Source organism: Azolla caroliniana, unplaced genomic scaffold, assembly GCF_043228905.1.
Source record: "Azolla caroliniana isolate FFs.n. ecotype wild unplaced genomic scaffold, voAzoCaro1.0.p SCAF_17, whole genome shotgun sequence".
Taxonomy (NCBI): domain Eukaryota; kingdom Viridiplantae; phylum Streptophyta; class Polypodiopsida; order Salviniales; family Salviniaceae; genus Azolla; species Azolla caroliniana.
Window position 1 is genome coordinate 14,088,528 of NW_028230452.1, and position 72,089 is coordinate 14,160,616.

At 41.4% G+C, this 72,089-nt stretch overlaps 3 protein-coding genes across 5 annotated transcripts; 1 reads left to right on the forward strand and 2 right to left on the reverse strand.

Annotated features, from left to right (window-relative positions):
- Positions 1 to 23,888: 23,888 nt before the first annotated feature.
- On the reverse strand, positions 23,889 to 25,982 carry LOC147853223 (uncharacterized). Its single transcript, XM_087332847.1, has 4 exons — positions 25,796 to 25,982; positions 24,557 to 25,313; positions 24,330 to 24,411; positions 23,889 to 24,250 (listed from the first exon to the last, which is right to left on the reverse strand). The coding sequence occupies exons 1-4, from the start codon at positions 25,980 to 25,982 to the stop codon at positions 24,038 to 24,040; spliced, it is 1,239 nt and encodes a 412-aa protein (XP_087188973.1). The 3' UTR covers positions 23,889 to 24,037.
- Positions 25,983 to 26,320: 338 nt separating this feature from the next.
- Positions 26,321 to 27,087, reverse strand: LOC147853224 (uncharacterized). Its single transcript, XM_087333413.1, has 3 exons — positions 26,915 to 27,087; positions 26,544 to 26,754; positions 26,321 to 26,394 (listed from the first exon to the last, which is right to left on the reverse strand). Exons 1-3 carry the CDS (start codon positions 27,059 to 27,061, stop codon positions 26,336 to 26,338), a joined length of 417 nt encoding a protein of 138 aa, XP_087189539.1. The 5' UTR covers positions 27,062 to 27,087; the 3' UTR covers positions 26,321 to 26,335.
- Positions 27,088 to 40,552: 13,465 nt separating this feature from the next.
- On the forward strand, positions 40,553 to 52,526 carry LOC147853225 (D-Tyr-tRNA(Tyr) deacylase family protein). Of its 3 annotated transcripts, XM_087333134.1 has the most exons (7): positions 40,553 to 40,659; positions 40,773 to 40,864; positions 41,114 to 41,180; positions 44,734 to 44,764; positions 44,841 to 44,981; positions 52,140 to 52,165; positions 52,233 to 52,526. In XM_087333134.1, exons 1-7 carry the CDS (start codon positions 40,618 to 40,620, stop codon positions 52,299 to 52,301), a joined length of 468 nt encoding a protein of 155 aa, XP_087189260.1. In that variant the 5' UTR covers positions 40,553 to 40,617; the 3' UTR covers positions 52,302 to 52,526. The 3 variants fall into 3 exon arrangements, with proteins under 3 accessions (XP_087189260.1, XP_087189261.1, XP_087189263.1); XM_087333135.1 differs by lacking the exon at positions 52,140 to 52,165 and having other exon boundaries at positions 44,841 to 45,002; positions 52,228 to 52,526; XM_087333137.1 differs by lacking the exon at positions 52,233 to 52,526 and having other exon boundaries at positions 52,075 to 52,151.
- The last annotated feature ends 19,563 nt before the right edge of the window (positions 52,527 to 72,089 follow it).

Sequence of the window (72,089 nt, forward strand, 5' to 3'; positions counted from 1 at the left end):
CCGGCGATATCGGCATCCGACGGAGCTGGCGAGGCGGCGGCGGAGCCGGTGACCCGGCGGAATCGGCAACTAACGGAACCGGTGACCCGGCGGTATCGGCATCCGGCAACCGACGGTAACCGGCGGCAACCGGCATCCGGCAAACCGGCGACCAAATTAATAAATAAATATATATATCACATATATATACACAAGGAGGGTAAGTGAAGATTCGAACCTTGCACCTCCTAGTTAAGAGTCAATAGGCTTACCACTAAGCCATGACATTTAGTTAAATTTATATTTCTATCATTGTACTTTTACATGGCAATTCTCATACATGAGAGCTAAAATGAGTGATATGGTTATCATGGTTATCCTGCACCAAATGGCAAACATGCATTTCATGCATGTCTTGTACCCTCACATGCATCATATGCATGAGAGTGTCTATAAAAGAAGGGATGAAAAAGAAGAAGGGTTAGGCTTTTTTTGTTATGAAATTAAGAAGAAGAGAATTCGTTATCGAATTGATCGTGTAACTTGTTTCTTAAAATCTAAAATCAAGAGTTCAATCTTAATCTTTCTCAATCTAAGTCAAGCGTTTAATCTTAATCTCTTTCTCTCTCTCAATCTATCCTAAATACTTTCTCGCTAAGCTTGGTGCGAACTTCGATCCTTCCGGTTCAGAACCCCGGCGGTTCCGCCTCACGATCCGCGCCTAGTGACGGATCTTCAGGACAGCAGCGCGTCGTTTCGCTTTTTCGGGACCCTCCAGATTTTCCCGTTCCATAGGAAATATCAATATGCACTCTTCTGGAGCTGTCCGGCCTCCCCCTTAGTCATCATGGCGTCCGTCGTCATTGACTTCAGAAATCTCCCGATTAGGAGCCACTCCCCGTCGTAGCCGTCTTCGTCGAACTCATTCACGGGTGGGGCGCTTTGCTCTTTTATCCTCATCCTTGCCAATTTGAAGAAGTCTACGCCGACTTCTTCGTTCTCCGATACCATGTCGTCCTCGACCTCGAATCTTGCTCTGGAAAATATGTTGGCCATGGCGTTGTCTTTACCCGAGATGTATCGTATCTCCGGATTCAGGGACTTGATGTACGCAATCCACCTGAGCATGGCCAGGTCGGGAGTCGCGCATCCGGAGACCATACCGAGAATCGGTAGGCAGTCCGTTTCTATAATTACTTCCACCCCGATTAGGTAATCTTTGTCGACCTTAACCGCCAAAACGATACCCCACAGGTCACACTTGACTTGGGGTACCCTCGCTGTCGCTCATTTAGTACCTTCGCACCGAACCGGATAGGGAAGTGCGTGTCGTCTTCGTCCTCTTGATTTACGACCCATCCGATCCCGATCGGGCTGGTGTCCACCGTGATGTAGACCAGAGTGCTCGGTGCATATTCCGCTTTGCGCAAAGCCGGTGCCACGGTAAGCGCTCGCTTTAGGTTCCGGACTGCCTCCGTATGATCCTTCGCCCATGCGAATCTTCTACTCTTCTTCATCAGGCCGTAGACTGGTTTGGCGATGTGCGCGTAATGAGGGATCCATATGTGGTAGAAGGCACATGCTCCTAAGAATCGTCGGACCTCTGTGATGGATCCGCACTCCTCCTTCATTGTTGAGATGGCCTCTACCTTGGTCGGCGATGGCTTCCGGCCGTACAACCCACATAGGTGGCCAACCACTAATATCTCTTGTTGCCCGGAGGCCGACTTCTCTCCCGAGAAGGTAAGCCGCGCGCCTTCGAGCCTGTGTAGTATCTTTTCGCAGTCGGGAATGTGGTCCGTGACAAACCTTCGTCACCCGTCTGCGCCGATCGACTCATCCTTGGTGCCCTCCGGATACCCCTTGATAGGGATGTCATCCAGGAAAGGCATGGTGATGTCCGGAATGCAGTCCCGCAGAACTCGGTTCATAGCATTCACCATGTGTGCAACCGAGTTGGTTCCTCCTTGTGGTAAGGTGCACATCCGAACTAGACCGAGAGGGGTTCGCATCGTCGTGATGTCCCTGCTTTCCACGGCCAATTGGAATTGGTCGTATCTTGAGTAAAGGTCTCCGACCGAGTATATGGACCTTCCAGCGAAGGCTTCCACGAACTCATCGATCGACGGTCCGACTCCCGTATTGCGAATGGTCACTTTGTTGACTGGTTGTTAGTCCTGGATGAACTACAGCGTACCGTTCTTCTTCGGTACCGTAAACCACCGGTTAGAATAGGGGGCACTCGACGGTTCGAGGATGCCCAACTCTACCTTTTGTTTAAGGAGCTCCATCAGCATCGGCATGTGAGCCCTCGGTACTTGGATTGGCTTGAGGCTACATGGTATGTGCGGCACCGTAAAGATTACCATTGGCTCGACGATGGTCGGGTCGACGCACCCGATCTCTCCTGGTGAGAATGTGAAGGCCTTCCCGTGCCTTTCGAGCATCCTTCTGAACCAATCCTCTTCCGCCGGCAGTAGGAAGCCACCCCCACCGATCTTCAGCTCTCGTAACGTTTTGTCGGTGAAATGGTGCCCTATGCCGGCCGGATCCCGCAAGTTGGGGTCGGTAGCAACCCCTTTTATTCATTCCCAACTGCCCTCCGGCAAGGGGGCCGCGACAGGCTTCACCTTTCGGTCCACAGTCTTGTATTTCGTGTCTACACGGGTGATCCGACGCGCCCGGGTTCCTCTTCCAAAGTCCGCAATGACTTCGTACATGTCGATCGAGTAGACCGGTCTGACTCGGTCTTCGCTTAGACCTCCTTCTACTACCTTCCCGATTTCCCACAGGGTGACATCGAACGAGACTGCCTCCACGGCTTCCCCAATTCCTCCGTCGTTGCTCAAGGCTCCACACGCCTTCAAGCGTATCTCGGCCCGTTTTCTTTCTCGGCCACTGATGTTGACTATGGTACATCCTCCGTTGTCGGAGAACAAAACTTTCCTACCTATTTTACAGGAGTGGGGAGCTTTCCGATTATCCGGACTATCGCGGCCCCACACCTTGATAGCCCTTTTTTAAAATCCGGCTTGTTATCATTTCCGAGGGTGTCCCAATTTCGCTCGTGGTTCTTCCGAACGGTCAAAAATCCAACGGAGTGACGGACGTCCTGACTTTTTACCCTCGCGTAGGCTGAGCCATTGTCTAGCACTTTCGTTTCCATTCTAGCCGCCGTGATGTATGGTTCCCCAAGGTTTATCGGGTGAGAGGACATCTCTTGCACGAAAAAGTGTTGGTTTATGTCGACGTCCCCGACGCTTACCCTGACGTTCGGCCAAGCCCCGTGTAGCTCTTCCGTGGCTCTTGTAGCCGCGTGTATCTTCCACCCATGTTTGGTATTGATCGGCCAATTCCCCTTTTTGTAGAAGTCCATGGACATCAGGTTAATTTCCGACCCATGCTCGATTAACGCCACCACCGGTTCTTTGACATTCCCGATACGAACTAGGGTTTCTGTGGTAGCTCTTGCCCAATGCGGTTTGGCATAGTGTCTCTCCGTGAGCTCGTCTTCCACGGCTATCTCATCGAGGAGTGCCGCCCTTACCTCAACCGGCTTCTCGGGCTCTGGTTCCATTGCGAGACGCTTTCTCTTTACGAGGTCCACAATGTTGTCGTGGAACTCCCTTCTTGCTATGCCGAGCACTTCCCTAAGCGTGAGTTCTATGCGACTGTCGAGAACTCGCTCCTCTAAAACCTTTTGTAGGTTCGTTGTTTTCTCTATCTCTGAGCTTAAGCAGAAGCTCGGAATCCTGCCCTTCTCCTTCTCTTGGGATTCGGTCGGAGCGGCATCGTGCTTTTTGGTCGCGCTTCGTGTGTCATGCCTCCCTGATGGGCCCGCTCCCCCGGTTTTTCCCGCTCGCCTTTCGTCGATCAGGGCTTCGTAGTTTCTGCACGTTGCCTCCACAAAGCCGGTGCTTTCTTCAACGGGGTCACTCCACCCGGTAACTTCACGAACACGTTCTTCTGCGTGCTCCGCTTCCTCCTTCTGCAGCCTTCCTCCGGACAAGGTCTCGAGAACGATCGGCCAGAACCCAAATTTGGAATCGGGTTTGGTCGTCTTCTCCCCTACGCGTATGCCGGCCGAAGCCGAATAGTGGATAGCTTCGATGTGCCGGGCCGCGGCTTCTTCCATTAGCCTCTTCATGCCACCTCGTCTAAAATTCGTGTCGAGCAATCTTCCCGTGTCGCTCGCGTGTACCCTACCATTTGAAAGGTAGACTACATTACTCCTGAGCGCTTCTCCGAAGTCAACGCATTCCCTCCGGGCATGTCCAGTGGCGTCACACCATATGCACCTCTGATTGGCCGGTGGTTGCCGGTCGCGCGGCTGATCTTCGTCGCTTCGTCGGGCCTGGGCGATCTGGAGGTCGCGCACCATCCTTGTCAGTTCTTCTAGTCCGGCGCCACCTGCAGGCCCCATGACTATGTTCGTCGGGGGTGGGCCTGGCTCGAGCCACCTCCTCGTATCTTCCATTTGGGTCGGCGTTGGTTCGGCCCTGATTTCGACAGCCGGTCCGAACGACGAGGATCCCTTTTCTTTCCAGTCCGGCGTTTGTCAATCCTACTGCATACTTCCTTGATGATCGCCTAGTCGGTCGTGAGACCTCGGTTGGTTTCCAGAAGAAGACCCACGCTTTCCTGGACACGCGAATCGAAAGATGTCACGAAAAATAGGACTTTGCTTGTTTCGAGCACGGTTCGGTCAAATCTAGAGAGTCGCGCGAACCGTGTCTCGAAATCCTAGAGGAGCACCGAAGCGTTATAACCCTTGCCGGGGCTATTGACCCAGTCCATAAAATCCTTTCTTGATAGCCAGAGCGAATCATCATAGTTGTACCTCTCGAGAATTTCCTCTGCGAACTCCGCCCAATCGTGACAGCCCGCTTGTATCTCGACCATCTCTGTATGGATGTGTGGTGTTACGACCAGGGGAAACCCCGCTAGCCGTCTATCTTCGGGTATGTCCCTCATCTGCATTTCCTATTTGTAGGCCTCTAAGTAACTCGTGGCGTCCTTTCCGCCGAACCGGCCTATCTTGCCGACCATCGCCTCTATGGCCCGGTCAAGGACACCCGCACCCTCGCGAGCACTAACCAGGCGGTCTACCGCCAACGCCATTGCTTCTGCCAGTTCACTTCCTCTCATCTCCATATTCCTTTGCCACCCTTATTCACGTCGGGTTCACCAAATATGTCGAGGATATCCTCACGGATGCGTAGAAGTCGGGCAGGACCACGGGGGTCTCGAACCAAGGAATCAGGAAAGCGAGGAGGGAGGAGTTTGGGGACCGCGTAGGTCTTGAGGCCACGGGAGAGCAGGTAAGTCTAGCAAATGATAGAGAGTAAGAGAGTCACGCGTAGACACAGACACGGACAAAGAAGCTAAGAACAAAGTATGTTAGGTAGAAAGAGTTCTATTAAAACACAGGTGCACGGTGCGGTGGATGATTACAACCGGATCAGAGCCGGTGATGGAGCATTGAGCTCGGTAAAATAGCACAGGAACAAAGAGACGTTCGTGCATAGAAGGTCGATCCCTGGGTCGGGAGCACTCGACCGTCTGACGCGAGCAAGGGAAGCGCCTTCTTCTTGCGATCAGTCCTTGGTCCTTCTCTGTATCCTTTCCTCTCGATGGCATCCCAAAGACAATCAAAGGTCGCCCCTTTTATAGCACAAGGAGCGACTGCTACAAGCATTCATGACCCTTCACCTTTTGTCCTAGATTCTCTCCTCGTAACTCGCCCTACTTATGCGATGTCTATATCTTCTTTAATGCTCTAACTACCTAGTACCCCTCCTTATACTCATGCCTAGTACTTATCCTATGTAATTCCCTCGAGGCGTGCACTCGCGTATACCGGTGTTCCTGTGCATTTCACCTTGTTTCCGCTTATGGCCCGGAATCTTCACGACACCGTTGCCCGCTAATAGCAAACAAAAGATGAAAGAAGTCTCGGGAGATCCGACACTTCGGAAGTCCGTGGATATCGGACATGCCGTCACGGATTAAACTCGGAAGAAACTTTGGATCGGTGGAGGTGGTTTCCTCTCACAAAATGAAGAAGAACGGTTTTGTGAGATGTTGGCGCAGCATGGAAGAGCATTTGCATTCACATCGAAAGAGATAGGGTGTGCTGACCCAAAGATAGTGAAGCCAATGGTGATCTTCACGATTGATCATGTGTCGTGGAACCTGAAGCCAATTCCGATCCCACGAGCGCATATTCCAAAAATCATTAACTTGCTCAAGGAGAAGGTGGCGATGGGGATTCTAGAGCCATCCAACGCTCCGTACTCAAATTGATGGTTTACGGTTCTGAAGAAGAATGGGTCACTCCGATTTATTCAAGATTTGCAACCGGTGAACAAGGTCATGATCCGGAACTCCGGAGTCAGTCCGATAGGGGATGAATTTGCGGAAGTGTTTGCCGGTCGCACGATATACTCCATCGGAGACCTATACTCCGGGTATGACCAATTCCAACTAGTCGTGGAGAGCCGAGACATCACTACCATGCGAACACCGATAGGATTAGTCCGGATGTGCATGCTACCACAAGGCGCGACAAACTCGGTCACACATATGATGAATGCGATGAACAAGGTGCTTCGGGACTACATTCTGGAGATAACGATGTCGTTCCTAGATGGCATTCCAATAAAAGGATGTGCGGTGGAAGAAAAAGATAAGACTATGGATGATCAGGGATGCCGAAAGTTCGTAGTCGACCATATTCGCGATTGCGAGAAAAGTGTACACCTAACGCTCCCCGGAGAGAAGTCGGCATTCGAACAAGAAGAAATATTGGTAGTCGGACATCAATGTGGGCCCTACAGCTGAAGACCGTCGCCAGTCAAGATCGATGTGATTCCGGAAAATGAAAGAAATATGCGAGTCACAATCGAAGTCCGTAGATTTCTTGGGGCATGTGCATTCTACCACATATGGATTCCACACTATGCACACATTGCAGACCCACTCGATCACTTATTGCGGAAGGGAAAGAAGTCTGAATGGAAACCGAAACATACCAAAGCTGTGAAGAAGCTCAAAAAATCACTACAGAGGGCAGAAGCACTTAAGAAGCCGAACTATGACCAACCGATTATAGTAACGGTTGATACAAGTCCAACCGGGATCGAATGGGTCATCAATCAAAACGATTCGGATGGGTCATCAATCAAGACGATTCGGATGGTTCACGATATCTGTTCCGATTCGAAGCAAAGGTTCTCAACGAAAGGCAACGCGGGTATGCACAAGTTAAAAGAGATTTATGGGGAGTCGTGTCAGTGATAAAATCAGATCGAGATTACTTGATTGGAGCCAAAGTGGTGATCGAAACGGATTGTCTTCCGATACTTAGGATGATGCAGTGTTGCATGATACCAGATGTGGCTATGCTAAGATGGATTGCATATGTAAAGTCGCTTAATCCGAAGATACGACACATCTCCGGAAAAGACAACACGATAACGGATATGCTATCAAGGGCATGGTTCGGAGACGACATAGCCGAATCCGATAATGAAGAAGTTTCCGAAAACTACTTTACTTCGGAGCATATATGCCGGGTGAACGTAATCTGAGAATTCCGAGAAGAAGAATACGAGGGAGAAAGTTTGCTAATCGGGAAAGTGCTATGTACAAGAAATCGAGGAATCATCGGGCAATAAAGAAAAGAGAGCCAAGATCCGAAGTAAGAAGCGGCAAAACCAAAAGTTTTTCTTGAACAACGGATTAATCTGGAGGGAGCCGAAAAGACCAAATGGTATGCCACTACGAGTAGTCGGAACAAAAGAGCAACAAAACCAGATAATGTCCGAATTTCACAAATCCGATTGGGCTGGACATCGGGGAACATGGGCAACATTTGCGAAGATCAAACAAAAATATTGGTGGAAGAATATGTACAAAGATGTAACGGAGTTCACGGAAATATGTGAGAAATGTCAAATCTACTCCAGAGTTTGACACCGAGATGAATTACATCCAACATTCTCACCGACAATCAACTTCAAATGGATGGTCGACATTGTGCCCATGCCAACCAGGATCGGACAAAATAAGTACTTGGTGTTAGCCCGAGAAGATCTAACAAACCAAGTAGAAGGACGAGCACTATGGAGGAAAACATGTTCCGCGGTATGCCAATTTCTCTTGGAAGAAGTGTTATGCAGGTACGGGTGCATCGGACAAGTGATTGCGGATCGGGGAGAACTTGACACTAGGGAATTCTTCGTCAGACATGGATTACGGTTAACACTAACCACGGCATACAATCCGGAAGCCAATGGGAAGGTCGAACGAGGACATAGTCCAATCATCAAATCACTTGCAAAAGCATGTGATAGAAGGGTGAAGGATTGGCCGCAAATGCTTCCATATGCACTATGAGCGGATCACACGACACATTGTTCCGTGACTGGTTATATGCCAGCCAAACTTATGACCGGACCAGCACCCGTAATGCCGACGGAAACCGCAATTGCAACATGGACAATGCTACCGTGGAAGGAAGAAATGAGCCGGGAAGAACTACTAGCGGTCCGGATATGACAACTAGAGGGAAGACCGGAAGACATAGCGGAAGCAACACGCCAACAACAGGAAGCGCGATTCCGGAACAAAAGTCGATTCGATGCAAAGCATCGACTAAGACCACGGAAGATTGAAGAAGGAGATTGGGTGATTGTTTATGACAGTAGTTTGGATCATCAACATACAACGATACGGAAGTTTGCTAAAAGGTGGTTCAGGCCATACGAGGTTCGGAAAGTTTTCGACAACGTAACTTACCGACTATGCGAGTTGGATGGAACAGTACTACAGGTACCTATAGCGGGGAAACGGGTGAAGATTTTCAAGAAGCGGACTAACGACGAACCTTATGTAAGCTTAGACAAGACCGACAACGAGGAGCAATCGGACAAAGATTGCGGTGATGTGGGAAGTGAAGAAAGTGGACTACAATTGATAATCGACATAAGGGGAGAATCGGAGAGTGCTACGGATGGAGGCGAATAACAAGCATCGGGAACTTCGGCACATACCAGAGGATGTGCAGGTTCAGAGGGGGCAAGTGTCGTAGTGTAATTCGCACACTACATGAAATATGTAAATATATATGTGTGTGTGTGTGTGTGTGCGGGTTCAGAGGGGGCAAGTGTCGTAGTGTAATTCGCACACTACGTGAAATATATAAATATATATATATATATATATATATCCGAATTAACTACGCTGTCGAGGTATTCCTCGCAGATGCGTGGAACGAGGCGGGACCTCGGGGGTCTTGTACCGAAGAGCAAGAGAGAAAAGGAGAGGGGAAGAGACCCACAAGGTGCGAGCGTAGATTCACAGGGACACGGCCCTTCGACACAGAGACGCGAGTGCGACAACGACACAGAGAGACACGAATGTATGTAGAAATATATATAAACAAGACAAACAACAAGCACGAAGTTGGTTACAACCGAACAGGCCGGCGAACAGATGTCGATGCCTGTTCGTAAACGTACAGAAAGGAAGAAGTAGGTTGGAGGTGCTGCCGGAAGCACTCGGGCATTCCTCAGAGCAGCGCGAGCCTCCCGAAACCTGCACAGAAAGAAGCTATGGAGTTTGGAAGAGAGAGAAGCCTTCCACCCACAATCCGACAGCACTTCGTCCTCTCTTACTTCGCGATCCCCATTCCCCTCCTCGTCTCCCTCCTTTTATAGGCAAGGAAGGAGTCGTTTCCTATTAACTTCCTACCTACCGAGGATCGTGCATGAAGAGCCGGTTCCTACGCTCCGGTGCACCGATTCCGCTTGTGGACGGTTTTCTTCACGACAACGCAGAAATAAATAAAAGAAAATATTAAAAATATTGTTACATGCATAGGGCAAGATTCAAACCCTATACCTCCATGTAAACAAACCCAAACTTTATCATTGTACTAACTGATCATAAATTATCTAAACATAGATTTAATAGGTATAAGACTTATATTTACGCCTACTTTTACAAAAAAAAAGTAAATCATGCACTTTTAGAGTGCGTGAAAACTTTATTTGGAAGAAAAACGCAAGCCAATTACTCGTGCACATCTAGTGTGCATGAGCACTATATTTAGGAAATAAAAAAAGCATGATTGAGAAAGGCAACTCATGCACATCTAGTGTGCATGAACACTTTAGGGAAGAGCATGATGCAATGATTAGTCTCTTCCATCACTATATAAGGAAGAGAGAAAAGATGTATATGGTTGTTAATTTTTATAAGGTTTGATTAATATAAAATATTCGTGGGATTCAGGATTTTGCCATCTATTTCTCTCTTACAATCGAAGTATCAATTAGTACACTATACTCGTGGGATTCGCAATTTTCATATCTTCTTCTTCCAATCTTTTCCTAACTAACATTATCTCATATTCTTCTTTCTCCTAGTCCAAAACCCCAGTGGTTCCCACCCAACTCACGCAAACAATCCGGCGCCGAAAGGCATGACAACGTAGTGTTTACGATTGTCAGTCAGGTTGTCTCTTGTCATCATGGGCTTCCTACGCACCCTCGTGTTAAACCGAATTTCAATCAAGCTTCCACCTCGAATCCCAAATGTTGTGACTCTAATGATCCTCGCTCTCTTGATCATTTTATCGTATTTTGGAGCTCCTCTACCAAATAAAAATAATAAGGTTTTTTAAACGCCCATCACAAAATAATAAGTTTTTTCCTTCTAACATGTACTTTTCCTTATCTTAGCAAGTGGACCTCGTGCTAACAAAATGTTTATCAAACTGTCCATCCATTTCACTATACTCTCTTTCTCATTATAGATCACATATTCCCTTCAAAGGTCCTAACAAGGTTCAAAACCTTGACCTCATCATTGCAAGCATTAGCTCTTGCCACTTGAGTTAACTTTAATTGCTATCATATTATACTTTAATTTATAGGGAAAAGTACCAGGATACCCCTGGAAGTTCGTCTATTTACCAGAATGCCCCTGGAAGTTCCAAATTTACCAAACTACCCCTATGTCCAAAAAATTACACTTTATAAAGTAATTATACACTCAAATCTTTGGTAAATAGGGCTAGTTTGGGTTTATTTCTTCCATCTTTGGTAAATAGAGCTTGTAGATTTGAGTGTATAATTAATTTATAAACTGTAATTTTTTGGACATAGGGGTAGTTTGGTAAATTTGGAACTTCCAAGGGCATTCTAGTAAATAGACGAACTTCCAGGGGTATCCTGGTACTTTTCCCTAATTTATATCATTGATCAAACTGATCTACCACAATCTTGAATTCTAGAAACTTTCCTCTCACATGTTGTGTCATGACAATGTAATGTGAAGACCACAAGATCATGTTTGTTGTTAGAATATTGAAACCATGGTTCATTTTAGATCTCCAACCTAATTAATGATGTTGCATTTTAATTATATTTCTCTTCACCCAATGTTCCATGTATCATGTTTGGAGTCTTGTGCCTCTAATTGTGTTCCAAATATCATACTTTCGTTGGTGCCTTTGGTTCAACATGTTCATGGTTCAACATGTTCATGGTCCAAAGTAAGAGGTTGAAGCAATTTTGGACTCCAAAGTTGTGCACAAGACACTACATTACTTGGTGCCAGGTGGATTAGTTGGGTTACATTCTCAATTATCATACTTGGAAAACCAACAAAAGGTTTGCTAATACTCCAACTCATGTCAAAGAATTTCATCAATAATAACTTGATAAGCTCAAGCCCAATTTGTGCATTGTGACTCATTAAACTCTTGGGGAGCCTCATCTAGTATAGGTCAACAACAATTACATTATTTGTAATTTTCAAACATATTACGTTCTAAGTTTTGCATTAGTGTAATACTATTTAGTGTTGTATTGCTTAGTTGTGTCAAGTTCTTTTTTCTTGGTGAATAAGGTTTCGAAGATAAATCCTCATGATTTACCAAATATTTTATGATGATTACATTGTCATTTAAACCCATAAGTTCTTTCAAGCAAGGAACACAAAAAATAGAAATTTGGGCCTTGGATAGATTATGTGAAGGAACACCTAACGAAAGACTTGTTGTGAATGATGTAACAACATGCATCCAAAAAAGGGCTAACACAAATCAACATGTTTAAAGCAATAACAAGGAATCATAAGGACAAAGTCGTAAAATATAGTATGGAGTTGGAGATTGATGTCTACTTCGATTAAAGTTTTGAGGATTTATTATCTATCATGTCCATGATAGTATAAGACGGCCCAAAGAAGCAAAGTATTTAGGGGTGTTCATACTCTCCATGGAATTGTCCAACATGCTTGTCAAGGTAATTAGCGAAATGTCATAATATTGATTTTGTACCTAGAAAATCAAGGTTAGAAGACACGCTAATTGTAATCCAAATTTGTAATTAATATATCGATGGGTGATTCATGGGTGGGTGGGTGGGTGGGTGTATTGGAAATACATTAAGCAATTATGTTATGGATACATAATTAAGTAAATTTGTGAATCGCATTAAGTAATCATACAATACATGCATTTCCCTCATTCCATTTCAGTTGCTCTTTCTCCTGGTGACTTCTTTACACACCCATAGATTTCTTCTCTGCATTGCGCGTTCTTCGAAACTATATAACATTTGTTAAGTTTAATATATAACATCATCAATTGCCTCATTTTGTATAGTCTCATTTGAAAAATGCACATTAAGTGTGTACAAACCAGTTGCTTGTATTTGTAACAAATCATTTGTGGTTATTCACAAGACCGCATTTATTATTATACAAAAAAGATTCAGAAATGAGTATTTGGAATAGAGCAAATAATGAAATTTTCAATTTAGCGATGTTTTTAACACAACATGCATTTAAAAAACATATGTTTCAAAAAACAAGACATTTTGGGATTTTCATCATCTTTTAAGGAGTCTTTAAAGGTTACCCATTAGTAGGGAAATTTGTGAATTTACCTATAGTGAACCCGTTCATGTCATTTATGGCACTATATGAGGTGCATGTAAAGTGATGGCGAATTTCACTTCTTTTCATGTGTGTGTTTGTTTTGGTTTTTAATTACAAGTTGACGTATTGTCCAATATAGATCAAGGTTGCTCATGATAAGGAAAATGCATTTCACCATTCATTGCATTAGGACTCATAATAAGGGGATCCCCTTCCCAGTATTCATTTACTATGGATGAAGGCGTTGATGTTAATGTTCCACATAATATGATAGTGAAGGTGATAATGACAAAGGAAAAGAGAAGAATGTGTGTTTTGTTATTACATACATTACAATGTGTGATGATAACCATGGGATAAATTTGTTGATGTTTGTCTTGTAAAATGTGAAATGCTTCAACATCAATGTCTTTACAAGAGATAAATATGGAACATTTGGACTATCTGTTATTGACTTTGCATCTGCTGTGTTTGAAGAAAAAGGCAACTTGAAGAGTTTTAATGAAATTTTGGACTATCTATTATTGACTTTCCATTTTACATATGTCCATATATGAAAAAGGCAACCAAAAGCCTCTAATCAACACAAAATGATAGTTCGAACCTTCAACATCGAAATGAGAAATTGGTTGGCCACAATGATACTTAAAACTCTCCCTGCCAAATTGCAAAAGGTAACTTCTAAAGGCTGACTCTCTGTCTTCTTAGCATATTATTAGACTGTATGGTTCTGGGCCTTGGCTAATGTTTTTTAGGCATAAATGTATGTATATCTTTTTTCCGTATGTTTTAACTCAACCTTCGTACGTCAATTGTTATATAGTTTCCCATACTGGAGTATGATTGTGTACTTCCCTTTCATTTTTCATTTGATGTAATTATATGCACTCTACGAAGTGAAGCTTTGAAATCAATGTGTTTGTAGTGTGCACCTTTTTTAGTAGGCGAATTATAGGCAGGAAATCATGCTACAAATCTTGGGTGCTAGATTTTATTTTAGTCTAGCCGTGATCAACGTTGGTGTGTGCACGCCCATCTTCGTTTCACAACGTGCGAATTTAATGATTTATACTTTGTGCGAGGATCAGCCAATGCAAATATTAAGTAGGGTTACACAATGATGAATGAAAAAAAACACTTGTAGTTCATTTGTTGTAGTTTAGGCATTAGAGTAGGTGCGAGAGAGCAAATCATTGCATTTCTATTTGACAGTGAAACCATCCATTGAAGGGCATTTCTCTCTAATGATGAAATCGTTCATCAAAGGTCTTGTATGGCTATAGTCCGAAGATTAGTGTAGGCATTCATTGTGTTTACCCTTTACGTGCGTTATGACCTTAGTAAAGTGTTTTAAGTTGTGCACATTATCATTGCATATAACTTTCCGCATTTAATGTATGCAAAACAAGTCTCTCGAGGGGTTGTCTCAGCCTTAAATTTGAATCTTAAGGGTTGTTCGGGTTGTCAATTTGAAAAGGCAAGCTTTCATGAAAGGAACATTGAAGCCTAGTGTTACACTAGTGAGTGTGCTGCCATTGTGGAGCTTTCAACTTTTTAAGCTTCAAGGTTTACAAGGCCATCATCAACATAATTATTCAAATTTACACGAGAAAATATACGACGAATTTTGAAAAAATATATCAAGCTACCATACCTTATTGATATGCTTTAGTCACTCATTGATTTAGCATTAAGTGGCTTAGCTAAAAAGTCTAATAAATACTTGTTAATAGTTATAGAAGCTAAACTTACTGAAATGCCCTAAAATGCAAATATATATGTATACAATGGATTGAATGTGGAATACATACTCCAGAGTCCACACACACATATATAGTGCGCACACTATATGTACGTTGCTTCAAGTCTATTCTTTGGTCATCAAGTAGCTTCGGTTTCACTTATTAACCCCTTTGTAAGAGTTTTCACACTTGTATGAAACCCATCTATGTGCTTATTTCTCACTATGGATGAATACATACACACCTTTTGGGGGAAATTTATCTCGCTATTCAAATCTGGAGCAACATCGGTCACAAAATTATAGCAAGTGTGATTGAATATCCAACGTTTACAACAATGCATTGTGATGTGCCCTAAATTTATATATAGATCACTTCCATGTTGATGTATTTCTCGTAATACATTGCACATGAAGTGCAACTAATTAGAATTGACGTGATTGATGTGAACAATTGTATACCCACGAAGCACATAATAATGAAGCAAGTAAATTACACCCTAAATATGAACTAAGATTATCATGGTAGACATTATGTTCACTCTACAAATATCAACGCTATCGTGTGCATTGCTCTCCCGTACTCATCATTTGTTATATCCATAAAAAATGTCACATCTTTATTTTATGTCGAGATCTTCAGGAGTGTTAATCTAGGTCGAGATGATCATGACTAAAACTTTCCCTTACGGTCAAAGACATGTGAAGTGATGAGAAAGCTTACTGATATGTGTTCTCTAAACATGGGTGTCTGTGTTGTAAGCTATATATGACATATTGCCAATGGTGTGTTCTTGAATCTTAAATGTGCACGATGTGGTCTATATTGATGAGGAAACAAATATAACATAGGATTATGGTATCATGTGGGACATACCCAAGGAGCATACACTAATCCATCAACAAAGCGCAACAAGATGTCCACGAAATAGAAGCATGCACAATTAAGATGGAAGAAGGTATAGATGGTCTCCAAAAAGGTACTCGAGTAAATCAATGCAAAAATAAGATGTTGCACTTGTAAGTGAGATCAAGGAATACATTCATCATATGAGAGAGAAAGAGAAAGAAAAGAATTGTGTTTTGGGGAATATCATCAGCTTTATCTTTTTGTGCAACACTTGTCTTTTGTCGAGAAAAATCTTGCTTTTTGTTCTGTTTGCATGTAAATGAGGGGGGGGAGGAAACAAAAGGTTAAAGTCAGAGAACTCACCAGTGACTATTCTTCAAATTCCTTGCTTCCTTGTCAAAATTTGTAAAGTATCATTGCTTATACACACACATATCCCACTTCACCCAGCAATGAACATGTATTTGCGTGCTTTATGTCTTCATACTCGTGTATTTCTATGATAGTCATTGGTCAGTATTGAATGTTGAGGAAACTTTTGTAAGAGTTAGAGAGAGAGAGAGAGAGTGTGTGTGTGTGTGTGTGTGTGGTTTTCTACAAATTCTATGATGCATTACAAAAAAATTATGGGTGTGCTAAGTTCATTCATGTGAAACTCATTTGTTGTGTCTGTCGTTTGCTACAAATTCTATCATGCATTACAAATAAAACTATGTGTGTGCTAAGTCAGTCCATTCATGTGAAATTCATTTGTTCGTACTTGGTTTGTAGCATGCAAGTTCAAGCCTTTGGAAGTTCCATTCCCTACTTGTAATGTTCCTCTACATCTCAAAATAGTGCTCAAATTTGTTGTTGTATTGGTTTCCCAATTGATTGATCAATTAATGTAGGACATGCACCTTTGGCTATTGAAGATATATTCTCTTCCTAAACTGAACATGGATTAAAAATGTGTCTCTATTGATAAGCTATTGAATATATGGTCTCTTCCTAAACCAAACATGGATTGAATAGGGTTTAGGGTTTAGAAATGTGTCTCTATTATTGAATATATAGTTTCTTTCTAAACCAAACATGGATTGAATATGTGTCGTTAACGATTGGCTAGGTTCAATCTATACTAGAAACTTATAATAGTATATCACATGTGCAATGTTGTAACTTGTAACTGATACCAAACTATTGAGTGGTATGAGTTATGACTTTACGATACAAGATTGATGATCTTCTATCTTGCTTTTTCTTCTAATCAAGCTCTTCTATTGAAACTCTTCTTACCAATTGGTATTAATGTATCCACTCTCTTTATATCATAGTTTTCATGCAACTTTACTCTAAATTTGTTTTGTGTGTTTGTGTTCCAAACCAATTAATTTGCAAACAAGATACTAAAACTACGAATACTGCCGATTCACTTGGACTAACACATATCCAAACTGTAAGGAGGTTTTGAGCCTAACAATAATGCCGCAAACTATCATTCTTGCTTCCTAATGGTAATGGCGTTCAAATCTTACTAGTTAGCAATAATGGTCAATTACACTAGATCTCTTTAGAGAGAGCCAACGTGTACACATATAGTTCCTTGCTAACATAACTAACAAGCAATGACCAATTATATTCCTCTAGATAGAGCCAATGTGTACACATCTAGTTCATGGAGGACATTTAGAATGGTAACACTAGCAAGTTACAAAAACGAAACCACCAACTTCTATTACTTTATCTGTTAGAGTTTGTTTTGTTTTAACGTATATTTTATTACATCAATCACTCTAGTGTACATTTGGGTTTCATATGCCTTTCGCCTCTTTTGATATCTCTAACTAGAGCCATTATGCCCCATGTGATTATATTGAATCCTTTAACATTATTAGTTTTTCCCTCTCCCCCAAGTTTCCAAAGAATAATAGGTAGAGAGAAACTCATTGAAATAACTTGAATGGATAAGGGACCATCGTTTTATTTTGTAGACATCAATTTGCCGACCCTTGAATGCTTGGATATCATTGAAAAACGGATTGAAAAGCAAGTGTATGTTTTGAAAACTCCAATGCCATTTTACTTTTCCATAACATTAATTGTAACAAGTTTATTCGTGCCAATATTTCATGTTACTATTTGCTACAACGTCTCAAATCCTCTACATTGAGAATAAATGTCAAGTTCCAAATGTAAGGAAGTTATGCTACTTGTGATGCTTAAACTTGTAAAGTGTTTGATTGTCACATGTGATAGTGTTCTAATTACATTTAAGTAGTGATAACTCTGGTCTTCTAAAATATTTGGTCTATAGAATGAACTAGGTAAGTTGTTCAAGAATCTCATTTTTAGTGTTAGGATGACCACAACCATTGCCCATCATGCATAAAAAGTTTAACATCCCATCGCCTGTTGAATGCATTTATATACAATATCGCCTCAATGTTTCCAATAATAACGACAAGGTGGAAGCATGGTTGCTCATGAGTGTATATGTATTATTATGGGTTGAAACCAGTCATTCAAAAGTAACTCATCAAACGAATAACAACATGTTGCAAATACAAATTATATAAAAATGAACATAGAGTCACTTCACTACCTCCCCCCCCTCCCCCATATCATTGGACAAGACATAGTTTCCTTTTTGTGTCGCTCGTTACTAGCCACACTCAATTTGTCCTTGAGATTGGAGTCTTGAACACGTGGGAATTTGATCGATGAAAACTTTCCAAAATCAAGTGAGTATATTAAAATTCTGTATTTAAAAACAAAAAAGTTTCCACGAATTTAAAGGGTAAGGAGCTTATTTGTGCAACCTTTGATGCTCTTATATCCTAGACTTTTAGCATTGTCTTTATTGAGAACTGTTATCATCGTCATCAAATATCCTAGTAACAAGAACAAACTCCATCCATCGTAATCTATAATATACATATACTATTGATGGCTTAAATTTCCAAGAATGTCATCCAGAGCATTACAATAGGGGCACATTGAGAATCTTAGTTTTTAGAGATGTAGACAATGTGGTGGTGTCACAGAGAATGCATGCCAATTTCAAACTGGATTAGTAGATTATCTTTTGTGTATGCGATGTGTTGATGTTTGGAATAATGACATCGTATTGAATGAATTACTAGTAAATATGTTTATTACTAAAAAGCCTAAAAGGCAAGCCGGACTGTAAGCTTTTCTCCTTCTTCCCAAACACATATGTATATGTAACATTTCTCCACTACACGGTTAAAAGAAATTCACTACCTTTTTCTATTACAAGATCAAGAGCAAGTACACATAAACTTTATTTGAGATTGTCTCTACAATGTTTCGATGCCATCATTATTAAATATGAAAAATACACGACAAACAATAGTGACTAACCACCTTTACGCTCTCAAGAGCAAGTTAGATTGTGATCAAGACCATGATGGGTAAAAGACTTTGTGACCAAAGCCTTTGGAAACTTGGGGGAAAAAAGAAGGGAAGGAGACTGACATTGAAAACAAGCACAATGCGAACGAGGTGAAGGCAACTAAGAGCAAATAAAAAGTAGAGATCGTTGTACAACTAGCTAGATGTCACTAAGCCGATGAAGAGTTTCGTGCATGAGGTTTAGTTCTCTCATGTTCAACATGAAACATAAGAAAAAAAGTATGAAAAAAGGAAGAAGTTCACATAGCTTACGATTAGTAAAAGAGAACAGACAACAAGAGAAGTTAATGTGTGGCACAAGTTATTACATGGAACATGAGCAAAAAAGATGCACAAATCATTAAATGATGAAAATCATTACAAGGAGAGTGTTGGCTCTTCATGTGAAAACGTTTTAGTACCATATTTTCAAGACCAAACATAGAGCATTTCTATAAGACTAAACCCCAATATGTTTAGATAGACGATGTGATAAGTAATGGACTAAACTTTATTCATTTCCTTTTTCTTGGGATAATACCTATCATAAACATTGAGAGAATATATAGGATAGCGCATATCCAAGTTTATTTCTCTCTTTGGACTTTAATCTTGATCATTGTTGGAACCTCTTTGTCTCTCTCTTGCTTTGGTTGTGGACTTGGTAACTTAGGTTGTGGCATCAACATCATAATTAAGAGAGGCCAAGTTTGATCCTTGTCATGGGCTTGACCCAATCCCTTGTGTCATTTCGGTCTCGTATGGATGTTAACAATACATATAATGAAGCATCTATTTTCTCTCTCATGGATATCTATATATACTTTAGGGAATATGGCCTTTTTATGTCTAGTGTTCTTAATGCATGAGCCAATATGTGGCCATCCATTCGCAGGAACGCCTGACACACATTTGCTTGCCCATAGATGGAGCAATAATATTACCACCCCTATTTGTGCACGAATGTTAGACGAGTCGCTCACACCATCTTCATATCCATAACATACTTGTAGATCTCGATTACATTAATTGTCACACTTTCTCTTGGAATTCACATTATGATACTATGTGATTTAGTAAAGATGTTTGCATCTTTGTAACATACTTGTAGAATTTGATTACATCAATCATCACAATTGCTCTGAGTGATTTAATAAGATACATGACTATCTCTATAAACAAAAAGGTTAGATCATACTATAGACATATATGATCATGGCTTTTCACACGTCTATCTTACATTATTACATTTCTCCCTCCTCTCTATACAAAAAATCTATCAAAACAAAAAGTTGTGTCTCCTACTCACCTCCCACCCTCCCTTCTTTGTAGCCTGTAGGCCACAGGATCGGTTCGTTTTTGCTGGTGATGAAGGGCACTAGTTTATAGCTACAGGTACCTACTTACATTAAGTACATCGTTAGTTTGAAAGGATATGTACGTAGTTTGATATTCTTGAACTCGGTAAGAGGGTAATTCCCCAATTTATGTATAAGCCACCTTGTATAGTCTTTCTATAATAATATCTCATAACTAATGGGAAAGTAGCTTCTTTTTGGGAAAAAAAAGTGATGTCTCCAAGTGAAGTTGTTTAATGGAGGATGCTCTTTGGCCACAAAAATGGTGGGTGGAGAGGTAGAAAAACAATTTGAAATGTATGTTACTTTGGCAATTCTCATTGTTTTGGCTATTCTCATTTTTTGGAAACCTCAATGATGCTATCATATGAGGAGATCCAAATGTGTGAGTTGGGAATACATCGTATTGGCCTTTTTATCACATGGCTTCTTAAAGTCTATGGGATCTTGATTGAGAGGCCAAGATCGTTTGTCTTTTAATTATACGTAGTTGTTTTTTTTGTTTCATAGTTAATACAATTCAATTTATAGAAACAAAGCTATTTGAATACATGTCTTTCATCTTTTAATGTGAATGAATATTTTGAAATGCAACTATAATTGGACAAACTTATTGTTGTATGATTCTATTAATGTATGTATAGCGACTCCAAACTTTCATAAGAAGGCAAAAACAACACATCTCGGCTATAGTAATGATTTCAAAATGCCGCTTCAATGCATTTAGTAATGCAACTTGGTTTCTCAATATCATGTAGCCTACATGCCAACACTTTTCATGAAAGAAAATTTAGCAATGATATCAAAATGCCAATTCAATGCATTTCCCAATGCAACTTGGTTTCTCAATGTCTTGTAGTCTACATGCTAGCACTTTCATCTAATCGATTTCATCATCTATTAGTGTAATTATGTTCGGTAATATGTGAATATGTCATCTGGTATATACAAGAAGATGCCATGTGTGTGTTTGTTTTGTCCAATATAACCCACTCAAAGGAAAGAGATCATAGAGCTTTGAGACAAAGATGTGCCAATATGAACTCCTCAAACAAGCACGGCCCTTGAAACTTGGCACACCGCATCACTTTCTCCTGGAGAAGCTCACCCTAACACAACTCATGTATTCACATAAGAGAATTCAAAAACATTTAGCAATGCAAAACAAATGGTAAGTAGTCGTGTACCAATTGGATCCTTTATGAAGTTGTAGTGCCATCTACTTCATAGAATGATAATCACGGATTATGAGAAAGTAGAGAAGTTCTATAGTTCAAAATACTCGTCCACAAGAGACCTATGGCAATCTATGAGACAAGGCCTTGCCCATGGCAAGGATCGAGCTTAGGCTCTCTAAGTTTAAGTGAAGGGTTAATTGAAGTTCTAGATCAAATGAATGACCCAGATCATTAACAAACATTAACAAACATCAAAGCGTGAATGCAAAGTTAATTTAATTATTTATGCTACTCTCATAATTTCAAGTTGTTTAAAGTTTTCAAAATTTTAAGGCTCCATGCTATGGCATAGTGCAATAACCTATCTCGATGATAATCTCAAGGCAATCAAGAAACAAAATGCATACAAATAATCGGGAACAATCATGCAAACATATGATATGTCAAAACAAAGTATTCTGCTTAATGACACAATATACACTTGAGGCAAAACATATTTGACTAGAGAGCTATCTATAACGTGACATTATCTATACTTAACACTAAATTGCCTAATTAGAGAACAATAATCTATAATTTCTCTAATTCCCAATGACATCTTTGGATGCTCTCTTTTCTCTTTGACCACCAAGAGCTCACTTGGCCAAATACTTTGCTTTACTCAACTACCTCAAAGCCCCCAAGAAGAAAAACATTGATTTTGGAAACAATAATTAGCCTCAAATTTGTTCACATTATTTTGTACATCAATCCAAATCTCTCTCGTTAAATTCACTACGTTGCCATCAGCACTATCGCATGCGAATGTGATCCAAGGAACTTGTGCATCCACTTATAGCATTATAGACAAAGTAAGGCACCTCCTTGCATTGTCTTGCTCTAAGTTCCATATACTAAAACATTCATGAGATAAACATGCAACATTAGAGAGAATAGATCCTATAGTGTCAAAACGAGTCTCTTGTGCAAAGGTCTTAACCATCTTGACCAGAATTAAGAAAGCAGTAATTACTCTTTACTTCTCTAGGACAAAACAAACAAACCCCAATGAATTATGACAAAAGAGTACCATGTGTACCTCAAAAGCATGATATCTCTATTGACCTAAGATCATAGCAAAGCTACTCTCTTCCCTTAATTGCATAAGCACTCCTAAATTATGGAGCTTAACTTTGCATGTCGTCACCATGGAACTTGTCATTTGGAAGCGCTATGTCATTAGGTGGAGGTTCATAGGAACGGGATGAAGCACACAAACATGTAGGAGAATAAACAAAACCCGATGGTGTAAGAAGCAATATCCCTGATAGTATTGGGGTAATTGAGTGTTGGTATGAACAAGCACGTGATGAAACCCTAAACCCTAAACCCTAAACCCCTCTAAACAATAGTAGCACATGTCTTGTCCATCGTGTCGTTAGCCAAGACCACCAAGGAGTGAGTTTGCTTCGCAAAAACGATGTAAGAAAAAGGCAAAAAAATATTGATAGCCATGTGCATTATATGAAGCGGGTGCATACATACAAAGCAATACAAATACAAGAAACATCAACAGGTGAATGAAGAAGGCCGGGCCTCAATGGCATGAACCCTAAACATCGGCATGAGGTGAAAAAAGCTTGGCGGCCTCAAGAGGTGTGGGGGGGTTTAGGGTTTAGTTGTCGAGGACTCATCAAGCAGAAGCTTCGGGGGTCATTCGTTATTATGAATAATGTTAGTATGTAGTCGATCCACGCAAAACTTTGAATTGTCCGGCAATAATGAGAAGTCCAGAGCTTCAAGTTCCGTGGCCATGGAAGCTATCTGTAACCCACAACATGTGCAACATGTGTGCACACATACAATAGATAATGTATGTGTGACAAGAGAAGTCCAAGAGCTGTTGAGAAGGTCCCCGAGTTCAAGACATGTTATGTTAGTTACAAGCGATATACATATAGAGTGTGGGGCACCCAGCCACTTGCTTAAAAGAAATGTCGGGACCGGTCTTGACTTGACACCATGAAGAAAACTTGACTTGACTGTTGACTTGATATTCGTATGGAGACCATTACTCCTCCCGCTACCTACAATTGGCAATGGGCGTGTGTGTCGGGAGATGTTTCTGGCTATAAATAGAGATTGTGCACGCCCAAAAGAGTTGTCACAACCATGATTGACTTGACTTGACTTGACTCCATGAAACCTCATTTGACCTGAGTTGACTTGACTTGACTTTTACATGGAGACTACTCGTGCCGCCCGCTGCCGCTACATTCGGCGATGGTTGCGTGTTACAAGCAATAAATAGAAACTGTCAAGACTGGACTTGACTTGACTACGCCAAAACTTAGCTTAGCTTGACTTGGCTTCGGCATGCTTAACTTGGCTTGACTTGCCATGTTATTCCTACTGCTGCTGCTGCTGCTGTTTTGCCTCTACATTTGGAGATGGCGTGTGTGTGTGTGTCAAGTCGTGTGTTATCGCCCAAAGGAATTGTCCAAGTCTCAACTTGACTTGACTCCACTAAACTTGATTGACTTGACTTGACTCGATCCTCAGAGACTACTCCTGCTGCATTTAGCGATGGCGGCGGCGGAAGTCAATTGGAGGGCTTCTTGGTGAAGCAGACGTTGATGAAGGCGGGGAGCTGCCGGTTCTGCCTGATTTGGTTGGCCCTCGCGCTCACCCGCGCCAGAATCTGCGCCCGCTGGCCCTGCGCTGCCGCCCGCATCTCCTCCGCCCGCTTCTCCGCCGCCCACAGCCGCCCAAGAATCTTCTCCCTCGACCCGAACCTCAGCTTCTCCAGCTTCACCTGCATCATCATAATCTGTCAGCAAAAAAAAAAAAAACAGCCTTCCTTTCTTTCCATGCCTTATAATCCGCCTGCTTACCTCCAGCTTCTTCAGCTCCGCCTCCGCCTCCGCTCGCTGCAGGCTCTCCCACGCTTCGATCTTCGCCTCCTCCCGCTTGAATCTTCTCTCGCAGTAAATCAAGAGACAGAGACACAAGATTAGGCTAAATTACTTACTGACGATTGATTTCAGCAGGAGATGCTTAGCATCGGGGGTTGGGGGATTGATTATTGGCGTAAAAGGAGAGAGATTAGGCAGGCGCATACTTAGCGGTGTATTTGGCTCGCTCCACGTCCTCCCACGCCGCCGCGCGGGCCTCCACGAGGTCGAAAGCGGCGGCGCCGTAGTCATAATCATAGCGGAACTGAGGGAGGCGGCGGAAGTAATCGTCGTCGGCGACGTACGGATTGCTGGTGAGGTAGCAGCTGTCGCTGAATCCGGGGGGATGAGGCCAGGGGGTGATGAGCGAGTGATTGGCGGTGATGAGGGTGGGTCGATCAGGGTTAGGCTGGAAGAGATGGTCGGTGCGGTGATGGGCGTCTGGGCAGGGGCGGCGATGGGCAGAGCCATCCATGGCGGCGGAGGCGGAGGCGGAGGCGGAGGAGGCGGCGGCGGCGGGCCATTTGTCGTATGTGATGGTGATGCGGCTGCTGCCGGCGTCTTCATGGGCGGCGGCGGCGGCGGCGGCGGCGGGGCGGGCGAGCGGCTGTTCGCGCGAGAGCTTGAGCTTGGCCAGGTGGCACTCGCGGAGCTCCACGAGTGGTGGGGGCGGCGCGTCTTCCGCTGTGCTGCTGCGGGCGGAAGCGGATCTCCTCCTGGTGGGGGTGTTGTGCCTGGGCGGGCTCGGCGCTTCCGCCGCCGCCGCCGCCATCGCCGGCGGCGGCGGCGGCGGAAATAGCTCTGCAGTGGCGGCGAAGCCTCCTGTGTCGGTGCCCACCTCCTTCATGGACCGCCGCTGTGGCTGCTGCTGCTGCTGCGCATGAGGCGAGCGAGGCGATGGATTAAGCAGCGCCTCCTTATCAGCTGCATACCAAACAGAAGATGAGGCAGGGGATATGATTTCTAATCAGATGGGGGCCAGCCCTAATCACACGCCAAGGAATCGGGCCCCTAATTACCCTCCTCCTAATCTGCAGCGTAATTAATGACGCAGACCATGATCGTTAATGCGTGCGTGCCACAGACAGACAGCGACAGACAGTCAGAGAGCGACGCAGAGAGAGAGAGAGAGAGAGAGAGAGAGTGGGGAAGGTGTACGGTACCTAGCCATAGCTTTCTGGCTGCTGCGTGTACGGCCACCACGTCTGCGTCATTCCCCTTCGGGAAAGACATGGCGTAATGAGCCCCCGCGCTCATTAACTTCTGCGGCGAATGGGCCGTACATCGCCCTGCGCCTGCGCCTGCGCCTGATGACGACGACGACGACGGCGGCGGCGATGGCGATGGCAGCTTCATTATCCATCGATCCGCGTCGTCCCATTTGGACGACATCGACAGCCGCCCACCACTGGCGGCGGCGGCGGCGGCGGCTTTACCTGATGCTTTCGTACCTCCGCCCGCCTTAATCGCGTGATTAGCTTGCTCCGCTGCATTAATCTCGTCGCTAATCGCTTGATTAGCTTGCCCCCCCTCGCCTCCTCCACCAGCCGCTTCCCCTGCATATGTTTTCATCCATCTTTGTTTAGCCTGCATTGATCCCTTAACCACTCTTTGAATCACTCCAAAGGTCTACTGATCACTACATTAGACCACTAATCATTCTCTTAATCACTTTTATTGGTCTACTAATCACTCCACTTGTCCCTTGATTATGCCACTTGCCCCTTAATCACTCCACTTGTCCCTTGATTATGCCACTTGCCCCTTAATCACTCCCCTTCTCCCTTAATCACTCCACTGACGTTTTAATTACTCCATTGGCCTGCTAATCACTGTCTTAGTCACTCCGTTACCCCCCTTATAAACACTCCATTAATCTCTTAACTCCTTCGGTAAAGAATTTACCTACTCGCTCACTTAATTAAACCATATCCGTTACTGATTCATTACTTACCTGCCAAAGTGTACGACTCGGCTAAACATTCTTCGATGTATGATTCTTGATCTGAGTGTTCACAAATCATCATCGAAAATTCATCAGCAAGCACCCCACACATGAACAAACAAAAAGCTTGGAAGAAATCTAATCTATACAGTTCACTGCTAGGATGTTAACAGGAGTTAATTATTAACGTTATGGTGATTAATTATTACCTCTAATGGCTAATTCTCGGTCAGATTGGTCGGTGCTCGCGGATTCAGAGCCGAAAATGGGGAGGACTTCCTTGTAATGATTCGGGTCTTGGGACCACAGTATGCTGGATTGCGAATGGTAATGATCAGAATGGCTGTGATTAGATGGCTGGAAGAGCGAGCTGCTGCTGGATCCTGACGAAATCCTCGCCGCTAATGCCTCGAACTTGCCCTTCATTTCCAAAAAAAAACAATCGAAGAAAACTGATTTAAGAAAGCGATTAAAGCTCATAATCGATTTGGTTTTTTTTTAACACAGATCTTGAACCGCAAGAAATCAGCTCCACTTCCGGGAGAGAGAGATTTTTCATGAAGATTTAGTGAAGCCAGACCTGCAGAGATTGGTAAGAATTGGGAGGGATTAGCGACGGGGTTTGATCCGCAGGCTCGTCACTATACTGAATAGGAGGAGGATGAGAGTCGACGCAATGGATATGGCGAATCAGAGAGGTAGAGACAGAAGAATTGGAAGGTTCCATGGAAAGAAAAAATGTGAAGGATCTCAGGGTCTTAGAAGAAAAATGGGGAGGGTTTTAGAAGAAGGTAAATAAGGAATATATAAAGAGATGAAACGTTTCTCTTTTATGTCATGGATCCATGGCGGATAGTTCTGCAGAAGAAGGAGGTCTTTCTTCTTCTTCTTCTTCTTCTTCTTCTTCTTCTTCTGCGTTTTCTTACTTCCCTCTGATCTAGCAGCAGTAACTAGCAGTAAATATTTCAGAGAAGTAATTTCCCACACCTTCTTTTATCTCTCCTGCCTTTCCCAATTTGGTAAATACAAAAGGCCAGAGAAACTACATAGCCCAACTGTCAACACACACACACACACACACACATACACATGTCACATACACACATACATACATACATATATACACATAAAAGCCCACACACATACATGTTGATGTAACATACACACACATATATGTATGTATGTATGTATGTATGTATGTATGTATATGCTCGCTTGCTCGCTCCCGAGAACCTTGCGCACTCTTCTGGTCTCTAGGATTTGTTCGATGGTGAATTTTGTTCGTTTTTTTTTCTTCTCGTTTATTGGGTTCGAGGCGACGCATTACCCCTCCTCCCCATGTCGTAGTGTGTGCATCGTGCACGACGCGATCTCCATCACCTTACCATCGAGACGTCACATCACGCTCGACACGATCTCCATTGCCTGACCATCGATGTGTCGGATCACAATCGACACGATCTCCATCGCCTGACCATTGAGACGTCACATCGCACTCGACGCGATCTCCATTGCTTGACCATCGAGAGATCACATTGAGTTGGACATGATCTCCATTGCTTGACCCTCGAGAGGTTGCATCGTGCTCAACACGATCTCCATCGCATGACCATCAAGACGTCAAATCGCACTCGATGCGATCTCCATTGCTAGACCATCGAGAAGTTGCATCGCGCTCATCACGATCTCCATCTCTTGACCATCAAGACGATGCATTGCGCTCGATCCATTGCCCGACCTTCAAGATGTCGTATAATCCTCGACGCGATCTCCATCGCCCGGCCATCTACATGTCGCTCAATACAATCGCCCTCTCATAACCATCGAGATGTCACATCATGTTCGACACAATCTCCATTCCCTAACCTTTACAATGTCGCAGTGCTCAACACAATCTTCATCTCCTCACCATCAAGATGTCGCGTGAAATGACGACTTCCAAAGGCCAACAGAAAATGTTGGAGAGACAAAAAGGAAAGGAGCATAAGAGATGTGATCAGGCCCATAAGCCAGGGAGGGGTTGGCCTTAATAGATCCCTTGAGGCAATCTCGAGCTCTCTTGACAAAGTTTGTAGTTAGAGGATTGTTGCCAAGGACAGAGGTCTGGAAGGGTATGTTGCTTCATTAGTCGATGCAATTATCTCCCAAGGCGAGAGGAAATTGGTTGCCTTCTTTGAAATGGATGTTCTTGACAAATGTGCAAACACCAAGACGGAATCTGACATCCAATAGAATTTCTCATGGGAATTGTCAAAGCATGGGATGCAATCAAGATTTTCTTACAGAAACAGATGCTTGACAATGGGATGGTTGGATGAATCAATCGCTTTTGGCTACTTCTCTCGTCCGGGATTTTGTTGGAAATGTATTAGGCCTGAGAACTTGTCCTGCCCTAGGGAAATTTTGATAATGGGTTAGCAGCATCAATGAGATTTTGGATTCATTTTCAACATATATTCACAAGTGGATCAGTTTAAGTAGTTACACTTGGTATATGGGGTGAAGACAATGACAATGGATATTTCACCGGCTTTCTCGCAAGCCTCGGTGCAACTTCAGCCAATGTAGAAGCATATGTGGTTTGGTTGCCTGATGAATGACATGATGCTTTTTGTTAAAGGAATTTATACAAACGGATGTATTTTTTATTTCCATATTCAACAAGAACATAAATTGCAACCTTATACACCCTCAAATAAATTACTATGGAACCTACTCGTTGTTCCAGTTAGGGTGATTGTCAAATCTGGTAAGAAATGGCTAATGGATCCTCAACCTCGGTAGCTCATTTGTGGGATATGCTTTGGTTATATGCATGGCGACCAGTTAGTAGGCTTATGTGGGACCCGAGGGGGATAGTTCTGGACCAATCTCATGATGGATTCATTGCAGAAAGTTCCATTCTTTCAATACACTGTGAAATTTGGCAAAACCTTACTCATGTCTACAAATATTCCATCTCTTGCAGCTCAAAAGCACTAGAATAAGTGGGGTGTTTCAAACATTTATCTGAAGGCTTTTACATTTATTTGGAATAAGTGGGATTTGGTCTTTTAGGGGACCAACCAAATATATTATCTTCAAATGGCTTTTACTACATGCAACACTACTAGTAGGTTAATCATTGAAAGGAGATGTAGCAACCGTTCTTAGACAGTGTTGTTATTGTAGTGACATGCAAGAAACCACCAAGCATGCTCTCTAGTCCTGCTCACTATCCCAACAGGTATGGAATAAAGTTCTTTCTTTATTCATGACAATTAATGCAAGTTGCCTCTTCTCTTAGGGATCAATGGTATGGGGGTTCTCCATTCTAGTCTCTTGTTACATGAGGTGAATGATACTCCATAAGCTATGACAGTCATCAACAAGCATCTAATTTCTGTCTCCCCTTTTTAGTAACCTCGCAAGCAAATGCGTACAACCCATGTATGGAAAACAATATCTAAGGTTACATTATGGATCTTATGGAAATATCGTTGTAAAATACAATACGATTCCATAATTCCTCTTCTCTCATATATATTACTGGAATTATGGGAGAGCTTATTGGTGGTAGTGCTTGGGAAATGTGACAATATGTTGGGCTCTTCGGAGGTTGTTCTTAAGACAAGGAAAAAATTACTGCGGTTATGGAGGAAGTTGCCTCTGTTCATGGCCTCCTGTTAAGGACCGATTTGGAAATATCATCACCCATGGTCCTTGCCTTGACCATCTCTTTTGTATATAACACTCTCTGATTGTACATTTTGTAGCCTTCCGACGCTTTTCTTAATACTAATGAAGGAAATCTTTTGGACAAAAGGAGCAAAAGAAATGTGATATTGCGTCCGAATGTAGATCAAAACAGGAACAATATATGATCTTGCGTTCGAGTTGCAAATTGTCTAGTGTTGTTGCATGCTGCAAATTCATTTAAAAAGGTCAACACTACCAATATACAAGTGGTCATAATAAAAGAAAAAGGCCCCTTGCTGCAATTACTTTAGCCTTATGGCTAATTGAATTATTAAAATTAGTAAGCTGAGTATGCAACAGCAATCCAAGGACTGGTTACAATCCCGTAGGTGTCTCTCGTTGAATGCCATGGTGTTAAGTCTAAATTATTTGATGAGTTGTGTCCAGAAAAGGACTGGTTACAATCCCGTAGGTGTCTCTCGTTGAATGCCATGGTGCTGATACCCAAAGTGGTGAACCAGATGTTTGAAAAGTTTTGTCCTTAGAGACTTTAGCGCTACTTCAACGTGCCACTACATGATACGAAGATCTTATCAACGTCGGGTCAGGCATTTGATTCTATTATTACACAACCCATGCTATTGTTCCCCTCCATACTTAATTAAAATCAAACAATTTAGACTTAACACCTAATAATTGAATTATTAGGTGTTAAGTCTAAATTGTTTGATTTTAATTCTAAATTATTAGGTGTTAAGTCTAAATTATTTTACGAGTTGTGTCCAGAAAAGGACTGGTTACAATCCCATAGGTGTCTCTCGTTGAATGCCATGGTGCTGATACCCAAAGTGGTGAACCAGATGTTTGAAAAGTTTTGTCCTTAGAGACTTTAGCGCTACTTCAACGTGCCTATTAGAGATCTAGGTACTAAAGTAAGCTTAAGATAAGGATAAACTAATGATAGATAGAAAGGAGAAAGAGAAAGAAGGGTGTCGATCCACCCGACCACCCCCGAGCGAAGGGATCGAGACGAACTCGAGCCTCGATCGGCGTCCCATTCCACCACCATGGCGTCGAGTCGTACCTGGTGCTAGCGCGCTCGCTACAAGAGTTGATCGAACACAAGAGCAGAGTCTCGATGTAGTCAAAAGATCCTCAAATGAGGGTAGCTAGGCCTCTTATTTATAGCGATACCCAAGGCCCCCAGGCAAGTTCACACTTGACCTAATGGGTTGTCTCAATCCCGAGGATTAAAAGTAATCCTCCTCTTCTTTACACTCTCGTTTAACCCTCACACTTATCCACATGTATAGAATACTACGGTAAATTCTCACCACGGGATATTATATGGTCATGCCCGTAACATACTCCCCCTCTTTAAAACATTGCACTCTTGCAATGGAAAGTTAGGGAAGTTAGTTCTGAGAGTATTTTCGCATTCCCATGTGGCATCTTTTATTGATTTATCCATCCATTTTATTTTAAATTCTCAGATTTCTTTAGTACGTAATTTTTTTGTTTTAATATCGAGAATTCTTTCTGGTACATGTGGTTTAGAAGATAATTCTTCAGAAGTAACCAGAGTTTCAGTTGTAACTGTATTGTCGCTAGAACCTAGAAGTTCTTTTAGACGACTCACATGAAAGACTGGATGAATTCCAACACCATCGGGAAGAGCGAGACGATAGGCTGATGACCCAATGCGTTTGAGGACTGTGAAAGGTCCACAAAACCGTGGGGCTAACTTAGCGCACTTACCCGTAGACAATGTCTTAGAATTGTGAGGTACACGTAAAAATACCTTCTGTCCAAGGTTGAATACACGAGGTTGCCTATGATGGTCGGCATAAAAACGCGCTCTATCTTGAGCTGTTTTTATATTATCTCGTGCAATATGCAACATATCTTGCATATCCCGAAGAAAGTTTTGCGTACTTTGCAACTCATCATGATGTATATTAACATCAATCGGGGCTCGTGGCTGAAAACCATACATCAACATAAAAGGACTATATCCCGTCGACGTATGCTTGGAGCTGTTATAAGCAAACTCCAAAATTGGGAGATAACGTTCCCATTTTGTTGGTTTTGCACTAACATATGCTCGAAGCATGTCCTCAATAATTTGATTTACTCGTTCTGTTTGTCCATCGGATTGAGGATGATCCGTGGAGCTCATGCTCAACGTAGTTTCTAACTTCTTAAAGACTTGCGTCCAGAAGTCACTACTAAATTTTGGATCTCGATCACTCACGATATCCATCGGTAACCCATAAAAACGAAATAATTCGTCAACGAATTGGTAAGCCAATTCAGGAGCTATTACCGTGGTTTTAGTAGCAATAAATCTGGCCATTTTAGTTAGTCTATCAACCACAACCCAGATGGCATCATGACCTTTTTGGGTGCGAGGAAGGCTAACAATAAAATCCATGGATATACTTTCCCACTTATTATTGGGAATGTCCAAGGGATGTAAAAGTCTTGCGGATTTAAGTCGCTCAGCTTTGTTAACCTGACACTGGTGACATTTAGTCACATAACTATGTATGTCAGGACGCATCTTAGGCCAATAAAATTGAGTGGAGATGAGAACGAGTGTACGATGTATTCCAGGGTGCCCTGCTGAGGGTGCATCATGGAATTAAAAAAGAATCCTCTTTTTGACCTCGGGTAAAGCTGGAACACAAACCTTCCCATTACGGTAGAGCAGTCCGTTAGAAATGTGGAAGTATTCCTTCGAGGATGTGGTGGTGTCTGTTCCAGACTCAACTCTTGCCCAATATTTTGCGAAATAACTGACATCAGGATACTTTTCTCGAAGGTGATCATAAAGATCTGATGATATTTCAGTGAAGCTAAGCATGTTAACTTCACGGATGCAACTTAGTGCATCAGCGACAGTATTCATGGAACCTTTACGATATCGTATGGAAAAATCAAAGTCCTGGATGAGATCTGCCCATTGTGCCTTATGACCTTTCAGGTCTTGTTGGTCACAAAAATATTTCAAGGACTCGTGGTCCGTAGTTACCACAAAGCGATTTCCATAAAGATAATGGCGCCATGTTTTGAGCGCATGTATAACTGCAAATAATTCCTTTTCTTGAACGGTATACCGACATTGAGCATAATCAAGTTTCTTACTCTCATATGCTATTAGTTTACCATCTTGATATAAGACAACACCTATAGCATAATCACTTGCATCGGTTTCAACCTCAAAAGGTTTTGAAGGATTAGGTAAAAGAAGTGAAGGAGCCTTGCAAACCAGGTCCTTGAGTTCCTTAAAGGCGAGGTCTAGTGTAGCATTCCACACAATAGGTTTTGTAGACTTACGCGTTTGACCTTTTAAAAGATTAGTAAACGACGTCGTCAATTGGGAGTAATTACGAAGAAACTTTCACAAAAACCCGACAAAACCAAGGAATGATCGAACTTCTCAAATATTCCGAAGAGTGGGCCAAAGCTTGATTTTCTCAATGCGAGAAGGATCAATTTCAACTCCTCGTTCGGTTATGAGATGTCCTAAATTAGTAATTGATTTCTTGAAGAACTCACATTTTGAGATCTTCGCATAAAACTGTTTGTCACGCAATGTTTGTAAAACAAAGCGGACATGTCTAGCATGTTCTTGTAATGTACAGCTATAAACTAAAATATTATCCAAGAAAATAACGACAAATTTTCCAAGTTGTTCTCGGAAAATGTCATTCATTTCTTGTTGAAAAGTAGCCGGAGCAATGGTCAAACCAAAAGGCATAACCAAAAACTCGTAATGGCCATAGTGCATACGAAATGCCGTTTTAGGAACATCGTCCTCACTTATTCATATTTGATGGTAGCCAGTACGGAGATCAAGTTTCGTAAAATACCGAGCTCCCTAGAGACGGTCAATTAGATCATCAACCCGGGGCAATGGGTACGAATTCTTGATCGTCACTTTATTCAAGTGTCAGTAATTAATACACATACGCCATATGCCCTCTTTCTTTTTAACCAAGAGAACTGGCGCACCCCATGGAGATTTACTATAACGTATATAACCCATTCGTAAATAGTCCTTGAGTTGCTTAGATACCTCATCTTCTTCGGATCGACTTAAGCGATATGGAGGTATACTTATTGGTGCAACACCAGGTATAATATCTATACGATGGTCTATATTATGTTTAGGAGGTAACCCATCAGGTAGTTCACTTGGAAAAACATCATGAAAATCATTTAAGATTTCATCAAGTTGTTGTTCAAAATATGTTAATTGAACCGAGACATTATCGATATTATAAACGTGAATGTCCGAATCAAGTACACAATAAAATAGAGTAGAACAAGACAACTCAGATATTGATGGACACGAGGAAACAATCGAGAGGGATTGTTTTTTTACACATTGAATAAAATGAGTACAATCGTTTAGTACAAATGTAATTGAATGATGAACCCAATCAATAGATAAAGAAGAGTTTTTATTATACAACCAGGGATAACCCAGTATTACATCGGTGGTACAAAGATTCATTACATGGAAGTCTACTTCCTCTATATAAGTATCAATAGAAATTCCTTATGAATGAATCACCCTGTTGATGTATTGTACTCTTCCATCAGCCAAGTGCACCGTGTAGGTGTGATCACTTACAGTGGGTTGGATTCCCCATATCTGAACCAAACGATCATTCACAAAATTGTGTGAGTTTCCCGAATCAAATAAAAATTGTACGGGAGATCCATTGATATACCCGTTTGCACATAGTAAATCATTGGGACCCAATACATAGTGAGGGAAAGAACATTGACAATTACTTAAATGATGTGTATAGACCTGAAAGACCTTAGGAATCTGACCTTTATGGTCTGCAACTTTAGCTTTGTTGTCGTGCTCTTTCTGTTGGAGCTTTCGACATTGATCTTTTGTATGACCCTTCTTTTTGCAAAATACGCAAAAAGGATGTTGTCGCTTACAATCGCGATCCATGAATTCGTTGGGTGTCTAGCGTTTCCCAACGAATTGCGACTGCTTAGTCCCGGGCGCTTCGTTGGGTTTGTTGGGGTCCTTCTTCGAAGTGTGTTGATAGCGAAGAACTATTTCAACGGCCTCTTCGGGATCCTTATCGTGCACTATCCAGTGATAGTCCGAATTGGGGATGCCATTGACAAAACAAGCTATCAACCAATTGTCCCCTTCTAGACCCGACTTTTGGATTTGGGTTCTAGCATGGTGAACATAGTCTTCTAGCGAGGAAATTTTCCTGCTAGAGAGGTTCATTAAAGCTTGTGTTGCCTCGGTTCGAGAGGGAGGTTGCAGAAATTGGCCCTTAAAAATTGTGACAAAATCTGTCGAGGTATCGGGCAATTTCCCCATAGTACGGAGCCCACGCCACCAGGCGGTGGCCTTACCCCCGAGTTCTCGGCCGACATATGCAATCTTCGTACTATCTAGCGTGGGATAGAGCTCAAAATGAGACTCCCATCGTCCCAACCATGTGCAGATTGCTTCTTCGGTTCTTTCCTTTTTGTCTGTCGTAAATGGCTTAACGACAAATGATGGTTCACCTTGTCGCTCATCAGGTCTATTAGTCTCACGTTGTAGACTAATGACACGTGCCTCAAGAGCACTTTGAGATTGCCGAAGTTTGGTCATCTGTTGAGCGGTGAAACTAAGGTATTGGGTTATTTGTGCCAAATACATCTCAGTGGACATTTGTCCAGGAGGATTCCCTTGAGTTCCTTCCGCTTGAGCGGATGACATCGGGTCGTTAATTTGAGCCATTAAAGATTATTTCTGGAAAAGAAATAGGATAAGGTCAGAGAGATAGTCATAACATCATGTCGTGATGTAAACATATCATGGGCAAACATTAATCGATATCATGATCTCACGTCAATACCCCTCTAGACGTATGAGATGAGGTTCAAGAGTAGGTTACTATGGTAACACAAAGGTGTTTTAAAAACCATGGGGGTGACAATTTAATGTCTTTCCCTGATCTCTATATCAATTTTTTCATGGCGGCTCCCCGAGGCTCAACCATGTATGTTCGCGTCATGAGTAGTTTATACACGAAAAAAATGTTAATAATAAACTATGTTTCTTTGCCCACATATGTGGTTTCGGCTCTTTAAGTCTTATTACGAGGACCCCGAGGTGCACTTAGACCTTAAGTCTAAACATGTGTTATAGTCATATGTATCAAGGATGTTGTATGGTCTTGGTCATATTTGAACTCGAGACGTCGAGAACAAATACATTAAACATTTGAGCCAACCAAGTAAGTTGCTCTTCTCGAATGCTTAGATGCGTATAAGAGATATGCGAGGCATTTGATCATATATATATATTTTTAAAAGAACGTATATGTCAAGGGTCCTTATTTCGCCCTCATTTACCAAAACTATGTTAGTACGTTACCTAACCTCAAGTCTCGTAATTACGATGGCATACGCCAAAGTGCAACCTAATGGTCAAGCCAAATGAGCCCTCGTTTCGTAGTAGGCCCACGTGGCCCATCACATGGTCACGTCATTATGAATGCCTCTCATAAGAACGAGCTCATGGTGGCATTGTATTCATGTAACGAGGGAGGGATGTTGGATACGTGTGTCATTGGAGTGACCTCACTTGAAGTGGGTCAAGCCCTACGTACTCAACATCATTATGGCTATAGGCGTTTCTTTACGTAACGAAATCGAGGTCATCAACGGGGTTGTCAACAATAAAAAATTGTTGAAAAAGGGATGGTGACAACGCCATTCTCACAAAAATGTGAGGACGACCACCAACATCCTTTTCCCGACAAGGACAACTTTCGATATAATCACGTAATAACGAATATACACATATGTTTACTTATCACATATATACGATCAAATACGTATATACATGACCACATATGCCGATATTAACATATCGTTATATTAAATAGCCACAAATGATGTGATCGAGATACGTAATCGAGGTATATACCTCTACGCACACAAAACATCCACAAATAAGAGATCATCGTAATACGCAATTGAGGTATTGACCTCTTACGCATACGAGACCAAACGCATATCGTTTACAACAAATTAAGGTATTAAACTCATACGCAAACGTAACATATGTTCGTGAACGTAATACGTAATTGAGGTATTAACCTCGTACGCATACGACGCTCATCACATATTATTAATATGTCAAACGAGGTATTGACCTCGTGCACATATGTAAACGTTTTAGATGATCAATTAAAGACCACTACAACATCATTGACTTAATGAAAAAAAATGACATATAAACTAAACACATGATTAGATGGGAGAAGAGAGAATAAAAATAATAATAAAAATACGGAAAGAGTTACCGAAGTTCTTTGTTGATCGTTGTCTGGATCAAGGCCGACCGCACATCGATCGATCACCATCAATCAAAAGACAAAAGACAAAAGACAAACAAAGAAACATTAGTACATAGCTCTGATACCAAATATTAGAGATCTAGGTACTAAAGTAAGCTTAAGATAAGGATAAACTAATGATAGATAGAAAGGAGAAAGAGAAAGAAGGGTGTCGATCCACCCGACCACCCCCGAGCGAAGGGATCGAGACGAACTCGAGCCTCGATCGGCGTCCCATTCCACCGTTGTGGCGTCGAGTCGTACCTGGTGCTGGCGCGCTCGCTACAAGAGTTGACCGAACACAAGAGCAGAGTCTCGATGTAGTCAAAAGATCCTCAAATGAGGGTAGCTAGGCCTCTTATTTATAGCGATACCCAAGGCCCCCAGGCAAGTTCACACTTGACCTAATGGGTTGTCTCAATCCCGAGGATTAAAAGTAATCCTCCTCTTCTTTACACTCTCATTTAACCCTCACACTTATCCACGTGTATAGAATACTACGGTAAATTCTCACCACGGGATATTATATGGTCATGCCCGTAACAGTGCCACTACATGATACGGAGATCTTATCAACGTCGGGTCAGGCATTTGATTCTATTATTACACAACCCATGCTATTGTTCCCCTCCATACCTAATCGAGGCCTATCGGGGAGGCCGCAACAACGGGAGTAGGGGAACCCACCAGCGAGTTCAACAACCATTGAGGGGCACCTAATTACACATTTGTATATGCATGTCATTGCCTTTCGATGCCAAATGCACATTTACAACATCAATATCCATCGTTTACATATGACAACGTGGAGATAACAACCTTGCATATGAGATCATCAAGATGATGATCAAGGACTAACAACAAATCCAATGTATCACAATTCACATTATATTATCTACGTCAAGATAGTGTGGTGAATTGGGAAGATGTGATGTTGCTAGTCATGCAAGGGACATGTTTTTCAATAATTTTGTTAATGGTCCTCCTTTCAACTATGTATATGTACCCACCTTATTGACCGATAATTGTATCGTCTGAAAGAACAAATTGCAGACATGACCCATTAAAATATTTTAGGGTTAGGTAAATCTCTATTATTGAAGGGTGTTCCTACTCTTGAGTCTATATGTCGTTTCTTATGATGACATGAAAGTTAGAGTGATGTTCTAATTGGCGTTTGGAGAATCTTTGAGAGGGGTCTAAAAGATGTATGCAGAACAATTGAATCCGCAAACTAGGGAAGATGGATCTAATTGTGTAACATGTGTGGGTTTGCAAGATGTAAGTGCGTAATTAGTTGGCATATCATCATACGCTTGAAGATTTTCCCTTATCAATTCTCGTGCCATTGTAAGTGTGGATTTAATGTATGTTAATATGTCGCATGTATACAACAAAATGTGTGTCCATCTCTATGTGCAATATAAATGTATTTATGTTGAATATGATAGGTGCTTGTGGATAAACCTGCTTGGATTTATATTTGGATTATGTGTGTGGAGATTTGATTGTGGATGTGTTTTAATGTCAACATATAGAATGTGTGTATGAATGTAAGAGGGGCTTGTTTATGTTCATGTGTGTGTGCTCGAAGAGGGGGTTGAGAGTCGGGGGAAAGGGGTAGTTTAAGCATTTATAATTTTTTGTTCAAATTAAAGGGTATTTTGGGAATATAAAGTCCCACCTAGGAATGTTGGTATGTGTAGGGCATAAGCTAGTGTGGAACCTAGACTCAAGCCCAAGGCTAACCTTGGCCAATCGAGCGTAACCTCACCTCTCCGCATAACAATTTAGATGCACACAACGAACCGAAAAGAAACAAGTGAGGTGTTATGAGTCGTCAACATTGTGTTTCCTATTAAATGCTTTGATCCTCTACCCAATGGTTCGACATAACAAAGGCAAATTGTGAGTTTTTATTGATGCTATTCTTTGTCATATGAATGAAAATCATGGCAAGAGAATGTTGTAATGAATCTACCTACCAATTATTGCTAATTGATAGTTATGTCTAAAGATAATTGATTTGGTTATGTAAATGATTAATCAATGCACATGATTAATTGGTGTGAGACAAAATAGAAAATGAACACTTAAAAATGTGAAATGCTAATGTAAATCACAATGAAGTGCATGAACAAAAAACTAGAAATAAGGATAAAGGTTGGGAGTGGTTCTTCAACACACCCTTAGCCTATAGATGATACTTAGATCTTACCAAAATATCACAAGTAGCTTTGAGTGGTGGTTCTAAGCCCCAACAACTGCAACAAATATATAATGTCTTTATTGAAAGCTTCGACTTACTCGAATGTTCTCCTTGAGAAACACCTCAATGTTAGTATGCAAGAATTTGCCATTATCTTCCATTTTGTTGGAAAGACTAGCTAGAGGGATTGTCAATCACTCTCAAGCTACTAATGCACGTGCTAAGTACTAAAGCAAACTATGATCTTACTTTACACTAAATTAATTATATACTTACATCACGTGAGGCTTTAACATGGTGTGAGTATTGATAAAAAGGCAAAGCATGAGGAATCACCAACATGGCTTAATATCATTAATCCACATGACTTAATATTATTACAAGCTTAACCGATTAAGCTTATACTGGACTTGTGTTGAGCTGAAAAAGGTGGTAATATCCCAAGTGATAGGTGGAATCCAATTGAGTGATTCATGTATGAGTTGGTAGAATTTCAAGGTGAGTTTTCAGTAGCAATGCCATCCACACCAACCATCTGCCTTGGTCCAGGTCCTTGATGGTCATGCTTGACATTTGACACAAACATGGGAAATCTCGCAGCAACGAGACTCATGTCAATTTCATAATAGCTCACAAAGGTAGTCAAGCAACAAATAATGGACTCATGTTTCGGGCTGACAAAGGCGTTGATATCCAAACAGATAGGTGTATAACGGGTTTGAGATATGTGATCGAATCCAACGGAGTGATTCGTGTCTAAGTTGGTAGCATTTCAAGGCGAGTTTTCGGATCGAGTGTGGCCTTGACCTGGTGAGTGCACGAAACATCCACACAGCGAACGAAACCGACCGCAGGGTGCAAACACAGGGCGATAAAACATTCTTGCCTCTCAAAAATGCTTTGCATGAGAAGGAAGTTGTGATTGGCATGTATATGTATGTATATGTAAGTATGTAAATAATATAGGAAACAGAGCTCAACTGACCCACAGCAAGGTCTCTACTCTGCCCTGCAGCCATGAGAGCTGTTGTGCAGAGAGTCTTGTCTGCTAAAGTAGTGGTAATCCATCTCTCTCTCTCTCTCTTTATGCCCATATAAATGTATATATGCATATGAGGATAAAGGAAGCTCTCTGAAGCAGAAATCATGGCCATAGCTTCTTCGTGTTTTAGGTGGACGGAGAGACCATATCTCAGATCGGTCCTGGCTTATTGGTACTTCTTGGACTCCTCGAGACAGACACAGAAACTGACTCAGAATACATGTAAATAGTACCATTCCACACATATCTAAGCATTTCTAATAAATGAGCTATCTAAGAGCGATTATATATATATATATCTATATATATATATGTATATATGTATGTACGTATATGTGTATGTATATAGATATCATATATATATCTGCGTAAATATGATATCTATATACATACACATACACATATACGTACATACATATATACATATATTATAGCTTTCTTGCATTGATGATGAGGATGATGCATTTGCAGCATCAGAAAGGTGCTGAACATGCGTATCTTCCAGAATGAGAATAGTGGAAAAGCATGGGACCAAAGTGTATGGATCCCTTCTCTCTTCTTTGGCTTTTTCTTAGATGCATGGCATTATGTTGCATTTGTTGTCTCCATCCATGCACAGAATAATCTTTCTTTTATTGTTTGCCTGCTGTATTCATGGCATGTTTTTGTATGGCTTGACCCATGCTATAATGAGAACAGGGGAAATGCATGATACCAAAATTTATGCATCCATCCTCTTTCTTTTAATATGTTTCTTCATGTATGTGGCTTTTTGATTATCTGTCTCCATTAATGCTACAGAATGAAATAATGGAAATTTCATTGTATTATCCATGTAAATGTCTTGAAGCTCTAGTATTATGTAAAGGTAATGTAAAATTATATTAGTTCAGACATGATCAAATATTCTGAAATGCTATGTAATGTATATTAATAGTAACTGTTAGAAGCGTTGGTTTTATTAGTAAGTTTGGGACTATTAAATAGTCACATACAAGATATGAACGGTTATTGTGAGTACCGTTATTTTGGTATTTGTATGAATTAGGTTGCTGTGGATTAGGGTTCACATTCTCCCTATCTTATGATAGAATTATAAGCTATGGCTATTCCTATTTGAAGTTACATTAATGAGTCCAATAGCTTTTCAACAAAATTCAAACTTGGGTTTTGGTATTGCTTTTGTGAGAAAATCAGCAACCTGTTGATTTGTAGGAGTATAATTGATGACAAGGATTGGTTGATCTTCTTTGGTTCCTTCTATCAGTTCTTTTCCATAAAAATGCTTGTATTCAATATGTTTAGTATTTTCATGATGTTTGGGAACTTTCAATAAGGCGATACAAGATTGGTTGTCAATACCTAAGGTGAACTTTGGAAATATTGGTGTATAAACTCTTGTGGTGTAATCAACTAGTAATTCAATGAGTATTCTTTGAAGCCATACACCTTCTTTGACCGTATAGGCAGCGGCTATAAATTCCGCTTCAGTTGATGATAAGGCGACTGTGTTTTGCTTCTTGGATTTCCAAGATATAACTCCATAGATATGATCAAAACCTAACCTATTGTTGAATGTCTTGTATCTTTATCACTGTTGTAGTCAGCATCACACCATCCTAGTAATTGTAAATCATGATGGGTTTGGTGCTTATAGGACAGTCCAAGTGAGGTGGTGGACTTAAGGTACTGAAACACTTGAATTAATGCATCGAATTGTGGTTTACAAGGGTTTTGCGTAAATCTTGATAAATAACTTGTGATGTAACATAAATCTGGTTTAGTGCATGATACAAGATACCTTAGACTTCCAAGCATTTCTCGAAATGGTTGAGTTTCTATATCTTTTATCTCCCGAGGATCTTTGGGAGCCATATCAGGATTGAGGCAGAGGTTTGGGACTGCGGGTATAAGTGATGGTTTGAGATCCATCATTTGGTACTTGTTAAGGATGTCTTTTGTGAACTTTCTTTGACAGAGTTGTATGCTATTATTTGGACAAAGTCAAGATGATTTGTCCTTGAAGTACTTAGGTTGTTCCATGTAGATGGGTTGATTTAAGTCACCATTGAGAAAGGCCGTCTTTATGTCTTCAATAAGCATACAAAGTCAAGATGATTTGTCTTTGAAGTACTTAGGTTGTTCCATGTAGATGGGTTGATTTAAGTCACCATTGAGAAATGTCGTTTTTATGTCAATTTGGTGGATGTAGAGGTTAAGTTGTGCAACTACACCGATGGTTGTTCTAAGGCTTGTAATGATGAGCGTGGGGGAGAAGGTTTCATGAAAGTCAATACATACTACTTGATTGAAGCCAAGAGCAACTAATCTTGCTTTGTGACAATGTAATGATCGATCTGGATTTAGTTTGTGTTTGAGTAGCCCTTTGCTTGTGATGACTTGACAATCCTTTGGACGAGGTACTAAAATCCATGTACCTTTTTCATTTATTGACTTGATATTGTGGTGGAAGGGATGTTTGCTAAAGACCAAAGCATACACATCCCTTCTACCACATCCAACACTATTGTCAAACACCATACCAATATTTGCTTAACCCTACAATTAACCCAAGTATGCCTCTCCTCAAGGACGATGCTGGTCACGAAATCCAAAATGTAGTTGGTGCATTAAAGACTCCAGATGCAGAACATTGGTGGGTGGTAATGAAATCATAAATCAAGTTAAATGAAAAATGTGCGTGGATTTTAGTACCTCGTCCAAAGGATCATCAAGTCATCAAAAGCAAATAGCTACACAAATGTAAACTAAATCTAGATTGATCGTTACATTGTCACAAAGCAAGATTAGTTGCTCTTGGCTTCAGTCAATTAGTATGTATTGACTTTCATGAAACCTTCTCCCCCACACTCATCATTACAAGCCTTAGAACAACCATCGGTGTAGTTGCACAACTTAACCTCTACATCCACCAAATTGACATAAAGACGACATTTCTCAATGGTGACTTAAATCAACCCATCTACCTGGAACAACCTAAGTACTTCAAAGACAAATCATCTTGACTTTGTATGCCTATTGAAGAAAACCTTATATGGTTTAACAGAAACCCCTAGAATTTGGTACTATAGGACTCATCAATTTCTTATCAACAAAGGATATAAAAGACTCAAATAAGATCAAAACCTCTACACAAGGTGACATCTTGATCATTAATGATGTAGTTGAGCATATTAAAACTGCCATAGAACTTAAAACGACATTTTCCATTACAGATGGTGGACCCCTTCACTATATGCTAGACGTCGAGTTCAATTTGCACAGTCCAAATAATAGCACCCAACTCTGTCAAAGAAAGTTCATAGAAGACATCCTTAACAAGTACCAAATGATGGATCTCAAACCATCACTTATACCCACTGCCCCACACCTCTCACTCAGTTCTGACATAGCTCCCAAGGATCCTCAAGAGATAAAAGATATGGAAACTCATCCGTTTCAAGAAATGCTTGGAAATCTAAGGTATCTTGTATCATGCACTAGATTGGATTTATGTTACATCACAAGTTATTTATCAAGATTAATGTAACTTCAAATAGGAATAGCCATAGCTTATTAATGCGTATTTTCCAGAATGAGAATAGTGGAAAAGCATGGGACCAAAGCGTATGGATACTTTCTCTTTTCTTTGACTGTTTCTTAGATGTATGGCATTATGTTGCGTTTGTTGTATCCATCCATGCACAGAATAATCTTTCTTTTATTATTTGCTTGTTGTATTTGTGGCATGTTTTGGTATGGCTCGACCCATGCTATAACGAGAATATGGGAAAGGCGTGATACTAAAATTTATGCATCCATTCTCTTTCTTGTAATTGTTTCTTCATGTATGTGGCTTTTTGAGTATTTGTCCCCATTAATGCTACAGAATGAAATAATGGAAATTTTATTGTCTTATGCATGTATATATTTTGAAGCTCTAGTATTATGTAGAGGTAATATAAAAGTATATTAGTTTAGACATGGTCAAATATTTTGAAATGCGGGTCCATATTTTAACCAGAAGAAAATATACTAAGGCCGATTGTCTTGACATTTGACTCTCAAGGTAATCGATAATCTATGTACAGGTCATGCAACGGAATTATGAAATCTTGCTGGGTAATGCCATTGTCTTGAATCCTTCCTAGTATATTGTTTAGTTTTCCACTTGTTAAAGTTTGAATTATCCATGCAGTAAGTCAGTTCACACTTTATGGCATCTTGAAAGGAAATAAACCAGACTTTCATGTAGCAATGACACCGCAATTGGCGAAGCCCTTTTATGATGCACTTGTTGGAAGGTTCCGCAAAGCTTACGTAGAAGATCGCGTAAAAGGTGCATATTTTCTTGAATCTGGTTTAGTAAAGACTTAAGGTGCATTATTCTTTGAATTGTGTTTTGTTATGGAACTAAAAGCAGATGGCTTAGAGAGAATGGGAAATACCTTGCACCTTTTGATGTTTTAAAAACTACTTTTTTGGGAATTGGAAACAAAATTTTGTTTCTTGAGTCGATACTCCATTGCAAGAATCTAAGCCATGTCTTTCATAATGCATAAAATGTTTCTAGGATTGTTTCTTGAGGTGGTACTCAATTGCACAAATCTAAGCCATAGTTATATAATATGAAAAAACTTTTGCATATTATGAAATACATGGATATTGAAATATACATCTAAATATTATCGTAGTCATGGATTATTTACATTTACTACTTATCGAAGTCAATTAATGAGATCATGGTTCAAAGCGCATGAACATTTTTGCTCATGGAACGATTGCATAAATCCATTGACTTTCAGAACCCATTCATCCTTTGTTTTGTTTGAAAAGGATCCTTAAGTTACCAAATTAATTTTATGTAGTTGATGGTTGTGGTGATCCCATTTAATATGTATTATTGGTATGGATTTATGGAATTCTAGAATGCTTCATTATTGTGATACAATGATGAAAGTAGAGAGATTTTTTTGGTTTTTGGTATGGAATGCCAAATTGTAGCCTATACACATTTGATGTATTTTATCCATGGACACTTCTAAGATTGGCCTTTAACTAAGATTCAAAATGAAAATTTGAAATTTGCTAGGAGTCAACAATGTGTTTATTTAAACTCTTTTACTTGAAATTTGAAATTTACTCAAACTTGTTTAGGGAAACCTATGCATAGCCAAAGAACAATATTGAATTGATGAAGAGAATGAGAAGAGGAAAATAAGAGAGAAATTAGAGGAGATTGGCAATGTATCAATAATAAGAATAGGGCGAAGATTGGCATTGAACCGGAACAATTTATCAATACTTGAACACATACTTATATAGCATGGTTTGGGCACATGCATGCTTGCCACCCTGCAAGCATGCACGATTGCCACTTGGCATTCATGCAAGCATGCCTCTTGATGATCTTGCATTAGCTTGTACAGGGTGGCAACATTTCATAATATTACATATATATTCTCGGTGATTTAACAGAAGCTATACACATTATGTGTGATATGATCTATCCTAGGAGTGGAGGTTACACATCTTCCAAGAGGTCATTGGTTCAAATCTGTATCATGAGTTTGGAGTTTTGATATATGTTATAATAGACAAGTCTCATCATTTGCAACCCATTTCTTGTCTCACATTGAAGTGCGTGTGAACTAAGTTGTATGGAAGCAATGGTTTAGATGGCAAACAATGGGATGGGCTCTACATTGTGTTAATGTGTTCAATCTCCCCCTTCTACTAAGAATATAGTTTTGTAGTCAAGTGCAACATATATAGTATAATGTGTAAAATGTGAGTCTCCATATTTTTTCCATATCATGATACATTGGTGTTGCAAAAAGACCTCATTCACAGAGGAATCCATCGATGCATAATGAAGAGCGTGTTGCATCCCATCTTCCAAACCTCATTTTTCATATCTTGCATCGAAGCATAACTCAAAAGTTTGCTTTTATGCGATTCTAGGAAGTTGATGTGAGGGACTTTTTTGAACCATAAGCATGTATCAACAACCCTTTCCATGGCCATGAGTTTAATGGGAAGTGATCTTATATATAAAAAGTAGGAGGATATATGGATTTGTTTCTTGACTTGGAGAAATTTAGTAAGAAAATGCTTTTGGAAATTTCTAACCCTTTCCAAGTGGAGTTAGGGATATGACCACCCCATACTTCCACCCTATAGAGAATCTTCAATCTTGGGTCAATTTTCAACTTCTTTGTCTAGGTTTAGGAATTACATAACTTTACTCTCCTCCACTTTGTGATTCTTGTGATTGACATGGAGAAGGTGGAGCTTTGCAACTTTTGTTGCCCAATTCTTCCACACTATGGTGATGACCTCATTTGCATAGTATGCAAAGTGGCTTGAAAAGCATGAGCATGGGGTTCATCTTTTGTCGGGTATGTGCATCGTGTGGTATTGGAAGGATTTCATTGGAAGGGTGTGACAATCTACAATCTTGCACAACTCATCAATGCCACCTTCCACGTTTGAATCACCTGCGACCACTTACAAGCAATTGTGGAACATGCATAAGTTGTGGAAGATATACTCAGCTTCTATAGTAGAGATATGATTCATTGCAACCAAGGTCCAAACACTAATGTAATTGCCTAGTTGTCAATAGTCATTGGAATATGCTAGGTATGAGGGACAAGCAACCACTTAATGACCCACAAAGTAAAGTTTCGATAAAGCGAGCCCCCTCCCGCAAATTATTAATCGAGCATTGCTCCCAATTAGTTCAATGAAGGTATAAGTGTTGCGCTTTGTGTAACCCACTGTGATTGATATACTTTGCTTTCCTTTCAAACTTGGATCGTCTCTTTTGCTCTCTGTTGAGTGTGAATGTCTAATAATCTATTTTTTCGCTAATCACTCTACATTCGAGTCTTATGAAGTCCCACTTCCAATTATAGAAATTCAGGCTATGGATGTAATAATTCAAAAACTTGAAATGGAGTTTGTTATATATGTAGATACAGATAGGGAACCAACTAGTGTTTTGGGTAGAGAAATGACGATTTGGTTTTGTTCAAATGGCTTTATGATTTGGTCTGGTTTAGGTTTAAGATTTTTTAATGGTTTGGTTTAGGGTCTAAGAAACCAAACAAAACATTGCTGATTCCTACTCTCACATGAGCGAAGGTCTATGTTCCCCTAATACTGGGCAATTCTAATCTTGAATTTGGTGACTTATTCTATAGAGTTTTTGTAGGTTCATTTTGGGATCTATGCATAGATTATGATTTCTTGTTCTGGGAGCGAATGTGCTCTTTGACAGGCGGTTGGAATTTCAAAGTGAGTATGTTGTGAGAATGTCTCATTAGGGTCTAGTTTAGTAGAATCTGTTGAAAATGCAGGGATCTTAGACTAACTCTCACACAGCAACGTCACGTAGAAGACTTAAGGAGAAATCAGTAGTAGATCAGGAAAAACGAGGTTATGATTACAAAGATGTAGAATGGTTTATATAGCCAATATCTACAGGTAACTGGAAACCCAACAGTCCGTCACTTAACTAGGTTCACACTATTCTAACTATGTTCACACCAAAGCTTTCATAGGATACACATTAAGTGTAACAAATCCCCCTGAAGCGGAAGGTGTGAACTTGAATGTTGTCACTATCTAGGCGTTGGAAGAATGCCCAATTCCTTTCGAAAACATTCAAACTTTCCTCTGGACATAGCCTTTGTAAAAATATCTGCAACATTTTCATGGGTTGCTACATAGACTAAGATTATCTCTTTAGCATGGAACCTCTCCTCACATAATGATAGTGCACCTCAATGTGTTTTTTCGTGCATGGAAGATGGGATTTCCTGCAATAGCCAAGGCACTTTGACTATCTCTAAATGTACAAGTAGGAGATGGTTGCTCAAGCGACAAATCAGAAAATAATCTCCTGAGCCAAACACACTCTACTGTAGTGTTGAATTCTGCTCTATATTTGGGTTCACAACTTGATGCTGCCACTGTTGGCTGCTTCTTGCTGAGCCAGGGAACACAGGAATTTATCAATATCAGTATACTTCTATTGATTAGAAAGAAAAATATATAGATATATATCTATTTTTTTCCATTTTCTTGTCCGAGTGACTCTTAGTTGTTGACTTACTCAGTAGTTATTCGACCTACTTGATTAGGAATAAATTTCCTGATCTGTTTTTTAAAATTCCTCACAAAAAAATGATTCTATTGAAACTACCCGAACTTGCTGGAATTAAGAAAATAGACTTTTGATTCAACTTTGAGGTTTTACATGCTTTTTACTAATCAAATCTGGGTTAAAGGTATCCTACTACAAGACAAATCAAAATCAGAAAGCTTTCAATTCTTATGAGAGATTGGTGTTGATCATGAAACAATTGCCACTGTGTGAGACACAAGGGTAATGGAAAACCCTCATGGCTGCTTGCGAATGCTTTGTTCCAGGGCTGTGCATAAACCTTTTTAATCGCAAAACTGCATATTAAATGTCAGGAGTGGAGACACATCTAACAACGTACAACTTTCTGGTATAAGAGTACATCAGTTGGTTCTCCTTTTTCTTGATTTGAGAATTTGAAATCTGCTTCTACAGGAGAGGAGTTTGGTGTGAACTCTTCAAACCTAAATCCTTGTAGGAGCTTCTTGATGTAATTTCGTTGACACAAAAAAATAGCCCCCTGAACAGTAATGATTTGAATGCTGAAGTAGTAATGGAGATAATCAAGATTTGTAAGTTCAAATGTCTTACTATGATCAACGTTGAAATCTGCAATTTCTTGCTCATTAGGTCCTGTGATTAGAAGATCATCAACATAAAGCACAACACTTAGTAATGTTTGTCCATCCTTCAACATAGAGAGTGCTTTCCATTGGGCTGTTCACAAAACCGAGTTGAAGAAGATGAACATGGATCTTTGCGTTCCACGCTCGAGGCGACATCTTCAAGCCATACAAAGCTTTAAGTAATCTGCAGACTTTAGTTTCTGCACCTTTAATGACAAAACCGGGAGGTTGAGCTGCATAAACCTCGTCTTCTAAATCTCCATTTAAGAAGGTGCTTTTAATGTCCAATTGGTGAACCTTCCATCCTTTATTTGCGTATGTAGCAACTGTAGCTCTGATTGTTGTCATCCTTGAAGTGTGGACGAAGGTTTCTTCATAGTCTATTTCCTCTTTTTGGAAATAGTCTTTTGTTACAAGTTTTGCGTTAAAAAGCTTGACTTTGTAAATCCACTTGGTGGAATTTACTTTTCTACCTTTAGGTAGATCATGTAACTCCCAAGTGTTGTTCTTGGAGATGGACTCAAGTTCTGATTTCATGGCTTCAACCCAATGGTCATGTGCTAATGCATCCTCAAGAGAGAGTGGTTCCTCGTCACAAATTTCAGCAATATGAGCATGATGCATATAATGCAGTTCAGATTGCTCATTGGTTGATCGGGTTTTAGCTTAGAAGAGGAAATGTAAATTTGCTGTCCATAAGGGTGTTAATCGACCATTTAGGAACTGTTCTTGCTTGCTTAGAAGAGGCATGTTCTTCCTCCAATTCCATGTTAACATTTATAAGATGGCATACATAAAAAATCTGATGACCAAAATGTATTGATGGTGGATGCTCAAAAGCTCAGTGATATGGAGCTTTGGCATGCCTGACGATCATGCGAGCAGGTTGTATTCTTGGAAAAATGCATTTATTTGTATTACCTAATGATGCAAATGTTTTGGCGACAAGCAAGTAATGTATGTGGTCCAATGAAGACACCATCTACTGGAGGCTTTCTATTTTCATTTGTTGATGATGCTACTGTATACACTAGGATCTTTCCTTTGAAGGAGAAGTGGAATGTCTTGCAATGTTTCAAACAATTCTTGCAATATCCATCAATGCATCATTCCATACACCACAACAAAATGGTCTAGTCAAGAGATAAATTACGCCTCTCATATAGATGGCAGACTCATGATCAATGGTAATAAACTGCCTCACAAGTTTTGGTTAGAAGCTATCATATGTCTGGAATGGCCCATAAAAGCACTTAATGCCATCACTTCATATGAGACTTGAGGTTAGACACCCCACAAAAGCACTTAATGCCATTACTTGATATGAGGCTTGAATGGCCACAAGGCAAATGTTGGTATTTAAGAGTGTATTTGGAAGGTTCGCTTATGCATTTGTGCCACCACAACATTGCCATAACCTCCAAGCCAAAGCAAACAACAACTTGCATTTTGGTTGGCTAAAGTAATGAAACCAAAGAAAAACTCCACTTCAAGGCAAAACTCGATCAGCCAACTAAGAAGCTGATTGAGGTTTTCTCTCATTGCCAAAATATGTGGTAAACAATCTCTCCCGTGAGGATGTACTACAGTATAACCATTGGGTTGCAACTATGAAATCAAAGCTGGATGCCACCTCAAGAAAAACCCTCGGGAGTTGTGTGATCTGCCAAAAGGAAGAAAAGCAGTTAGCACGAAGTTTATGTAACAAGCCAAGTGGATTGCAGGTGGCTGCCTTAACCACCTCAAAACAAGAGTTTTCCCAGAAGTAAGAGATAGATTATGAAGAGACCTTTGCCCCAATTTCAAGGATGTCTACAATGACAGGTGAAGTTGCTATAATTGCAAACAATGGAAGAAGATACACCAATTTGGACATCAGAACTGGCTTCTTGAATTGAAACTTAGAGGAAGACGTTTATATCGCTCAACCTTATGGTTTTGTTGTCGAGGATGGAAAGTAGTAAAGGTTTCAGATTATGTAAGACGATGATGGAAGCAAGCGCCTCGAGTGTGGCTTGCAACTTTGTTTTGTGAACACCCTAACTGAAAGTGCTCTCTGTCCGAAAGTATGGATAAAACCAGCTAATAGTGGTGTTTTATGTTCAAGTTTGTTAATCATAGGATCTAATGAGCAAGTTTGTTAATCATAGATTTAAAAGGATGGCCCGGGGAAGAAATTCAAAACTAAAGATCTTGGCCATCTTTATCATTACTCAGCAACTTCATCACAGTTGAGAGGCGATTCTCCTGACTCAACAATTGTACCTTGACAAGCTTTAGCGTGAACATTTTTCATGTCACTTTTCACTCTAGGACTGGCTAGAGGTTTACTTGAGGACATTAGAACAAATTAGATAAATGTTGGCCTTCCTACTTGATGACAACTTGGTTATAACAATGCTCTTCCCAGTTTCTGCTGTCTTGGTTATGACCCCTGCATTCAACAATTTTCTTTGGCAATAAATCTTTTGGATCTGCAGTTTTCCATTTGTTGAAGCAATGTGGAAGAAAGAAATCAAATTATGTTAACATTTGTAATTCCACTAATAGAACAAAACTGATATCCCTAGTACATAGTACATTGCAATTATTCATCGCATGGGAAAACACTGGTTTTTCCTTTGGTTTGGGGATTTATTTGATGATTGCGGCAGCTCCTTTGGTTTGTGAAATTCTTTGATGAGACAATTTTTTTTTTCTTTTTTCTGAGTACAAACAGATGGTCAATTTGGAGCGATGATGCAGGTATCAATCATTGAACTCAGCAGTCCCATCTGTCTGGATGTTAGTTATCTAAATTTTTTTAGTGCAGGTTCATTTGGTGAATGATGGACCTGTCACAATTCAGCTCGATTCTGGTAAATCAAACAGCAAAGAATAAATAAAAGACTGTTAAATTTTTTGCCCAATTAGTTGGATATTGGAATTTCCAAATTATCCATTCATTGTCTTGTCCTAGTAGTCTTATCAATTTAGCAGCATTTATGGCCTGCATTAAACTTTTCTAAAATCATGTTGTAGTTTGGATTTATCAGCAGAATATGAATTTAAGAAATATTTGGAAGTAATTGAGGTAAATTAAAATGGATTGAAAAAGTTGATATTAGTCATATCTTGAATGTTGAGACACCAATTAGTTGAAACTTTGGCAACAAAGAAGATGCTCGATTACATCAGAAATGAAAGGCAACAAAGAAAATACTCAATTACATCAGAAATGAAAGGCAATATATTGTGAATTTACTTGGCAGTCGTATTTGATGTTGGAGCAAGATGTGGTGGAGCAGTGGAGATGCTTGAGCTATTCTACTTCAAGAAGTTAAAAGGATACATGTGTACACAAGTTCACAATTTTTTAGAGGACATAATAGTTATAGTATCATATTTACGTTTATACTATTCTTTAGATGAGAAAATGCATTATTGGGAAATAGTTAATTGATTGGTTTCTCCTATATTTAAAGCCTATCAGACTTCACATTATGATCAATTGAGGAAACTGTCTCTCTTTCGTTACGTTGATCATTTATACGCCCATCTTTGTGTGATACATTGATACATGTTAGAGCCCATCTCATTCTTTGCCATCTAAACCATTGCGATGTGAGACGAAGTATTGGGGGGGCACAAGTGATAGACTATCATATTGTGCGCGCTTGATTGCAACATACATTAGTAGTGATATGGCAAGGTAAACCCTCTTAATCTTATATATATATATATATATATATAAAGCATCCTCATTACACAAGGATTGTTTGTTCAAATCTATTGTTATTCTTGATTTTTGTCTATTTGTGTTGCATTTTTCAATGTCGAAGTAATATATTGTTTTAATATGGTTGTGATTGATTTGGTATGTTCTAAAATAGGCCGAGGTGAATTTGAGTACTTGCATGCTCAAATTAGACATATAATATGAAAGTTTATTAGCATAACAAGCGAAAGTGGAATTGGGAGATCAATAGATCGTATATTAAAACATTACTTATCGAAATTTGATATAGCATCTAATATGCCTCAAAGGGGATCAAAGATTGTTGATGAGGGGCTAGTACATTGTGGTGGAAACTCACATTCCTTGACCATTGAAATAATTGTGACCATGTGCTTGTCTTACAAGAAACAATGATAAGATTGCAAAATGAAATACATGTTGATAACATAGTTCTAGCCATACTTCCCATTTGTGCCATACTCATACACCAATATTTGTATCATACTCATAGGTGAAAAGGCTTTGAGTATGATTGAAATACATACGTGATACATAAATATAATCATATATACATATGGTGTACATACTACATAGTGTGTGTGTGTGAGAGAGAGAGAGAGAGAGAGAGAGAGAAGCCTTGTTTTGCATGTGTGAGGAGACAATGGTTTAGTGTATGTCTAGAGAGAGAGAGAGAGAGGAGCTAAGGGTTTTGTCAGTGTAAGAGAGAAGCTCTGTCAGTCCTTGAGTGTGTGTATTGGATTCTATAGAGAGAGAAGATCAGTCAGTTCTTGTGTGTGTGTGAGAGAGGGTGTGTGTGTGTGTGTCATACGTCACTTTGCAACAAATTATAAATATTAGAAAAAAAAACTAAAAGGAAAAAAACATTCCAAATGAATTTCGCGTATCATACGCGAACATATGCAAACGTTCACGTACATCCACCAAATTGGACGTACGCAAATATTAGGAACTATGGTTGATAATGAGAGGGGAATGAATGACACCAACAAATATTGGATTTGCAAGTATTGGAGCTTAAATATTTGAAAGACTTACTTATTTTGAGGAAAATGGCATTGCAAATCTAATATATTTGTGAGTTAGAAGCCACGAAAGAATCACTAATCAAAGCAAAGGTTGAAATGAAATCTAGCCTTGAGGCAAAAGAAGATGTAATCATGACAAAATGGAGAGATCCTCACTAAGGAGATAACAAAAGAAAATTCCAATGACGTTTGTGCACCCTACATCATCAAGTCTATATGACCTTGCACTATTGGGTGAGTAGGAGTGGAATGTATTTACTTTGAGGGCTTGGAAACTTGTATATGTGTATGTAAGTACAATTATACAAAAGATATATTATGTCACTTATGTGTACCTCGTGGAACGTATCAATAGATCGATGGAGTTATGCTTCCTGTCAATTTCGTTAGCCTTGAGTCCAGACTGGTGTATACCCTTTTGATGGTGAATCTGGAAGGTGGTTGTTAAGCACCTTCGAGCTACTATCTTACTTAGCATTTACCTATCAATACTTAGTCTCTCTCCCTTGCTTTACTCTCTCTTACATAAAGAACCTATATTATCATTAACACCACTTCTTAATAAAAAGAGGTTTAGCACCATACAAGAGGAGCTTAGGGTTCGGCTTGCTTAATTCTTAACCCTAATCTCTCTTAACTTTAATGAAGGATTAAGGAGATAAAAGAGGAGCTCTTAGTGTACTAATAGAAAAGGAGAATCCCTAAGAATCAAGAAGAGCTTTCAAAGTCACCAAAAGGTGGCTTTTACAACTGTTTACAAGGCAAGTGTCTCCCTAGGTTGGCCATTGGCCTATGTTTCCTCTTTGTTTTGTTCTATCCCCCTCTTTCCTAAGGTTGGTTGATGTCACAACGTTGACCTAAATATTAGGTTACATCATTATGACATACATTTATAATAGGAATTTGTATCACGAACCCCATATGTGGGATATCCTTGTATAAAATCTACCTTGATGCATTGTATGATGAACACTAGAACTTTCTAGAAACTTCCAGAGAATACATCCTCATGCATTCTCTAGAATTTTCCTAGTTGGCATGCATTTCTCCACCTTCTTGTATAAATACTTGGTTACACCTTGATTCCAATCAAGGTGAACAACACTAGTTATGGAGCATAACTTGAGTTTGTATTATCTTCCTTTTGCCTTTTGCCTCTCTTAGTATTTAGTTCTTGTCTTGGTTTCGCTTTGTTCTACCCGTCCATGACAGTTGAGCTCGGTGTCTCTTGTTGACGCCACAATCTCCACAACCAATGTGTCGAGTGCTAGATACTTAACATATATGTGGGCTAAAGTAACAATGTAAAGATAAACTCTATGTAGCATGTTGTTACATTCCTCATGGGGAATCCAACAACTACAATTTATGTAAAGATAAACTTTATGTAGCATGTTGTTACATTCCTTCACAAATGAAGAGATGAGATAATGTCTATGACATTGAGTATTCAAACACCATAAAGGCATGTGTGTCTATTGAAGATGTTAATAGAGATGCAAAAAATATATCTAATGACAAGTAGCGGATTCAGCTTTAATGACAAGTGAGCTCTTGAATGGACAAGATCATAAACTTGTCAATGGATAGCAACTCTCATGGATCAAGTCATCAAGCAAGGTTTGCTCGAATATTGGCACAGGAATTGGATTAAAATAGTCTATAAAGGAGGAGATACAATTTTGATGGTATTTTGTCAAATTAGTTGGCTAATTATTAATGTGAAGAAAACAAATTTGATGGCAATAGCGAACAATACAAGCACGACGCTAACCCACTTTTACATACAAGGGAGAATCAATACAAATGGTGTAAAGCTTCAAATATATTGGTATTAACATCCCATAGGCAAATAAGTGGAATGCATACAATGAGTCTAGACTTCAAGCGGGTTGGAATAGTTAATAAATGTTTGAGAATCAATGCAATCAAAGTGATGCCCAAGGATGGGGGGTCGGATTGATGTTATCCAATGTTACAGTGGTCCAAGTGTTGCTTTATAGTGGATGTGTGTGGGGTGGCACTAACTCACATAGTACATGGAATGAAATTAGAGAAAATACGAAAAATGTTCTTATGTAGACATTTGGGGGTAAAATCCTCAACATCTTGTCTTATCATCCTCAGTTCATAGAGTATACAAGTATATCACAAAAAAGGCATGAACAAAGATTGCCCAAATAAGCTTGGAATATAGACTGCAAGGTACAAAAATCTTTTTTTCGAAATTGCCGACATAAGTTAAAAGTTGAGGTAGAATCATGGACTCATCATACTAACATGAAGATATGCAAGGTATTTAATGAAAACCTAGTGGAGGATGAACATCACTTACATATTGCGTGGTCAATGTATAAGGTAATTTGTGAGAAATATAATGACTCGTTAGACGAGCATGATAATGTGAGTGTCAATACTCAAATGTCCACCAAGAAGGGTAAGCACATATGTGAGTGCATTATTTTCACATCGATGGTTTTTATTATATAGTAGTAACCCCCCTTTTGAGGAAGGAGTCACATACAAGATGATATATTGACTTGGTTCCATAGGTCAATTTTGGCATTATCATGGACAATAAAATATCTATTTGATCTTCTCTCTCTCTCTCTCTCTCTCTCTTTTCGTAAATAATGGCTTTCATTACGAAAGAAAAAACACCACCATGACTAACTTACAACAAACTATAGAACCCCTTCTATCTAGGGATCTAAAGAAAACTATGACACCAAACTCAATGCCACCCTACACACCAATTCAAATGGCGAATATGATGATATGTGACCTTGCAGAGTTCTCTCTCTTCTTGGTTGACATTTTGTGACTTCTCTAGCACTGTCAATTGCCACAAAAGAAGTCCTTTTAACTTAAGAACATATTTTCTCACCCCAACTTGTGAATAAAAAATGAAGGCATTCCGCATATTCCAATTGAACCATAGCCCCCAATACCTCAAGAACTCAAAAATAATTTGAAAATGAGGCATCGGTTCATTGTTCTCCATATGTGCAAAAACCCAACTGAAGGAAGATAGACTTACTCCTGTTAGAGACATCCACACTAAACTGATACACCTCCAAACCATCCTTGCCATCGGGCATGAAATAAATCGATGCCTACTATGTTCCAATTCCACCGAACAAAAGAAATACAATCCTTTAGTAATGTTTCTTCTTTTTAATGCATCCCCTAATGGTAAAGCTCCAACCATAACTCTCCAAATAAATACCTTGGCTCGTAGCATCAATCGAGAACACCAACCTGCCTTGATCACATGAAACCACCAAGTAATGGGCTTATGAAAACCCCATATCTTTATAACCCTTTCTTCCAACCACTTATGTTTGTCAATCAACTTGTGATAAGCAACATTCGTTGAGATCATAGTCAATCTCTTATTTCCAACAAACCTCCAATCAAGCTCTTGAGATCGCCCATCTAAATCAGGAATTGGCTCATGCGAAGATAGTATTTGTTGCAACTTATCCCAAATAAAGTTATAACCTTTTGGAATACGAAATGTTGATCTTATTGTTCGAAAAGCCATCAATCTTCTTTGTGAAACCAACATAGCATCCTTAACTCTTACCAAACCCAATCTAGCCATCCGATTAAATTGAAGGTTAAGAATTTGTTTACCTTCCCACCTCAACAACCTTGATGTTGCCAAAACCTCCATTTGTAATGAATTGGCACATCCCCTTTCTTGTGGGGGATGCCATTCCACAAAATCCAACATACTTTGCCAAGATGTCAACAAATGATTAACTATCATAGACCCTGTACATTTGACATCCCTGTCAAAATTAATTACATTCCACCAATTCGCTTCAACCTTCATGTTTCCAAGCTTTATTCCGTTCTTCTCTATAAAGTATGCCACCATTTCTGTCCAAGGTTGTACACCTTCAAACATGAATCGAATGAAAGTAAATCGACGAGCCACCATATGCTCATATAGATTCAATATTGATGCCCCACCAAGACGCTTCGGAGTACAAACATGATCCCATGCCAACCATGACAAGGCACTTTTCCCTTTTCTTTTCCATAACAACATTCGCATCGAGCGTGACAACATTTCAAGAGCTTTCTTTGACCATGGGAGCAAAGGAAGATAATAAGATACCATAGAGACCATAATCGATTGGACCACCTTAAGTCGTACATGAAAAGGCCAAAATTGAGACCTCCAATACATAAACTTATCCTCCAACCTTTTGGATACCCACTCAATAAGTTTCACATGAGAAACTTCCACCCCAATTGGATATCCAAGATGACGACAAATCATACCACGATGTACTATCCTTCCTGACCACCCCAACCCTAACACATCTTGTTCTGTACATGAAATGAGGACAGATTTATGTATATTAATTCTCAACCCCGAAGCATTTGAAAACAATTCCCATACATCTCTTGTCTTACTAATATTTTCCCGATTTGGTGCCAAAAACATAATATGGTCATCTACGAGAGCTTGAACAATACATGGCTTCCCTGACGGCAACCTTAGTCCAAGCAATTCTTCCCCTATAGCCATATTGTGTAACTTAACAAGAATAGGATGTGTCACAATAGTGAATAGTAAAGGACTTACCGGGCATCCTTGTCTAACTGACCTCCGAATAGAAATCGGTTGGGTTACTCCTCCATTAAACATCACATGTGAAACCGAACCCTCCCCTAATGTGTATATCAACTTAGACATACGATCACCAAAACCCATATGAGACATCAATTGATTTATAAATGACCAATCCACATTATCATAGGCTTTCTCGATATCCAATTGTAGCAACACTAATTCTTGTTTAGACTCCTTTGCATATGTTGGGATTACGGTCCCTCCGAATGGGATGGTCGGATGTCCGGGAATCGGATGACGAAGACCCCGGCTACGGAGCCGGATGACGAAGACCCCGGCTACGGAGCCGGATGACGAAGTATGTACCCGGAGAGAGATCCGGATGCGGGGACATATTTGTGAATATGTTTGCCAAGGGCCCTTGAGGCTATATTTGTAAATAGCCCGAAAGTCATATGTGTATAAATATGACTTAGGGCAAACAGTTTTGTTGTTGTTACTCTTTTTTCTGGTTTTCCACTTAGAGGGAGCTAAGTGAGCAGCCGAGAGAGAGAGAGAGAGAGAGAGACGAAGAGGTCGTTGCCTCTGTGTATTACCGCCGCCTGTGGCGAAGACAGTGAGCTCAAGGTTGTTGCCTTGTAGCTGCACCATTGTACATCTCTGTTCATAGTGATAGTTGGAGTTTGAGGACTCCCGTGGTTTTTCCCATTTAGGGTTTTCCACGTAAAACATCCTGTGCACTCTTCTCTCTATTGTCTTCGTGCATTGTGTATTTCCTGTTTTTTGTGAGTTGATCCTATTCCTCGGTTGTGGCCGAGCACTGCCTTTTTTAACAAAGTGGTATCAGAGCGAGGTTGACACAGAAAATGGAAGGCGGCGGTAGTGGGCCTCCGGGCATGATGGTGTTGAACTCACAGAACTACGCCGATTGGAAGATAAAGATGGAAGACCTTCTCATCGTCCGAGACCTGTACGAACCGATCGACAATGCCGAGATACCCAAGGGGGTAATAGAGTCGGAGTGGAAGCTCCTGAACCGGAAAGCCGTAGCGACGATCCGGCAATATGTCGATGTAAGTGTTCTGCAACATGTGGCGAACGATACGAACGCCTATGAGATGTGGCAGAAGCTGTCCGGACTGTATGAGAGGAAGAATGCTCTGACCCGGACCTCCCTGATGAGGAAGATAGTGAATCTTAAGTACCGGGACGGCGAGAGCATGGTCGAACACGTCAGCACGTTCATGGGATTCGTGAACCAGCTTGCGGCGATCAAGTTCCCGTTGGATGACGCAATGCAAGCCATCATGCTGATGTGTACCCTTCCGGAGAGCTGGGAGAACTTGGTAGTTACTCTCAGCACCTCCTGTAAGGAAGAGAACTTGTCCTTGCTAACGGTAAAGACAAGTATTCTAAATGAAGAAGCGCGTCGGAGAGATAAAGAACCGGCCTCCGACTCGAAGGCGCTGCTTACCGAATCGGAACGGGGAAGACAACGGAACCGGAGTCCGCAAAGACGGGAGAAGTCGGGGACACGGTCGCAGTCGAGGGGAAGACCTACATGCTTCTACTGTGGGAAGCCGGGCCACTTCCAGAAGAACTGTCGGCATTTCCGGAAAGACAACGGAACCGACGGTACCGATTCGAAGAAGTCACCGGAGCGAAACGGTGCATACCGGGGAGCCACGGACCGGAGAGGTCCGGATCGGCGAGGGCAGGACCGGAAAGGAACGACGACACTCGCGGCAAGTGAAGAAGAGATAATGCTCATTACCGAAGAAAGGGAGCTGAACCTTGCCGGTGAAGAGATGACCTGGGTGGTCGATTCCGGAGCGTCGTTCCACCTGACCCCGGAGAAGAAATACTTCTCATCCTACACAGCCGGTGAGCACGGCTGTGTCCGGATGGGAAATGAAGGTACATGCCGGATTGCCGGCATAGGAGACGTGTGGCTGATGACATCAACCGGATGCAAGATGCTGCTGAAGGATGTCCGACACGTTCCGGAGGTTCGATTGAACGTGATTTCGGCCGGGAGGCTAGACGATGAAGGCTACACGGGTAGCATCCGGAACGGTGTCATGAAGTTCAGCAAAGGGAGCCTGATAGTGGCTCGGGCCCGGAAAGTCAACACACTGTACCTTATGAATGCCTGGTTGTGTCCGGAAGAGTTGAACGTGGCAGCCGACACTGCCGGTGAGCTGTGGCACAAGAGACTGTGCCACATGAGTGAGAAGGGGATGAAGAGGCTTGCAGAAGACAACCTTATTCCAGTGAAGCATGTGCACCTGGAGAAGTGTACCGACTGTCTGGCCAGTAAGCAAAACCGGACCTCCTTCCGCTCAAGGCCACCGACGAGACGTGGCGCACCATTGGAGTTGGTGCACACTGACGTGTGTCAAGTAGAAACGAAGTCACATGGCGGAGCCCAGTACTTCGTGACATTCATTGATGACCACAGCCGGAAGCTGTGGACGGCACCGTTGAAGACAAAGGACCAAGTGTTGTGCGTCTTCAAAGAACTCCACGCGAGAGTGGAAAGGGAATCCGGCAAGAAGCTGAAAGCGATACGAGCGGATAACGGAGGGGAATACCGGGGGCAGTTCGCGGAGTACTGTCGCTCGAAGGGAATCCGGCTCGAGTTTACTGTGCCGAAGACGCCGGAACTGAACGGGCTGGCCGAGAGGATGAACCGGACCATAATGGAGAGGGTCCGGAGTATGCTGGCGCATGCGAAATTACCCAAGGGATTTTGGGCTGAGGCAATGTCGACGGCGACATACGTGATAAACAGATCACCCTCAGTACCTTTGGACGGAGACACGCCGCAGAGAGTGTGGACCGGTAGGGAAGTATCCTACCGGCATCTGAAGGTGTTCGGGTGTCTCGCATACGTGCATGTGGCAAAGGACCGGAGAGGAAAGCTAGATCCAAAGACCCGGCCATGCATATTCCTCGGTTACGGCGATGACGAGTTCGGCTACCGAGTATGGGACCCGGTCGACAAGAAGATATTCAGGAGTCGAGATATCATCTTCATGGAGGACAAGACATTCGCTGACTGGGAGTCGGAGAAGAAGATGAAGAGCTCCAAGTCGACCGGTGAGGATCAACTCTACGAGGAGCAGTCCCGACCGGCAAGAGACCGGTTAGCACTCGAGGATCCGGCCGAAGACGGTGAAGAAACAGAACCGGCCGAGGAAGATGAAACTGATACCGGAACCGGTCCCGATCCCGAAATGGATTCGGATGAAGAAGAAACGGAAGAGCCGGTTACCGAAGCTCCGGAACGGAGATATCCTCTAAGAGAGAGAAGGGCCCCCCGGAGATTTCCGGAACCAGAGCACGTGCTGCTAACCGACGAGGGGGAGCCGGAGAGTTTTGAAGAAGCAAAGCTTGACACCCATAGCCGCAGGTGGTTAAGTGCCATGCAGGAGGAGATGGATTCCCTACATGAGAACCACACATATGAACTTGTGGAGTTGCCGAAAGGAAAGCGGGCACTTCGAAACAAGTGGGTGTTCAAGCTGAAACCGGGAGATGCCGGAAACCCCCCGAGATACAAAGCCAGGATCGTGGTGAAGGGGTTCCAGCAGAAGAAGGGCGTCGACTTCGACGAGATATTTGCCCCGGTAGTGAAGATGACCTCCATCCGGACGGTGCTGAGCATAGCGGCAAGCATGGACCTCGAGGTAGAACAGATGGACGTGAAGACGGCATTCCTTCACGGTGACCTCGAAGAAGAGATCTACATGCAGCAACCGGAAGGATTCGAGAAGAAAGGGAAGGAGCACCTGGTATGCCGGCTGAAGAAGAGCCTTTACGGACTGAAGCAGGCTCCCCGGCAATGGTACCGGAAGTTCGACTCTTTCATGACCAACGAAGGGTACCACAAAATGCAGTCCGATCACTGCGTTGTCGCGAAGATTCGCGCGTGCGTGTGCTACTCGAGCGACCACCGGGGTCTTGGACTGGGGAGGATGTTCGCGGAATTATCGAAGAGATGACGATCAATGTAAGATTAGACGGAATTTGTTCACTTGAGAAGAAGAAAGCTTGTACACTTGAGAAGTAGAAAATAATGAAGAAGATAAAGACAAATATAATTATATTGATGATAATGGTGTTGGTGATATCACATATTGAGCCCCCCTTACACAAGCCCAACTAGAGGCTTTTATAGGTATTTCCATGCTCGTGACATGCACATAACCATGGGCTAAAACCATGGTTTTGTGCACACGGTTTTGCTTATGTCATGCACAAACCATGGGTTTAAAACCATGGTTTTGTGCACATGGTTTTCTATGGTTGTTTCGTCTATAATTTGTATATGAAAAGGAAATACATAAAATCTACACTATATGATAGTTGTCCTAGTGGTAAGGCAATTATCTTGTATCTTAGAGGTGCAAGGTTCAATCCTTGCTTGCACCCCTCTGTATGAACTCAAGTGCCACTAGGCTAGGTTTATTTGCTAAGTGCATGTGCAATGTTGCACATCCTTGGTTTATTCATCTCACTCGGTTTCACACCGTAGCCGAAAATCGTCACGACATCCACCCCCACCAAACCCGCACATCCTCCGGTATGTGCCGAGAAAGGTGAAGAGGTGAGATCTTTGGCAACGGTGATCAACCGAGTTCCTCGTCTGACTTTGTCTTCCACTTCGAGTATGCGCAATCTTTCCAACCGAACCACCGTAGCCACCCGATCCACCATATCCGGCGCTCACACCTTCTTCCCCGATCGGTTGTAGTAGATCTACCGAACGATGTCGTCGATACGACCGCTCTTCCTTCGTCCACCGCGCGTGTCCTTCGATTGGACTCCTGGCCACTCCTCACGCTCACCGTCTTCAACTGGGTATTGTAGATCGTTCGTGTCGATCTCCGATTAGGCCGGGTTTGCCCTTGTCCGGATCGGTCTCCACCGATCGCTTCTTGGCTTGGTTGGCCTTCGTCTGCATTCACATTTCCCCGAGTCGGGCTCGACTGATTGATTCTGGCTGGGTCGGCCCCGTTTTGGATCGGAATCGTCCGATCGATTTTCGCCGAATCAGGTTTCGGCCGGGTCGGCCCCGGTCGATCGGCTCCCATGTGGATCTTCCTTCGTTCGGGTCGGAATCCCGGCCGGATCGTCTTCCGGTTCAACCGGTTCTCGACTCTTCCTTCCTTCCCGCATGCAACCTCTCCATCGAACTCAACCGCAGCTTCATCCTTGGCCTCCACATCGGCCATATCCTTCCCTCCATGTATGCTCGCCGCGAGCCATATTGTCTCCTCTTCGCCACCTCCTTTATCTTCGGTCTTATGTCGACACACGGTCTCGACTGCCGAAGTCTCCGGAACCAGTGTGAAGGAATCCCTTCGTTCATTTACATTTACCTTGTCTTCTTCATCGCCCTTCCGGTCGGCCTCTTTTTTGTCCACACATTCTGTCTCTCCGGTCTCACGTTGGTGCACGTGCACAACCGCCGAAGTCTCTAGAATAGGTGTGGGGATATCCTTTCTTCCTCGATCTTCTTCCTCCTTGTGTTGGGCCTTCGTCTTCCCGTCACCACCTTCCGTCTCTCCGGTCTCACGTTGGCACATGGGCGCAACCGCCGAAGTCTCTGGAACAAGCGTGAAGAAAGTGTCGACATGGCTATCCGTCGTCGACTCATCCATAGCCACCTCCGACTCGATGTCGTTTGTCATGGCTACCTCCTCAATCTCTTCAGACTCAAACACTTTTTCTCCCTCGATCATGCAAGCTTTTCTCATGCTTGCGCCGTCATCACCCGATGTTTCGTACACAATGCGTGTTCCGAAACATTTATCCTCCCTCGAAGTGGCGTTCGCCGTCCTCGAGTCATCGGCCTTCTCCTTCGCCGTCGTTTCTTTGTAAGACAAGAAGGTGACTTGTTTCACACCTTCTCTCTCAGTACCGTCATACCGAACGAGAGCCTTTGTATCGGCCACTTCATTAACCCGCATTTGTTGGGAGGTCTCTTCTTCCTCGATCACCATTCGCCTCGGTTTTGTCTCCCTTCTAAGCTTCATTTCTTTTGTTGGTGGTGCGTTGTTGCATCTCGTCCCTCTTCGATCGTCCCTCATGGGCCGTCTTGTTGTCATCGATATTCTCGCTTGCCCCTTATCGTGTAGTCGGCATACACTTTCCACTTTGCTCCAATCCTCGATGAGGCCATTTGCACCATCATCTTCTTCGAGTTTGAGACCGATCGCCATCCTTTCCATTCGATCGATTGACTTCACGAACATAAGGACCTTATCGACCCCCACCAATCTTTGTTCCCGCTCCGACAATTGAGAAAAATGATGCTCGAAGTCTACGAATGCTTGTGTCGCACCTTGGTAGGTCTTCGCTGATGTCACCCATTGGTCGAAGTTGCGTCGATCTTGTCCCTTTAGTCTCTCATAGTCATATTCCTCCAATAGAGCCTTCTCGAAAGTCGCCCACGAATCATGAGCTTCTAGAAGCTCTTCTACATCTTTGAAGATCGGTTGAGACACCACCCGACAAAAGTACTCCAGCCTCATAGCTTTGTCCACACCTCTTGAATCCATCTCCGCATTGTAGACTTTTAGGAAACTTTGGACTTCGGCACCGTTGAAATAGCTCATTCGTTCGACTACTTTGTCGACGGCTTGTTGGGCTTCATTTCTTCTTTTCTCTTCTCTCAGAAACTCCATCATCCTTCTTGACATTGCCTCCATGAGATATTCGCCATCCATCTTTGTCCTCCCCTACTGCTCTTCACGTCGGGTTCACCAAATGATGTCGCGAAGATTCGCGCGTGCGTGTGCTACTCGAGCGACCACCGGGGTCTTGGACTGGGGAGGATGTTCGCGGAATTATCGAAGAGATGACGATCAATGTAAGATTAGACGGAATTTGTTCACTTGAGAAGAAGAAAGCTTGTACACTTGAGAAGTAGAAAATAATGAAGAAGATAAAGACAAATATAATTATATTGATGATAATGGTGTTGGTGATATCACATATTGAGCCCCCCTTACACAAGCCCAACTAGAGGCTTTTATAGGTATTTCCATGCTCGTGACATGCACATAACCATGGGCTAAAACCATGGTTTTGTGCACACGGTTTTGCTTATGTCATGCACAAACCATGGGTTTAAAACCATGGTTTTGTGCACATGGTTTTCTATGGTTGTTTCGTCTATAATTTGTATATGAAAAGGAAATACATAAAATCTACACTATATGATAGTTGTCCTAGTGGTAAGGCAATTATCTTGTATCTTAGAGGTGCAAGGTTCAATCCTTGCTTGCACCCCTCTGTATGAACTCAAGTGCCACTAGGCTAGGTTTATTTGCTAAGTGCATGTGCAATGTTGCACATCCTTGGTTTATTCATCTCACTCGGTTTCACACCGTAGCCGAAAATCGTCACGACAGTGTGTTTGTGAAGAAGTTCGAAGGAGGAGACTCTCTTATACTCCTCCTGTACGTGGACGACATGTTGATCGTCGGACGGGACCAGGTCAAGATACGGATGCTGAAGAAAGCGCTTCACCGAACCTTCTCAATGAAGGACCTGGGTCCGGCGAGGCAAATACTAGGGATGCACATCATCCGGGACCGGAAGAAGAAGCAGTTGTGGCTGTCACAGGAGAAGTACGTGACAAAGGTGCTTCAACGGTTCAACATGTCGGAAGCAAGACCGGTCGGGTCAACCCTCCCGGCAAACTGCAAGTTGTCCAGCAAGCAAAGCCCCAAGACAAAGGCTGAGAAGGAGGACATGATGAAAGTACCATATGCCTCTGCCGTCGGAAGCTTGATGTACGCAATGGTGTGTACAAGACCGGACATAGGATATGCAGTCGGAGTGGTGAGCCGGTATATGAGCAATCCCGGCAAAGAGCACTGGAACGCGGCCAAGTGGATACTCCGATACCTGAAGGGTACGACAAACGTGTGCCTCCGATTCGGCTCCGGTAAGCCCGAACTCGACGGCTTTACCGATTCGGATATGTCAGCTGATGCAGATACCAGCCGGTCCACATCAGGGTATGTGATGACGTATGCAAGGGGAGCTGTTTCGTGGCAGTCGAGGCTGCAGAAGATGGTTGCGTTGTCAACCACGGAGGCGGAGTACATGGCGGCTGTTGAAGCCGGCAAGGAAATGATATGGATGAAGGACTTCATTAGAGAGCTCGGTATCCGGCAGGAGGAGTACCGACTCTACTGCGACAGTCAGAGTGTCATCCACCTTGCGAAGAACGCGGCCTATCACTCCCGGACGAAGCACATCCAGCGAAGATATCACTAGATCCGGGAAAGGATAGAAGACCAGGAGTTCGTGCTGACGAAGATCCACACGGACGAGAACGGGTCAGATATGCTGACCAAAGTGCTCGCACCCGACAAGCTGGAAGCGTGCCGGAAGAGGATCGGATTGGAGAGACATCCCATGCCGAAGTGAAGGGGGAGTTTGTTGGGATTACGGTCCCTCCGGATGGGATGGTCGGATGTCCGGGAATCGGATGACGAAGACCCCGGCTACGGAGCCGGATGACGAAGACCCCGGCTACAGAGCCGGATGACGAAGTATGTACCCGGAGAGAGATCCGGATGCGGGGACATATTTGTGAATATGTTTGCCAAGGGCCCTTGAGGCTATATTTGTAAATAGCCCGAAAGTCATATGTGTATAAATATGACTTAGGGCAAACAGTTTTGTTGTTGTTACTCTTTTTTCTGGTTTTCCACTTAGAGGGAGCTAAGTGAGCAGCCGAGAGAGAGAGAGAGAGAGAGACGAAGAGGTCGTTGCCTCTGTGTATTACCGCCGCCTGTGGCGAAGACAGTGAGCTCAAGGTTGTTGCCTTGTAGCTGCACCATTGTACATCTCTGTTCATAGTGATAGTTGGAGTTTGAGGACTCCCGTGGTTTTTCCCATTTAGGGTTTTTCACGTAAAACATCCTGTGCACTCTTCTCTCTATTGTCTTCGTGCATTGTGTATTTCCTGTTTTTTGTGAGTTGATCCTATTCCTCGGTTGTGGCCGAGCACTGCCTTTTTTAACAGCATAGTCAATTGCCATTTGAACATTTAAAATATTATGTAAAATGTCTCTTTTTGCTAAAAACCCATATTGAGCATTATGAATAATAGAAGGTAAAACCTTATGCAACCTATTGGCCATCACTTTTGCAAAAATCTTGTACATTCCCCCCATCAATGAAATAAGCCTCCATTGAGCAAAGGAAGATGGAGAAGGCACCTTCGGCAAAAGCTTGATCAAACCAATCTTCCAAGAATGAGGCATTTCCCCTGATGTCCACACCTTCTGAAATAAAATCGTAAAAGGCCCCTTTAACTTAATCACATATTTCTTAAAGAGTTCATGAGTTAATTCATCCCACCCATGACTCTTATCATTAGCAAGATGTGACATGACATGTTCCACCTCATCCTCTGAAATATTAGCATCTAATGATTGTGCCACATCATGCGATACATGATTTTTCACTCCATTAAAAAATACATCTCTATCTTTTTTAACATTATCATCGATACACACTTGTACATCCAACAATTGTGTATAATATTCTATGCATTTCTTCACAATTTCTTGAGGATCGGAACACATGATACCATTTTCCTCTAACCTTACCACATTATGTCGTGCATGTGATTCATGAAGGTCATGGAAAAACTTATGTGATTGACAATTAGCATCATCCACTTCTTGTCTTAGACGATGTAGTCTAACATGTTGATAATTTTTTGTCATTAGGTCATGCATCGCAGAAATTAATACCTCTTGATATCCCATCAACTCTACATCCGTTGGCCAATAAGTTAACAATGAGTTGCATTTATCAAGCAAATTAACTAGGAGACTTAATTTCTTTCTCCTTTTAAAAGCATGGTGAATTCCATAATATCTAGTTAACCTCTGAACATTTGCAACAAATACTTCCCACACTTCATACCCATCAAATTGAACACGATAGGCAAATGCATCAATCAATTGACACATATAGGCATGGAAGACCTCATGATCCAAAAATGATGAATTAAAAATCAACGGTGGTTTTCCTAAAAACTCATGAAAACCTCTAATTGAGTGGTGAATGAACTCAAAAATTAATGGGAAATGATCTGATATAATTGACCCATAAGACACTGAAATATCCAAAATCTCTGGTAAAAAACCTTTGGTATGCATTACATACATTCGATCCAACCTACTCCAAGTATCCTTATATTGAGCCGATTGAAAGGTATAACCAGGTTCATCTCCCTTGATCCATTTCCATACATCCCTTAACATGACTTCAATCTCAAAATCTCCCCATTCTTGAGCCTCTGGTCCATCCATAATAGAGTGGATAGATGTTAATTGATCTGTCTCACAACAAACATTAAAATCTCCCATCAATAAACCCGGTCTACCATTATGAAGCGCTAAGTTTAGAGATCTCCATAACAACTTTCGTTCTTGTGAAATATTTGATGCATACACACCAACTAACCAAATAGCTTGCCCTTCATAACATATCTCTACCACAATAAATCTTCCAAATTCATTTGAAACAATTACTTTTGGGTGAAATTTATCTCTTATAAACATGACAATCCCAGAATAATCCCCATGAACCTTGCCAACATAACATAATGTATAACCCTTAGAATAACTAATTAAACCAGCATTCCGATGATCTTTATGCTCTACTACACATAAAACATCCCATTGCTCACTTAACACAATCCTCCAAACCTCATGCATTCTAAATCTAGAACACAATCCCCTCACATTCCATGTGGTGATCTTCATACTTTATTTTTTCCTTTTATTCGAGAAATCTCCTTCTCCTTCACTGCTAATGTTTCTGCCATATCCTGAAATAAATCCCCTAAGATTGCATATGAATTACTATGGGAATGCAAAACTCCAGACCCCGATGGCCCCTCATGTGAACAAGGCACCGATTTCCGTTTATTCCAAGGAACATACAAATTACCTTTATTATCAAAAGATAATTTCTTTGGATAGTCCTCTTGACGAGCCCATGGTTTATTCCGCATGGGATGTGTCGGTGTGACCTTCTCCATAGATACATTATGCCCAACATTTTTATTAGACTTCTTCATCTTTCCAGAAACTATTGACCATTGTCCTTCATCCTCTAGAGTCTTTCCATCCTTCTCATTCACAATTTGTGGTTCCTTTGTTTGCTCTGAAATTGTCAAATCTTGAATCCGATCATGAGTTGTAGGCTCTTCATGTACCACTTCCACTACATTATTTCTTTTTTGAGGACATTCAGCCATAAAATGCCCCAACACACCACAATGGAAACAATGTCTTGCAAATGTACCCCATTTAAGCCGAAAATACATATGTGGCATACCAGAACATGCAATCTGTAAACAATTTGGCCTCTTTATAGCAGTATTCCAAAGAATACACATCCGATATCGATTTTGAGCATTAGCACTAGGAGGCACCAAGATCTTTCCCAACTTTTCCATCGCTGACCGTAATATTGGCCAAACCACTGAATATGTGCACTCTACCTCAACCCATACGGGACACTCTTGCTTTAATATATCTTGATATTCCACTAATGGTCTCCACGGAACAATATGAACCAAACTTTTCTCATAAAAAACTGGCAATTTATTGAGTAATTTCTCTTTATACTCTTGTGATACCAAAACAACCTCATAAAATCCACGAGGACCAGCATAAACATCCTGAACACAATCAGCTTGTAAAATCCCACGTAACCATTGTTTGACCCTCCAAAGGAAAGGTATCTTTCCCGTGAAAAACAATATGACCCCTTTATCACAAAAATTAGCAAGTGAGCCCAAAAACTCCTTATTGTCTATTTCTACCTTAGCCACTTCATCGTCAACAAACTCCTCAGTAACTTTCACATTCTCCCTTATACAATCTTCCATTAATATATTTGCCATGCATCTTAAATGTTCCCAATGACTATCATCTTTCTCAATATCATCTTGTCGCATTGCATCAACATAAGACATGTCATTACTATTATCTCCAATACATCGTTTTTTTACCATCCCCTCTTGGGCTTGATACTGACTCAACCATGCACGCATCCTTTGAAGAATTTGGAGACTCATCCATATTCATAAAAACACTACCATTCATATGACAAGAAATAGGAGAGAGTTCACTTACAAGTAATTGTGTTAGAGAAGGAATCAAAGCAAGCGATCATGAGATGCATGCAGTGGAATGGAATTTTTACTCGTAACGTTCTAAAAAGACCTCCGAATGATACGAATGGTACTCTTTAGAAAGCTCTATGTGCAGGCTTCGAAACGAGCTAAAGAACAAAGGAAACGGACACCGTAGCAAGAAGATACATCAAAATTAGTGTTTGCCCTTCTCCAACATCTCCGAACTTTGCGTTTTCTCTTCTCTCTCTCTCTCTCTCTCTCTCTCTCTCTCTCTCTCTGTACCTACCTACCTATGTAGGGTGAGGAACGTCCTATAAAGCTAATAGAAAACCTGAATATGCACTTGAGGAAATGGTCCCTACCTTCTCTAACATCCAAAAATTTCACATAGAATGCCCCCGAACTTCTTCATATATGCTTTCACCCCTATGTCTACTATCAAACATAAAAGCATTACGAATATTCCAATTGTGTTGCAATCCCCGATAATGTTTTTTTATTCTCTTCCAACGGAATGGTACAAAAGACACATGTACTTGAACCCATTCATTGTTTGCTTAAGGTTGAACCTAATGGGACCCCATCAATCACGACTCTCCATATTAATAGATTTGCACAAAATGGAAAATGGGAATGCCAACCATGTTGCAATATTTGCCATCAAAATTAGTGTTTGCCCTTCTCCAACATCTCCGAACTTTGCGTTTTCTCTTCTCTCTCTCTCTCTCTCTCTCTCTCTCTCTCTCTCTCTCTCTCTCTCTCTGTACCTACCTACCTATGTAGGGTGAGGAACGTCCTATAAAGCTAATAGAAAACCTGAATATGCACTTGAGGAAATGGTCCCTACCTTCTCTAACATCCAAAAATTTCACATAGAATGCCCCCGAACTTCTTCATATATGCTTTCACCCCCATGTCTACTATCAAACATAAAAGCATTACGAATATTCCAATTGTGTTGTAATCCCCGATAATGTTTTTTTATTCTCTTCCAACGGAATGGTACAAAAGACACATGTACTTGAACCCATTCATTGTTTGCTTAAGGTTGAACCTAATGGGACCCCATCAATCACGACTCTCCATATTAATAGATTTGCACAAAATGGAAAATGGGAATGCCA

Excerpts from the sequence above, each read along its gene's own strand:
- LOC147853224 (XM_087333413.1), bottom strand. The coding sequence starts at position 27,061 with ATGGAACCTTCCAATTCTTCTGTCTCTACCTCTCTGATTCGCCATATC. Across the intron at positions 26,755-26,914 it reads ATTCTTACCAATCTCTGCAG|GGCAAGTTCGAGGCATTAGC; the intron begins GTCTGGCTTCAC and ends TTGGAAATGAAG. Across the intron at positions 26,395-26,543 it reads CCGAGAATTAGCCATTAGAG|ATCAAGAATCATACATCGAA; the intron begins GTAATAATTAAT and ends GTGAACACTCAG.
- LOC147853225 (XM_087333135.1), top strand. The coding sequence starts at position 40,618 with ATGAGAGCTGTTGTGCAGAGAGTCTTGTCTGCTAAAGTAGTG. Across the intron at positions 40,660-40,772 it reads TCTTGTCTGCTAAAGTAGTG|GTGGACGGAGAGACCATATC; the intron begins GTAATCCATCTC and ends TTCGTGTTTTAG. Across the intron at positions 40,865-41,113 it reads GAAACTGACTCAGAATACAT|CATCAGAAAGGTGCTGAACA; the intron begins GTAAATAGTACC and ends ATGCATTTGCAG.
- LOC147853223 (XM_087332847.1), bottom strand. The coding sequence starts at position 25,982 with ATGCAGGCTAAACAAAGATGGATGAAAACATATGCAGGGGAAGCGGCT. Across the intron at positions 25,314-25,795 it reads CGCCGCCGCCGCCGCCAGTG|CTGATAAGGAGGCGCTGCTT; the intron begins GTGGGCGGCTGT and ends TTTGGTATGCAG. Across the intron at positions 24,251-24,329 it reads CGGAGCTGAAGAAGCTGGAG|GTGAAGCTGGAGAAGCTGAG; the intron begins GTAAGCAGGCGG and ends ATGATGATGCAG.